Here is a 61250-nt window from a genome sequence, read left to right on the forward strand (position 1 = left end):
AGCAGATCTGGATGTGGGAGTCAGACAACGCTCCCACATTAATTAATGAGGTGAGGAAAGAAATAGAATCACATGTTTTCCAAGTTTGTTCTCCAGAGAAGATTTATCTGGAAAAGCTTCTGTGTTGATTTAATGGAGATGTGCACACTATGAGGTGTTTGTATGAACAGTTCTGAGCTATTTGGATGCATGTCCCAAAAGCAGAGTAGGGCAAGCGGTGAGAAACTTCTCCCCTGCTTTTTTATTTGCTTACCTTATTTCTCACGGAACGAAGGTGCATTGGGTCTGAGGGCAGTGTCTGAGCCAGTTATTCCTCTGTCCTTCCGGGGTACAGTGCCAGTCCCTGCCTGTTCCCTGCCGGGTGTTTCCTGAGGGAAAACTGAATGAGGAGTGGGGAGTGAAGAACCTGTTTCCCCCAGGAGAGCAGCTCAGGGATTTGTATTGAAACAGGCCAGTGATTGAGCTTAGTCCTTAACCAAAGTGTTAATGCTGGCAGCTTGCCTGCACAGTATAAAAAAAGAAGTAAAAAAAAAGGTAGGGGGAAGGATGAGGGTGAAGATGTGGATGGAAAAGAAAACAGCAGCCTGTACAACCCATGCAAAAGAGACAAAATGAATGTGCTACAAGGAAGGCAAGCTTCCTGGGTGAGGTCAGAATGGAGAGGGGAGCAGGTCACAGGCACAAGCTTGAGAAGGTTAGCTTTGAAAAGCACTCCAATGGCTTTTTTCTGTGCTAGGGAGCAGCAGCTGTTGGTTGTGCCTCTGCTGAGGTTGAATTTTGATCTACTTCAAGCTGCAGTAAAAAAGATGCAATATCCTCTGCAAAATGCCTGCTGAGCACAGAGCTGGGTTTGCAGGGATTGCATGGGTAGATCAGTCTATTGGCTTATTAGCTAAAATGATAAGGAATTGCATCACAATGGACTATCGATGTCCCATAGCAGCTGATGGCTCTGAATTCTCATCTCTTTTCTTTGAATATCTATTTTATGTATTTATGAAGAAACTTAAATTTATATTTATATACATGTATGTATATTTATGAAGAAACTTAAATTTATATTTATATACATGTATAAATTTACATACATGTATATAAATATAAATTTAAGTTTCTTCATAAATTTTTAGGATACAGTGCACTCGTACCTTGTAACAGTTGTATCTTCTGAGATAATTGTGCCCTTAATTTTTTCTGCTGGTTCTTTCTTCTAGGCTTGCCATCTGTGGGACTGGCAGTCCTCAGTGGCTTCAAACATCCCAGTGAAATTTGATCTGATCTTTCCTTTTTCTTTGTCTAAACAAGCATGGTCTAAACTAGTTGGTTCAGGGTGCATGGCACACAGAGCATGCTTGACTGAGAGTTTCCAGGCAGGGTGAGGATCCTTATGAGGAAAATCCATTCTCTTCAGTGAAAGCTGCCTTCAGAGCCTGGGAGCCCTGGGACAACTGCAGCCGTGCCTTGCAGTAATCTGGTAAGCAAGAGAAAGATGAGGCTGATTGGAAAATAAACTGAAATGATACAATATTTGCAATGGATAGCTTTCCTCCTGTCTCTGCATATATTGAAAGTTTGTGCTATTTCATGATGCCTCTCCTTTCCCTACCAAATGTTTTACTGTTTTGCTGCTTGCTCTGAAGCTCTAGCAGAGACCTGCTGTGGTACCTAACTTCTAATCTGAGGGTCAGCAGGTTGGGCTCATTCAACAGCAAACTCTGTGGTCACTAAAGTGTCACTGATGCCATGTCCCGAGATACATCCCAGTAAGGTTTTCCAGAAGTGAAAAGATGACAGTTCTGACAAAGGCCGATGAAGTGGGAATTATCAAAGCAATGTAAAAGGGGAGTGTGTTCAATGAAGAAAAGAGAAGTTTCCTTTTGGGATTGGGGGAAAGGACTGAAATGAAATGAAGCTTTCTTGTAAATATTATAGAGAAACTCTTTGCTGGCTTGGCTGAAAGACAAAGTTAGCATGAAGTAAACCGGACAATGAATTGTACAGACAGTTGGATAGGCAGGCCTTGGATTTCTTCATAAAGACCATTTCCTGTGTGTTGTTAATCCTGTTGATTTAAAAACAAAACAACAACAAAAGGTTTCCTTAATTGTCCAGAAGTTTGCTGGACCCAAACCTTGATGGTTATTACGTATTTTCCACAGATTGCACAAATCTAAGTTTAGTTTGGATGTCATTCTAGCTGACTCTTTTTCAGCCATGCAGTGGAATTTGAATGTGGGTTATTATAGTGGGTCCCTTTTTCCTTTACTGACAATTTTCCCAGCGGTGTAATCAGTCTGTGATAAGTTTTGATTCTGCGTTAACTCTTGTGAGATTGTTTTTATGGATTCATAAGGAATCAGACCTTTGGAACCTGCGTTAGCAGAACAGAAAAACTTTTCCTCTTGTCCTCTGGATGCAGAAACGTCGTGTCACCTAGAAAAAGTGACACAGTAATCACAAGCTGAATGTGAATTTGCAGAAGAGGGCTGTTGTATGGTCCTTAGCTTAGAACTGCATGATGCTTCTTTAGAAGGGAGACCCTGAAGAGGCGTTCAAAATGGAGTACTTGATATGCTTCATGTAAAAACCAATGCCTTAGTGGAAATCATGTGTTGCATTTTAATATTTATGGTTTTGCTAAGGGAGAGGAGAAAAAAATAATCCAGGTTGCTATTTCTAAATGAGTTCTAGCAGTGACCCATAGAGTCCACCTTCTTCTTTTACACAGGCACACAAGGGATCTCTCACAGTAAAGAGTGCTAAGTTTGCATGCTTAAATTTAAAATCCTGCTTAAATAGAGTTTAACTAAGACCTTAACTCTCTTGACATTAGACCTAATAATTATTAGGCAAAGCAAGTACTGTCTTTTATTAAACTAATGGGTAGAGTTGGAAGGAAAAAAAAGACAAGCTCCTGGGTGTAAAAGAATTTGTCTTTTTTTTTTTTTTCCCCCAACATCTCTTAGCGAGAGGTGGGGAGAATGAAGTATTTTCTCTTTCCATTCAGTGCTTTTCTTGCCCATGTCCTTGATTGACCATAACTCTGATATATACTACATTATGAACTATTGCTGTTCTGTGGTTGTGTGATTAAAAATGAGAGAGGTCCTATTGGGGGAAGCTGCAGTCTGACTGGGACTAGACTCCATGGTGAGGTGCAGTAAGCAAAGGAGCAGCATCAGGAAGAGACAGTGAAAAAAGCATGTTTACAAAGGTCAGTTCTCCATGTGGTTTTGGTTTGGAAAACCAAGTACGTAATGCAGTAAGCTTCAGAAGCTATCAGCAGCTTCTCCTAGCTGACAATTCAGGTACTGGGGATAAAAGAAGTGATTTGGAAGGAGCTGATGAAACTTGTGAGGTTACATGTTAACATCCAGTAGATGTGAGCTCCCAATTGCCAAGCTGGCCTCTGTGTTCTTTCATTTTTTGAGGCCTGTGGCAGATGTAGGAAAACATGAGGAATTCTGACCTGTGAATTAGGTTGGGATCTTTAATTAGGCAGGGAACACTTAGGAAAAAAATTGGCCTGAATGGGGATTTTTGAGCAATGAGCTGATTTGAGAGGTTCAGGTTTGATATCCTGCCAACTAAAGTTTTGCATTAATACTCAGGCCTCTCTTGCTGCGTGAAGTAGGATGGAATCTGTTTGGGTTTGCCCAGTTTAGCAACATTTTAACTGGTACAAAGCACATATAAACTGTCTGCAGGCTGCTCAGTGTCCCTGACTCATGCTGGATACAAGCAGCAGTTAAAGTTACAGCATCCCATTCTCCAGCTATGCCTGGTCTAACAGGGCAATATCTGCTTGAGACTAAGAATGGTGTGGGTCTTCCTGGCCAGTTGGAAGAAAGCTTTAGCACGCAAGCCTGGATGTGGAAACAGTCTCGTCTGCAAGAGTAACTCATTTCCATTGTTCTGAGACCTCATTTTCTATAATGATGTGGAAACACTGCTAATGAATTTCAATTCATGTTCATCAGATCTCTTGGATATGATCAAATATAGGCAGGTCTAGTATAAGACTCAGTAAAAGGGGATTTAGTTTCTCAATAGCAGGAGTTATGTTCTCTCTATTGCCCTGTATTATCCAGCATCAGAACTAAGCTTGGTAGAGCCTGTTGCAAAGGTGGAATGTGCTTAGCTTAAAAACTAGGTCAGGGTCTGAGTAGGCAGTGATTAATATCAGGGTTCAGACCATGTGTAACCCATTTCTGTGAAATATTTATATTCTCAAGAAGGATTTTATCATGGGAGGATTTCCCAGCAGGTTAGGCATATACCAATGTAGCCTTCATTTTCCATGCTGTGATTTAACTGGGTCTATTCAAGAAATGAGAAATTGCTACATCATTGTGATTTTTTGCTTTATCTTAGAACTGCAAGTTTACCTGTTGCCTACAGGGTTCTAATATGAACGTGGTGAACCACGAACGAAATGCTGTTTTGGAATGTAGCTGAAATTAAATCTTGATGTGGATCCTTTGCATGATTTCTAGAATAATGTTCTGCAGGGTATCCCATAACACTGCTGTGATTCTAACACTTGCCTGTAAGAATGTTTCCAACGGCATCCCTAACAGCGACTGGGAATCACTGTATGTTTTCATCTGAGATGTGTACTGACAAAACTTTTAGAAGAGTGTTTTGAGAATGTGATCATTTTCTATCACTTCTCTTTTCTTGGAGTGTTTGCTGCTAACTGTGATCATAAACATAATAATAAGAAAGCAAGAGGATGAAAACTGAGACACAGGCAAGATCCACGTACTCTACCTGGTGCTAGTATTGCCTCGCTATGAGAATCATTGTTCTCATCAGCCACAGAAAATGTAGTTTAGTTTTGTCTTCTCAAGCTTATCTACTTTACGCAAGCAGCTCTAAGACACCAGGCTGAGTCATGCCTGGTATGCCTGGTAGATAAGTCTACTTCATGCAGTCATTTAAATTACAGTGCTTATCCCTTTCATAGCATAACGAGTCGTTTTTTCATCTTTGAAGTGCTTTCAGACTGTTTGCTCTTAGTTCACCTAACACCTGAGAGACAGTGACTGAGAAACGGAGGTTAAGGGGCTTGCTTCAGGCACAGAAACAGTTGGTGTCTGGGCTAAATTCAGGTTTCTGTACACTTGATTCCCATTCCAGAATTAGGAGCCTCCATTTAAAAGCCAACTAAAGCTTATATCTCCTTTTTGTTTCTTTACTTTTTTAAAGGGTAAAAACTATTTTGTTGCTCCACTGCAGCAACACTAATGCAAGTTTTAATGTGGTAGCTGTAAGAAGGTATTTGTTACAGGCGACAGCTTAGAGTTTCTCATAATGACAGCTCCGTCTGATGGCAACAAAATTCTGAGAATCAAAGGTATGGATGTAATTAGGAATCTTGCTAATGATTCTGTGCGTTTTTGTTTTTTCCTTCTCAATGAAATGAGATTCACACAGATTAATTACTACCTGCTATAAATAAACCCTGAGAATGGCAATCTGCATCGCAGTGGCAGAGGGTAGCTGTCATTTAATATATCACAGCTTTCCACGCACCTGTTCACCCGGTACTGTTCCTATGGCAACTGCACTTTATAAGGGAAGCTCTGCATAATTAGCATGGATCGAGGTCTATATCGACCAGAATAATTTGGAAGCGTATGGAGAGCCCAAAGGAGAAGGCAATGCTACTTGTCTCAGTAGGGAAGGTATCAGACCTCTGCTGCGTGCTACATAGTGAGGCAGTTACTAGGAGAATTCAGCAGAATTAGCAAATCTGAGGAAGCCAAATTATACAAAACAAGAAACTTTATCTTTTTTATTTTTTTGGTTATGAAACCATGTTAGAATGAGCTTTGAAAAGTGAACAAAGACAGAAAACCAAACTAAAACAAAAACCATGCTTGCATAGGAGGCTTTGTTGCAACTTAGGACATTTCACAGAGTGCACAAGTGTTGTCAGCCTGGGGACCAGGCGGTGATGGCCAGCACTGCTTGTAATGTCCAGCTATGCCTTTTACCTTATTGATCTTTGTTTTTTGTCAAGACCTGCCAGACGCATTTCAAAGTGACAGATGCAGATATGTGACCCGTGTTGCCTCACAATGCAGCACATTAAATGTAGAACAACAGCTTTAACTTCAGTTTTATTTTTTTTTCTTGGCTGCTGGTGTCAGAAATGTCACTTAAAAAAAAACAAAGCTCAATGATTTTATAAAATGCCTATAAAAAGAATAGTGCTGAAACTGGGAGAGCTTTGTGTCTGGTTGTGTGTGTGTGCACAGAAGACCGAGCGAGTCTTCTAACACTGTCTTGGCTTCAAGTCTCATCTGGAAGTGACTCAGTTTTCAGTAGAGGAGCTGTATCAGGCTCTGCAGCTGTATGTGAAGTATATGACTTTTAATTCACTGGGGATCCAGTTTGAACGCAAGTGAACGCAAGCAGAATCATACTTGTGTTGTAATAAAACTTCGTAATATGAGTCATCAAAGTATCTCAAAAGAAAAAGGGAATGAGAACTTGAAAATATGTGCTCTTCAGCATTAGTAATGCTGGAAAATAATTTGAAATACAATGGGTGTTAGAGGTCATGCAACAATGTGACAGTGTAGTATGTGTAGCATCTTGGCTTTTGAAGATGCAGTTACTGAAATCAGTCTAAATTTGCAGAATTTGTAGATCTTGTATGATAAACAAGGTAGAATCCTTGGGTGATACTGATTTGTGTTACTTCATCATTGCTGAGTTCTGCATTAGGTGACAGGCTGTAGGAAACTCCTTTGCTACATCTGAGTAAAAAGTCTAGGAGAGAAGGTGCTTTTTTTGCTTCTACTGGTTCTGGATTGGGTACTTGGTGGAGAGGCCTCCACTAATGCTATATGTGATTTTTTTATATTTTATTTTATTTTATTTTATTTTATTTTATTTTATTTTATTTTATTTTATTTTATTTTATTTTATTTTATTTTATTTTATTTTATTTTATTTTATTTTTCCCAATGGGGATGATGGTGGGAGGATTCTTGACTAAAAAAACTGGCATTGCATGCCTCTGTAACAGAATACAGAAAAGATACCCCTCTTAGGTTCTGTGGAGGACAGGGCAGGGACTTGAGTCCTTGATGTCTTGAGGGTTCCTTCCTGCATGGTATCACAGCTTCAAGAGGCAGAGCTTTGGGTGCCTTCCATTTAAGCAGGTGTCTGCAACACTCATTTTGGAGAATTAGTTTTGAATCTCCCTAAAGAGAGACAATGGAAAGAAGAGCTGGGGTGCAGCCTTAGCTGCGCTCATTCCAGCCTGGCTTTGCACCATTACCATTGTGGCCTTCCTGGGCAGGCTCTGAAGAAGTATTTCAGATATGACAATTTCCGGTCAAATAAGAAAATGAATAAGGAGCTTAATTTCTTCCAGGAAAAGGCTGCAATTAAGTGAAGTTTTCTGAGTTGCAACTTTCCAGGGAGATAACTAATAACTACATTCCCCAGAAAAATCTTGCTTTTAGGAGCAAATCTAGCTTCAAGTCTCTATTCTAAGTTAAGGATTTTAGCTCTGAGAGTAATGATGCAATGTAAGTACTTTCATAAATTCAGTTCATTTAAAAAATATATATATTCTGTGGCCCCAAAGTGCTGGATCTCATAAGCTACCCATTTGAAATTGTTAGATAAGTGAGTTTTTTTATTGTTTTTCAGTAGGAAAACATAACCTCAAGATAAGGATTGTTTGGTGCAATCTATTCAGTTTTGGAGATGTGTTCTCTTTGGAGTTCTGCCTCATTTTACTTTTGTGTAAAGGAGAACTCAGTCCTTAGCTCCAGTGGTTCAAATCTTTTCATATTTCTAATCACATTGAAGAAAAGGGGAAAAAACTTGGCCAGAAAAGCTTAAGTAATATGCGGTCCTAAGTTTTGGAAGGTAATCTTTGTACTCCATTAAGGTTTAAGGGCGGCACAGACAGTGGTTAAAAGAAATTTCCTAACCTATGTCAAATTATTCTGTGATCTACAAAAACAGCAGACTGGACTTTTCTCAGCATGTCTGCTTCTGTTTTTTTCCAGTGTTCATTTTTTGGTTATAAAATGCTATCCTTTTTGACATCTACTAAAAAATGCATTTAAAATCTTCCTTAAATATATGACCATCCATTTATCTGTGCATCGTAGATCTATCTGAAGTAAGAAGATGAGTAAAATGTCTCCTGATGCAATGCTTTAAACAACTAGACTGAAGCAAAGATTATTTCTAAACAGATAATTTACTGTTTATTAAAGGGACTAGATTGGGATAGCAAGAAAAGGTCCTCTAGATCTGAATGTATTAATAAGGAAAAAGCCCACTGTCTTGTCAACTTCTGTGTCTACACCACCAGGGATACTTCAGTGACAATTACTGAGAGATAGTTACTCATGGAGATTAAATATAAGTTTACTTCCCTCTTCCCCTGCCCCATCCCTCCTGAGCTTAGTGGTATGAGAATGGACCACTGTCATCCAAAAACTTGAGCGAAACCACTGAATCATTCTATATGTGCATTCAGAAACCCCTTTAACTACAACAGGCTTTAATCACTATCTATAAAAGAAATTGAGATGAAATGGAAGTCTGGTACGTGTGTTATCAGTTCCCAAAGCTAGCCAATACACTTGGCATAAAAATACGTTCATATTCCAGGCTTACTTTCAATGTATCTTACTGAAAATGAAGAGACTGTACAAAACCATTCCACCTTTGAGCTTACAGCTGATTTATGTAAGGTAGCAAAAAGGGATCAAAGGTGTCCTGATGTGTCTTCTAGATTGTGGTTCTTGTAGATTCATAAAACACTAGTAAATTCAGCAAATTTCACCCTCATGACGAATAGTTTCTTCAGTGAACAATGTTTAATAGACTCCAGGTGATGAGACAGGCAGAACTGCAGGAAAGATCTTTGAAGGTCTGAGGATTAGCAAAATGCATTTGGAGTTTGGGTTTTCCTTGTAAAATGTATGGTCTAGTTTGTCCCTCAAAGACCCAGACTAACTAGTTTCTTCTGTAAGCATGGACCTTCGCTTTGTTTTGCTTTGGTTTCCACACTTTGAATCTGTGTAAATCTGTGTGCCACGCTGAAGAACAGCTGTTGTGAGTTTGCCTTTATTTCTCTCCTTCCCCCCCCCCTTATTTTTCTGCCTAATTTTTACTGAATCTGTCTTCTCTTGCAGCTTACTTTAGCTCATTCAGGGCTAGAGATCTGGAATGGGAATAGGAAAAGCAGTCAGTCAGATCTGTAAGCCTTACTTCTTTGGCAAAAGCATTGGCACTAACTCTAGTTCTTCATCACTTTTATTACATCATTATGCTGGCTTACTACACTGACTTTTCAGTGTAAAATTGGCACAATGTGGGCTTTTGGAAGGTGGGGTTTAATGCAGGTACAAAGCCATGTAAAGCACTTGCTGGGGTTGCACACTGGAGGAAAGAGTAAGTAGGAAAAGAGGCAGATCCTTGTAGCGCCCACATGCTTTTATCTCAAACAGTGGATCTGTTTGTTTCCACTGGCATATGGAGGTGCTTTGGAGAGCAAAAGGATCCAGAATTTTGCCATCTGAGTGAGACTAGGAGTGAAATGTCATGTACCCTTATAGGACTCAATTAAAACATTTTGAAATGCTTGCATTGGGCATGCATACAAACACATTCAGAAGAAAGGCAAGGCTCGATTGGGATTGTGATACTTGTCTGGTCCAGAACAAATCTGAAGCTACCAAATGTGTAGCATGTGAGACACCAAAGCCTGGAATGGGAGTGATGCCTACTCTGGCATTGCCAGTGACCACAGAGAGTTCGGTGACTGTGACAGCCTCCTCTAGCAGCACTGACACCACTGTCAGTCTGGGCTTTGGAGACAAGTTTAAGAAGCCAAAAGGCTTTTGGGAATGTGCAACCTGCTTAGTATCAAATAAGGCAGAAGACAGCAAATGTGTAGCCTGTCAGTCTGAGAAACCAGGTATGGCCTTTTCTTCTTTTTTTAAGCTTGTGTTGTTTCCGTCTTATTCCATAACAAAAATCACAGACTAAAAATACCCAAACTGTGTGTATAAAACATGAGGGGCTTACCATTATCCTCCTGGTGCAGGGATCTGCATGGATGTTATGTCTGTGAAGGGGAAGAGCATTGCAAGTAAGATGAGGATAAAATCTGCTGGGTATACCATGAAAGAGAGGACCCCGTCTTTATTGTTTCAAATACAAGGCATTTTCTTCTTCTACTCCTTTAAAAGTTGCCCTCAGTGATTTAAAACGGTTGGAGTGAAGATGTCACTGTGATGCTTTTGTGCCTTCTGGGTAACTGCTTCAATCCTCGTGCTTACAGAGCTAAAAGTTTTCTGCTGCAGCGTCAAAGGGCAACAATTCCCTTACAGGCGAGAAAAATCAGAAGGAAAGCAGTGTCTTTCAGGTCTCTTTTATGGAGGTTTCTGCTGCTCTTGATGACAGCGCAGCTTGTGTGCTGAACAGAGCTGTGAGCCTGGGAGCTTTGAGTTCCTCTCTGGGCTTTTTTTGTTTCCTAACGGTATTGTTTTGAACATGTCTGACTTTGGAATTTGGAGATAAGCAAATCTGATGAATTTTCAGCTTCATGTCACTTTACTCTCATCATCAATTTATGTGTGCTAACATTGACGGTGGGTTACTTGTGCAAGCAGGAATTATTGTCATGATTTTAGTTGATAAGAATATCCACGAATTACATCTGAAATTGGCTGTGTTGCTGTATTATATGAGTTGCTGTTGTTGTTTTACTGTTGTGTTTGTCCGGTATGTAAACTAAAGAGCATTTGAGAGGTTCTGAAAAAAAAACCTTCACATTCACTTTGTAACTCAAGCAGAGTGTTTAGTTATTGCTTATCTCCCAGGGAGTTCAGTGCCTGTGACCAGCAGCAGCAGCACGTCTGCATTTGCTGCTCCTTCTGGAGATCTCCTGGATTTAGACAAATTCAAGAAGCCTGAAGGAAGCTGGGATTGTGAGGTCTGCTTGGTCCAAAACAAAACAGAGGCCACCAAGTGTGTAGCCTGTGAGAGTGCGAAGCCAGGCACCAAAGCAGAGTTCAAAGGTAATACTTCATGATTGAAATGAGGATGCAGTTTGTTTTGCTTCGACTTCTTTTAAAGCTGAATTATTTTTTCCCTTAAAGCTATGGCAAATCTGCTCATTTTTTCCTGTAGGAATATTGTCTAGATAAGGTCACATGTGTACATTTCCACACGTTTTCCCAAGAATAAAAACATACACTTTTTAGTTTTTAATGACATGCATCATCTTCCATGATGTTCATTTGCAGTTTAGACAAGAAGTGTAATAATCATGTTATGTGCATTACATCCCATACCAGTACACATCTGAAAGCCAAGCTGCAGACAGAAAAATGCCACTGTGAAAAGGTTAATTTACAGAGATTTGTGAGGGAATTTTATATTCTGTTTCGATTTTAGGTTGATTTTAGTTGTTTGATTGGGAAGTCTGGGAATGGAACCACAGCTAAGTAGCTAAAGCCTTCATGTGCCACAGATGTTGTGACATAGGCTATAAGCTAAACGTTATTTCTCACTTCTGCAGGTTTTGATGCTCCTGCTGTGTCCACAAATGCTCCATTGCCATCATTTACATTTGGTGTTCAGTCATCATCCTCTGATTCTCAAACATCGAGTGTCACAGGAAGTTTTAAATTTGGAGAACAAGGGGGCTTCAAGTTTGGCACTGCAGCTGAAACTGCATCTTCCAACTCTGCACCTGGGGGGTTCAAGTTTCCAAGCAGTTCAGGGAACTTTAAATTTGGAGTTTACTTTACTAGAAGGGTGGTTAGGTCCTGGAACAGGCTGCCCAGTGAGGTTGTGGATGCCCCGTCCTTGGAGGTGTTCAAGACCAGGTTGGACGGGGCCCTGGGCAACCTGATGTAGTAAATGTGTATGTTTGGTGGCCCTGCTAGGCAGGGGGGTTGGAACTACATGATCCTTGAGGTCCCTTCCAACCCGGGTAATTCTGTGATTCTGTGATTCTGTGTGACTTGCAGTTTGCACATTTGCTGGACAGACAGCATGAATATATCAGCACACTACTATTAGAAAACTAGGCTAGAAATAAATAGTAAAATTCTTGTGAATTTATGATGTGGTTCTCAGTATCTTAAACATCCTCATGATACTTGACTCACTTAAACAAATCATTATAAAAACATTCAGTGGGGGAAGTTAGGAAAAATCCCCTAACGATCATGGCAAATGCTGCTTTTCAGCTCTCACTGGAGCACATACCAAGACGCAGAAACCCAGCGTCCAGTGCTGTGATGACTAAGATGCTGCTTCTTTCTCACACTGAGAGACCGAGGGCAATGTGAAAAGGAATAAGAAAAGTAAAAGTGTAGTGGAGATGAAAATTATTTGATGGCAATTAACATGTTTTTCCTACACAAGACTAAGAACGTTCTTCTTCCTTTTTAATGTTTAGAATGCCCCTAGCTGTAAATCTTACAAGTGTATGGGAGGACTTTATTAATTTTGAGAATTCTTTAACCTTGCTTTACCATCATCTGGGAGGCACAGCTTTACTCAGGAGTATGTAATTGCTGAACAAATGCTGCATCCGAGGGTAAGATGAATAGAATTAAGGTTGCCATGGGTACTTCACTTTTGAATTTCTTTACTTTGGAATTTAAAGTCTAAACATAAAAAATCCCAACAATTTTTAGCGCTGAATACACGTGTAAATTAATGTCTTAACTCATGGCTGCAGTGTAGCCATTACTGTCTAATGTATAATTCTCTGTATACAGACAAGCTTTGTTTTCACTTGTTCTCTAAGTTTTTAATTGCCTGATGTTTTGCAGTACAACATAAAGCACAGAAACTATGTAGAAATGAAGGGAAAAAATTAAAAAAAGAGAAGCAGGTTATCTTTTGACTAAGAAATTACCTCTGGTGTTTGGCAGAGCGAAAGGGAAGATAAATGATGATCAGCGTTCGGCTGGGGGTTTTATGGGCACTGGTGCGGGCTATAAAAAAACAATCAGAAGGAGTCTGTGAATAAAGGCATGTAAATGTCATTGATTGGGGGAATATCAAATTGCAGAGCATCTCTTCTCTTATATGCAGACCTGGGAGCCTGTCTCTGAGAGGGGGGTTATCTGATTCCAGCCTGAAGGTTTCATCATGAAGGGAGGTTGTGATGAGGAGGGGCTTGGCCTCTTCTCCCAGGCAACAAACAGGACCCAAGGAAATGGCCATAAGTTGTACCAGAGGAGGTTTAGACTGGACATAAGACGGAACTTTTTATCTGAAACAGTGGTCAGGCACTGGAATGGCTGCTCAGGGAGGTGATGGAGTTGCCGTCCCTGGCAGTGTTCAAGAGGTGTCTGGATGAGGAGCTATGAGATATGGTTTAGTAGCTTGTGGTAGCAATGGTAATGGGAGGACAGTTGGACTAGATGATCTTGTAGGTCCTTCCCAACATTGTGATTCTATGATCAGAAAGTTGTATTACATTGTTTCTGATGTTCATGCTGGCACCTCATGGATAATGCAGTAGGTGCTGCCTTGAGGTGAGGGGCACTGAAACGATCCCAGGAGGGCCAGACTCACCTCACTGCTGCTGATCTGCCTGGGACCTCACATGTTTGAATGGGGCTGTTAAGTTCATTTTCTGCAGTGTGTTTCTGAAACCTGACAGAAAGACCACAAGACCCTTTCAGGCCTGAGTTACAGGGACAGTGTTCTCATCTGCCACTGAATTAGGCACAAGGGAGGATCCCAATATGTTCTGACCCAAGCTACACCTGGTTGAAGTACTCTTAATGAAGTTCGTGTAGGGTGGGAATTTCAAGAGAGTACTGAGCAAGCAAGCAGAGAAGTGATGGTTATGTAGGGGCGTCTGCTGGCAGGGCTAAATTCCTGCCCATTTCCAGAGATGCATTGATAGGCAACTCTACCTCTTTGAGTCTTGTGAGATATTCTGGGAAATGTCTTTTTAATGGTAATAGCCACAAGTTATAAGGTGTGCCTTGAGACAGGATGGCTTTTATATATTCTTACCCACATTACAAATTGTGGTACGTACTTGTGGTATGAGCTGGTGTGTGTGTTAGTCTTGATAGAGTTTAGTCATTATTTCAGCGTCAGTGCTTTTTAATCATGCTTCCCCTGTCAAACATAGCAAATATTTCCATTCTTCACTCAGGTAGTTTTTTCTTTTTCCCTGTAGCCCTTCCAAACGAGACAAAGCAATAGCATTATTTTAGTTCATCTGTATGTTTGTGCATCTCTGCTCTTAGCAAAGAGCATGCTAAAATCGATGTCCATTGAGGAACTGTTGCTATTGCCCTTGCTGCCTGATACTCCACAGTAACTGTAAACTGAAGTCCACTGGAGAGTTTGGGGCTAGAAGAACGCTTAATATCAGAAGGGAACCCATATGGTAAATTGTCTTAAGACTAGTTGCTGGAGGATTTGTAGTTTCTAGCCAAAGCAAAGCAATAGTGGATATTTTGAAGAGAAGGAGCCCAAATTTCACTAAGATCAACAATGCTCAGGCTGGGATCTAGAGAGAGTAACTGTGGAGTTCTTCTGATTTGTTCCCTGACGTGTGTTCTAATCTGGGACAACTCATTTACTGAACCTCTAGCTTTGGGTTTTCCTGGCTGTAAAATGAAGATGTGAAGGTTCACAATGATTAAGATGAGAAATGTTATGCAAGTGCTGGAGGAGAAGGGAATGAGATGCTCCTTCTCAACACCAGTCCTTAGAGGAATGTCATTGTGGCATTGTCTGAAATATCTTCGTCTTCACTGTTTTACTCTTCTTGCACTTTCTCCTTTGGGTTAACCTTTTTATTAAGTCTCCAAACTGGCTCAAATTCTCTGTAGACTTAAAGTGAAATGCTAGTAGAGGGGTTTGGTTCTTTAATTCCATGGGGACTGAAACAGAGAGGAAGAGGCCTTAGGAGAGGGCCTAATCTGCAGTGTCAGAAAGGGCTAGAGAAGAAAGAGGAGTTCCAGAGAAAGCTGATGAATTGTATATATGTGAGAACAGAATGTAAGATATATTTCATGGAACAGTTCTTGACAGAGGCGAGGTGGAAAAGCAGTCCATTGTGCACCTGATTACCTTGATGTATTCTGTGGCAGGCTGTTGTTGGATGGCTTTCTGGCTGGATGGCTTTCTGGATTCTTGTCCTGGGGTGCTGCAATATAGCCATTCCTCTTCAGCCCCCAATCTCTTACTGTTATTTTAATATTTCTTTTAGATGTCTCTCATCTCCCATGAGTAACTAACCACAGGCTATCCTGAGCTCTTCTCTATCTGAGGCAGAGATTTAATATCTTTGATATTGGAGATTCTTTCCATTACAACTCTGTAGTGTTTTTTCTTTCTGTTTATTGACATACGTGCACTAAATAAAACAATGTTAAGCCCTGTTTTGTAAAAGTTCTTTGGAGCATTATTCCATATATTGGAATTTATAGTTCCCTATATAGATTGCCTTGAAACCTCAACAATAGATTTGAAGAACTTTCTGCACACAGTTTTACTATTAGTCTGGAAGCTATTTTATGTATATATTCTTTGTGCATGGGCTCCCTCTGGAGCTTTCTCTTATTAAAAAAAGAAAGAAAACCCTTTAAAACATATTTAGAGGGAGATTTTAATAAAAAGCATCAAAAGTGCTGCTATGTCATTGCAGGGTTCAGTAGAGCACTGTTTGATATCAGTGTTAGGTACATGAACAGAGTCTTACTGTATTATGCCATCTGAGGAGAGGGGCCCTTATAATTAACATCTAGTTGGTCTTGGAGAGAGCCTTGTGTGAAAACAATGCCTCACAGTGTAAGAGTAATTAATTACAGTACTCTGAAGATGCAAAGTGCCATGTAAATCCCAGACATTCATCATAGCGTTTAGACTGTAATGGCTAATAACAGATTTGATTTTGCTTTCAATGAATCATCATAATCAAAGAAAATTTTGCTTCTCTGAATATTTTCACTATTTTCCATATGTGTTTTATTAGAGTGTGAGCACACAGGGAGGAGAAACATTTTAATTTACTGAAATCAAACTCTGCCAGTATTGGTGCAGACACTTCCAGTGCTTTCCCCTTGGAAATTCTGGGAAATTTTTGGAAAGAATTTTATGTGTGAAACCTATTCAGTGATGCTGAAGCGTTTACCAGCATCTAGTGGCTGGCAACCCTGCCTGCAGTGGGGCGTTGGAAGTTGGTGATCCTTGATGTCCCTTCTAACACAAGGCATTTAATGATTCTGTGCTTTCATAGTTTTCCTTATCGAGGACAAAGTAAGCAGTAACATCTACATTGGTTTTCTCTGAAGGGAAGATAGTAAAAGTCGTATTTCCTTGAATTATGTTACTACTTTTTGAAGAGCTTATAGATAGTGTTATTCTGAGGAGCATTTTCTCTTTATTTTAATAAAATTGGATATAATTGTTCTGTGACCAGCTACATGTACTTTTTAAAAGATGCAGTCTGATTGACAACAGTAACAAAAAGACGTTATGTACTTGGATTTTTATCCTGTGATCTGCTTCCCAAGAGTCTTAAACTGAGCAGGGTTGTAGTTTGCTCATGTCTCAGTGCACTGTGACAGTGGATGAGGTGCATCAGAAATTCTGTCACCCTTCTGGCCATTACTGTTTTTATCAGAGATTTTAGTACCTTATCAGATTTGAAGGAATTTCTACCGCATAGCGGCGCGACTGGGTTTCTGTTTCTTTTTTGAAGCTATTTCAGTGTTTTCTTGGTTTGTCTTCCTTGTGTTTAACATGAATGGAGTCTTGTACAATTAGCTTACAGACAGTGATGTGATAGAGATATTTCTTGCATGGTTGTAATGAATTTATGACTCTTCTTATAAAGGCATTCTGATAACAAACAATCTTTTTCCTGTGGAACACAGGGAAGGAGGCCAGGATGTTCAGCTTCAACAAAGATTCCCCAGTCATTGTTATATATATATTTTTTTACTCTATGGTGAACCAACTTTTATTTGCTAGTATTAGAAGCTCTTTTGCACTCCAACTTTTGGCAAGAATGACCCAGTGAGCACAAACACTGTTGCTGGGTACGTAGAATCTCTCAGTTTTGGCTGGTGCTCCAGACCCCTTCACATCTGGTCAATTTTTCTCTTGAAGTACATTGGTCTGATTAATTGTCTGGGGTGAGAATATCACAGGTGTCCATACTGTTCAGAGTTTCTTCTAAACGTGGAGGTCTACACAAAGTGCATGCTCCCTTACGCTGGTATTAATCATCCTTGCCTATGCATCTTATTTTTGCAGCATTCCTTCCTGTAATGGGAGGTTGTTAGTGGTTTTGCTGGTCTTGCTGCTTATTTTTATTTATTAGCCAATGCAGGACTAATAGTATATCGGTTTTAAAAAATAATAGAGCCATTATCTTTGAGACCACTATAAGTTGAGTTACTTCTTCCATTAATAATTCACATTTTTAGTCCATTTGCAAATTAAACATCACATTTTCATTTTTAACATCTACTGCTCTTTGGAAAAATTTAATTTCCTATCATTGTCTCATAATTAAGCTCACTGTGCATACTGTGTAACTTAAAGGACTCTAATAAGTAGGACATAGAACCAACTGTTTCAAATCTCTGCCCTTTAGAGTAGACACATTGAACATAAAAGTGGTTAAAAAAATGAAAAAGCAAGGGAAGCAGCAAAATCCAATGGGATTTTGTTGTTTCACTGAGCCATGTGCCTGGTACTGTGACTGTGGTCCTACTGAAAAAATGTTTCTTGACACTGTGGTAAAATGGGAGTTACCTTTCAGGCTGAAAACTTTTAATGAAGTTCTGTTGCAGTTTGGTTTGGCACACAGCACACGCAGGTGTTTTTGCTCCATTTTCTGTCTTCTGGATCCAGCCACTCTTTTCATGTAGCGAGAAACAACAGCAAGGGCTTCAGCCTGGCAGGGACTGCATGGGACTGATGCTTTGCAGATGGAAAGCAAAGTGCCTTACCCAGGCAAACACAGAGGCACGGCAAAAGTAGGACTGCAGGGAGGTGAAAGAACCAGCTATGGGTCCAACAACATTAGTAAGTTAATTTTCTGGACATCTGTTCAGATCCCATGAATTGTAAAAGGATACATTTTCCCCTGGTGATAGGACCCCACAGTTTGCTCCCTGAGATTTCCGCCTCTCTTTGCAGAGTGAATCTCAGGTGTTTTATGAGCAAATGAAAACCAAGATTTGCCTTGGTCCTGTGCTGTTAACAAGGCTGATTTTCCTCTGTCTGCTTGAGCTGCTGCTGATGCTGCACAAAGCCCAGCTGGTTTTGCAGGAATGGAAATGATATTCCATGAATGATATGAAAGGCATAGAAAGGCAAGAAAGAGGGAAAGTAATCGTGTGGGCTCAGCTGTTTACTATTTTCAGCGTACAGGAGACTTTTTCTGGTCTTCCTAAGTGAACCTGGTGAACTGAATGTATAATGTTAGCTCAGACCATGGTTCCTCAGTTTTCTGTGGTTTGCTAAGTAAGGACAGTGATTACAATTCTTCTTTTTCCTGTAGAAGATCACTGAAAACTAAATGAAAACCGTGCGCTTGTGCTGCACTTGCTGCTATGTCTTTTTCTTCCTCTCTCCCTCCTAACTACCTCCTGACCCAATTAACTGATGGAGAGGTAGAATAATAAAAAAGAATGAGTTGACATTAGTTTCTTGAGCAGAGGTGTCTCATTGAAGAAGATGGGTCTTGTGCGTGCTCCCACAAAGCGAAAATCCTTGGAAAATGCACACAGAGTGCAGAGCTGTGCTTTGGATCAAAACTTTGTAGAAACTAAGCTTCTTAGTTTTGGCTGCTGATGGCTCTGTTAGCTTGTCATTTTAAATGCATCAAGTTCCTCTTTGTGATGGCTGAATGAGAGTTATTCCATTCATTTGCTTTATGTGAGGACATTTTCCATACAGTTGATGCATGAATGGGTTTATGGTCCAATTTAAGATGAGTCTGGGGTTCTTCTGGAATGCTCTGCTCTACCTGTAAGGCTGGTGATTCATAAGGCAGGAGGGGTTTAACATCACAGACAAACACTGATTTATAAGAATATAAAGTGTTAAAACATTCTTTTTCCTCTTATAATTGTCAATCCTAAGTCTCTTGTGGGGAAGACATATTTCACATTAAAAAAAAAGTAAATGCCACAGTTATACTGAAGACAAGAAGGATTCTTCCCCTCCCCACCCCAGTTTGATTAACCACAGCATTGTTTTTACTCTTGAACATTACTTGTTTCCTCTTCTATCTTGTACCAATAATATCCAGAGAGTGCTTGTACAAGCTTAGAGATTTTATTCCTTAATTTATACTCCAGGGGGTACATCTCCCAGAATCTTTCTAAGGAAAGGCCAGGGAAATGAAAATTGTTGGAGTTCTTATAGCCGCACCACTGAAGTATTTTAACCTTTTTATTGCTGTGTGGGTACATGCCTACAAATATTACCACTGACCTAAGTTTGTTCCGGGTTATAAAACTGCCTCCTGTTGATAAATGGGACTTGTCTTTCCAGAGACCAGGAGGCCAAGTATTTTAGGCCTCACATGATTATGATTTCCTCTTTTATTTCTGCTTATATGAGCTTAATCCAATACCCAGTTGAGGAGATAAGTCTTCCTGTTGACGCATGCAGCAATTGAAGGAAAAGATACAACAAAGCTGTTTGAAAGTTTCTGGTAGTTTATTTTTGTCAAAACAGAAGTGATTTGGTGGTTTCTTTACAGCTCTTCTCTCTGGCTGTAAATATGCCTGGAGAGGGAGCCTCAGTTCTAAACCAGGAAGAGCAGCCCCGAACCACTTACCCCATGCTGCTGATGAGTGTCTGAAGTGTACAGGACCCTTTTGTATTCTCTTTTTGCTACCACGTATAAGAAAGACCTTTTATTTTCATTCTTATACAAAGTGACATTAAGTTAGGTCTGCTTTCCCAACAATCCCACTGATGCATATCTTGGACTTTCTCCTTTGGGCTGCTTCTACAGCATGGTGTGATTGCAGTGGTACAGGGGTCATCCTAGGTGGCTGAACTTCCCTTCGTGCAGAGGGCCATCACTGAGCCCAGAGGAAACGTAACTTCCACAGGAGTCCTAGTCTGAAAGTGAGCAAGGAGTTTAAAGTGGCCTTTAGGGGCGAATTTATGTCAGCCTCTGCACTCTTCCTTGTGTTAAGCATGCCTTCTGTCATGGAAAAATCCAGGCTTGATTATTTTCATGGATGTATTTCTCAAGCGTATTTAACTCTATTCCTTTCCTCCTTCAGGACTCCAAATAATGTCTTGTGTAATTGCCATTGCGAGCAAATTTTTGGAAAGAATATTGCATTTGAGCTGTCAGCAATGCAATAATATAATAAGCAAATACAAGGTATGGAATAGGGTTGCATTCACAATATCTAAGTGCGTGTATACATAAATGTGAAAACTTGTATGCGTCATATATGTGGAGTGTACATAGGTATAAGTATCTATGTATGTACATGTAAGGAGATTCTTTTACTGCAAGTGGTATTGGTCAGCTGAAATCTGTGAAATAATAAAGTAATCCACATATTGCATGTTGAGAATGAAAGGGAGAAATGTGCATGAGAATACATTGAAAGATCATGTAGCTGTACAGTTAAAGTAAATGTCTCAAAGTTTCAAGAGAAAGTAGGAAAAATACTCTTTACAGCTGTGCACTTTGCAGTTGCTGATCTATGCAAACTGATAAGACTGATAAGCATTTTGGAAAACAGACCAATAGGAAGGGGAAGCTTGTAAAGTCACCTCCCCACACAAAGCAAACAAACAAAAGAAGATAATTCTAGGATGCAGAAATGGGAAGTAATTGCTTTGCTGAGAACCTGAGATACTGCCAAACTCTTCACCTGGTGTGGTTTACTCAGTTTTGGATATCACGCTAAAGAAAGATGTGAACAAACTATAGAGAGCTCACAGAAGAGAATAATCAAAGTGGGAAAGACACACCTGAATGAAGCAATTTCTCAGCATAGAGGGAAGGTGACAGGGTGGGATGTGGTAATGTTTTTCAAATATCCAAGGTGGCTATGTGAGGAAGGAAATAATCAATTTTCGGTATCCAGAGAGTTGTTTGCTAATATGAGTACCGTCATCAGATGCAGAATTGAACTAGGATTTCTTATTTATTTTGTGAATCAACATATGCATGGTCATGTATGCAGCCATTGCTGAATTTGATGGATTTTGTTGGCTCTGCACTACATGCATATGTTGCAGATATCAAAAAGAAAAGTGTATTTTACCAGAATCTATTTCCTTACATTTTCTTGGTGGCTTTTTCTTGTCTTGCTCCCACTCTTGATGCAAGTTCATAATAAAATTAGGCCAACTTGATTCGTTTTTACGCTTGTGGCCTTTTCTTTCTGTAAAGCTGAACTAGATCCACAAAGAGACATCACAGAATTTGGCATCTTTATCCCATCATGTGCTAGGCTGCCTAACTCTAGGTGCAGCATTTGGGAGATGAGCAGAGGGGCAGGATCACCACCTTTCACTTGCTGGCAGCACTTGCCCTCATGTAGCCCAGGACACCATTCACCTTAGTGGCCAGGGCTCCCTGCTGGTTCTGCCTAGTGTCCAGCAGAACTCTGACTTATTGTCCAGATGGTTGGCACCATCTATGAAAGAGCCTGGTGATTTTTCTCCTCAGTTGCAGAAATTTGCTCTTCCCTTCACTGAGACCCACGGGGATCCTGCCTGAAATGTAACAGTGGCACAGCAGCAGGAAAAAGGGGAGAAAGCATTTGGGGTAGGGAGGCAATGACCACTATGCTGTTGGCAGCACCAACACGATTCTGCATCTCTGTTTCTGCTTGATTTCCATGGTGGAAGTGGACAGCAATGACAGGAGTCCATGGGAGCTGATTTGTGTCCCAGCTGCCACACAGCCACAGTCTTGCCAGCTCCACCACTGTTGTATTGCTGCTGCTGGTGGGGTGGAGTCTTCCTTGGTGATGGCAGATCCTAGTAGTTACTGGCCTTCCTGTGGGAGGCTCACTGGGTCCCCCCCAGATGGGCTGATGCCACAGGGCCCTGCCGTAGGCTCTGCCAGTTCCTCACCAGATGATGCATGATCCACAATGAAGGTGGAATAGATGCAGCTCTTCTGCCATGGTTGGCACCTCATCCCTGTTGAAGCTGGTTGGGCTGCTGAACTGGGCAGAAAGTATATTACAGGTGTGCTTGCTACGGTGTTTCACTTCATTGAATAATACGAGATTAATTCTCATTTTTCCTGTGTTCCCTTGAACAGCCACAGGAGCCTCGTGCTATTTGGAGTTTTTTTAAAAGCAAATTGAGGTATCACATATGAAGCTGTTCTCCATTTTAAAAAAATCGGGGGATTCAAGTAAAAAAAGATCATGATGTAACTTAAATGTTTCAAAAATCAAGGGTATCACTCAAGGCTATGTGCTGCTATTGGATTGGAGTTTGATTCTTTAGTGTTCCATGTGTTTTCCTTCCTCTGATGAGTTCCTGCATTACTCACAGTGGGATGGTTTGGGATGGGGTCTGATTTTGTGATGTCATCACGCAGTGTCATCACATGCAATCATAATCGGTCCATCTTCTGCTTATTAGGGTCTTTGTCTCTTTTATTAGTAATATCAGGAGTGCTGATTTACGGTCATAAATTTCAAAGATGAAATTTAACACCCTCTATCTATAAGGACAGAAATATGGAGAAAGCAGCATGGGCAGCATGGGTAGGAACAGCAACGCCAGCAGTCTTGTCAAAAACACAGAGACTTTTTGTTCTAAGTTTTAAGGGATGTTTATTAGGTATTATAAGCAGCAGGCCGAGAGGCAGATGTTGGGCTCCCGGCCCGCCGGAGCCGTGCTGTGACGGCATTGCGGTGCCGGCCTAGTGCCGCCGCCGGGGCCGCCTCTTGCAGGGCGGCGCAGAGTCCTGGGGGCTGCTGCGGGCCTTCCTCTTCGGGGGGCGCCGGGGCCCCCCAGACGAGCGGTCGCTGCCCTGGGAAGAGGGACCCGCTGTGGCCGCCTGCCCTGGCTCCGTGCTGGGCCCTGCGGTGCTGGTGGAGCGGCCTGGGCCCGAGGCAGGAGGCTCCTGATGGGAGGTGCTGGTGATGGTGCTGGCTGCAGGACTGTCCTCCCTCCCTCCAGCAGCACGGGTGTCCTGGTGGTCCAGCTGGTGGCGGATGGTGGGGCCGTACAGGGCTGCAGCGATGCCGATGAGCCTTCTGACGAAGGGCACCACGTCACCACTGGTGGTCATCTGCAGCGCCTGCACCAAGGCCTCCTGGTCCAGCCCGTGCTGGCACAGGAAGTTCACGGTGGTGCACTGTGCCACGTAGACTTCCCACCAGTCGTCGCTGGACACCTGATGGATCTCTCCCTGCAGCCATCGGAGCAGGGGTCCGAGGTCTTCCGGATGTTGCTGGAAGAAGGCAGCCCAGACCTCGGCTGGGAAGTTGTGCTCAGCTGGGATGAGCACCGGCTCTGCAGGCCCCTGCTCGTCCTGCAGGCCGTCACCTGAGTGCGCTGCGGGCTGCGGGACAGCACACTCCAGGTAATCCTCGTCCGACCTCACCGAGTATCGGATGGTGGCGACTTTGTGCCCGCATACGGCACAACTCGGTTTCTTCTGTGCCCACCAGACGGCACAGCCGTAGCACAGCTGGTGCTGGCAGGGGGTCACGTAAGCCACATCCTCCCGTACTTGCCCACAGATGGGGCAGGTCCAGTCGGATGTTGCATCCATGGCCCGGGCTGTTCGGTGGGCTGGGGAGAGCTGAGGTCAGGAAGCTGCTCCCCTCACAGGTGCTGCAGCAGGCAGAAAGACGGTGTCACCAACTGCAAAAGACAGAGAGAGGCCACGGTCACTCACTGTCCCAGTCTCTCATCAGCAAACCCTCCCGGTCCCTGTTCCCCTCCTGCCACTGCGGAGGCCATGTCCCCACGGGCATAGGCCGGCCTGGGGAGGGGCCCTCAAGAAGCACCCCCAGCTTCTGGCGTCAGGCATTGCCACGCTGCCCACCTGCGCTGCTGCACGCTCCTCTCCTAGATGTCCCAGACGCCTGCAACCAGCAGGGTCGGGGTACAGCTCAAGAGGCTCTGGGACGGCGGCTGAGTGCTGCGCAAGCAACACCCAGATCACGTTCCAGCTCCAAAACTCGCCCTGTCCACACTCCAGTCCTCGCACACTCGCTCGGTTGGAGGCCAGGCACGAACTGCTGGGCTGGGCTGCTGCGCCCGCATTGGAGCAGTGTGGGCCAAGCAGTCACAATCCATCGCACGGAGATGTCACAGACCAGGGCTTGGCCGTGTTGCTGGGCCTCGCCTTCACTGGGGGACATCACCACCCGTCCCACAGCGACGCCGTCATCCACTGCTTGCTCATCACTATGCGCCAGCCTCACGTGCTGCACGTTTTATTATTCAATAAAATTTCCTGCTTCCCTCTGTCTCTTGAAGTTGGTGATCTTGGAGATCTTTTTCGGCCTTCATGAATCTATGATTTTGTGTTACCCAAGATCACTCTGATTTAGATGCTGAGGGAAACCTTTGTTAATGAATTTTCACTGCCAGTGTATGGAATCTGTTTTAAGATTTTTATATCAAGTAGTTTAAAGAAGGTAAAATAAGAAACAATTTTCTATCCAAGTATTTAGTTGGACATATGCTGCTGGTGTAAAGGAAAGTTACATGGTTTTTTATTATGGAAGATTAAAAATATTTTTTTTTTCTGTTTTTTAGTAAAGTGATGTTTTTATTAGTAAGTATATAAATTTTATTCCTGTACATAACACTGTGCTTTAGCCATTTTCATAAGCCATCTTGGAGTAGATTTATCTTAGAGTAAAAAAGTTACTTCTTACATCCAGTGTCTTGTTTTTCTGTTTTGGAAGAGATACAAAACAGAAGTCAAATGCACATACATCAAGTTATTAGCACTCAGTGGAGAAAATGTAGTGCATTACCAACAACAGTTCAGCTCTAGCTGATCTCCAGACAAAGGTACTTTATGATTCTTACACCTTCACTTGTATGGAGAGCATATCTACTGTCACAGAATATCGCCCAATTGAATGCTGTACTGGCACTATGTAGAAAATGGCACCCACATAAGTGAATGGATGTTTTGTTACTGCTTTCAAAGTGCTACTGAGTATCAGACTTGCCTTGTGACTTGCATAAGGACTGTCCTATTTGAGTTGTGGCTGAATTGATGCTGTCTCCCAGCAAGTGGTTTTGAGGCTTCTCTCTTTCAGCTAGCTTTGAAGGCTCAGGGGCAGCAATTCCTGGCTGAAGGTGAAAATTCTACTGCAAAAAGATGAACTGTCCCCTCGCTAGTGCTTGCTTGTATTTCTGTTCTATTTGGAGTATAATTTCATTTTGGGCCTTCTTCCTCCCGTGTCATATGAAAGTTCTATGCTTCTTTTTGGGTATTTTTTATTTAATTCCTGTCCAGAGGGGTATAAAATGCAAGATGAATTAAGCTCCTTGAAGATAGGAACATCTACCTCTTTTCATGTACCATTTTGGGTGAATGTATATAAAATGTCTAAGAAGATGTTTCATTGAGAAGTAATCTGAAACCTATGGACTGAGTGACAACAAGTTTGTTTTCTTTTGACATGAAGGACCACGTCAATTAATGTTTGAAATTTAAATGACCTTGTGAAGGAGAAAAATAAGTACTAGCACTGTCGAAGGACCTCATGGGACTGGTATCTAAACCTTTTTCTACTAAGCACGGTCCTTTTCAGTGGGGAAAAAAATATTAAGAATATTAAGGAGAATTAGAACTGGATTTTCTTTAAGGTCCTTTCCAACCTGAGCCATTCTATGACGCACTGCTTGCTCTCTTCTGAACTAGAAGAACTTTGCCCTTAAACTGATGCAAATGCAGTAGCTGACATAGAAGAACAAGAATGCTCTCTGAGAGTTTTTGTTATGAAATACGTCAAATTTGGGTACCTTACTAAAAATACATTGTGTTTTGATCTTCACAGAATCACAGAATTACCCGGGTTGGAAGGGACCTCAAGGATCATGTAGTTCCAACCCCCCTGCCTAGCAGGGCCACCAAACATACACATTTACTAGATCAGGTTGCCCAGGGCCCCGTCCAACCTGGTCTTGAACACCTCCAAGGACGGGGCATCCACAACCTCACTGGGCAGCCTGTTCCAGGACCTAACCACCCTTCTAGTAAAGAACTTACCCCTAACATCCAACCTAAATCTTCCCTCCTTCAACTTAAAACCATTTCCCCTAGTCCTGCTATCTTATTGGCTGTTGGAGCGCTTGAATAGTTAAAGAAACATTGAAAACCAGGATATTTCTGTTGTGAGGTGACTGTCGTTTGAGTTTTCTTTCGTGATGAGCCTTCTTATTTTAAAGGAGCATGATCTTTGTACTTCTTGTTTATCACCTTAATTTTTTATGAATTCAGAATGCTTTAAGAGAACTTGCTATGTCTCTTTGTTTATCTTTTTGCTTTTGTCACTATTAGTTTTGAACACATGAATGTGTGATCAGCTTTAAGAAACTGTCCGGACACAGACCAGAAGAGGAAAAGCTGCCGCAAAGACATGCCATGGTTTTTAACCTCCCAGCAGTTAGCTTGCTTATTCTGACTATGCAATTTTTTAAAAGCCTGCATGAATCCTGGTGTAATCTGAGTCTGCCACACTGTGATTTATGACACCTTAATGCAGGAATTTAGATTTTTGCTTGTCTGCCATGAGGCACCAATTGTAGTAAAGAGTTAACGAGGGGACATGAGTAACTTGAGCACAGAATAATTTTGCTGCCATAGGTAGGATTTAAGCCTTACAAACCTGAACATTGTGTTATAAATATGGTAAACACTGCCTCTTGTGTATGCCATTTGACAAGGAAAAAGTAGGCAGTGTGTTTGGAACTTGCTCCCTATAAATGATAGGACACAGAGCATTCATGCATAATTTTCTGGGGTCTGCATGTGCAGGCTGGTACCAAGTTAATATGCCACATAGGTGCAAATACAAAACATGAAAAAACCACTCACAAGTTGTTCTTGAAGTTTCCATCAAATGCCCTTTGAGTTTATACTTTATTTCTAGGAGTCCCTTATATTTCTTTTTATTCAAGATGTTTGTCATGATGCATCGGATGCAGCACAGATGGGAAATGAGATTTTTATCTGGAAATGTGTATTATCTTTTACAGAAGCATAGAGTCCAGAACAACTCTGAAAAATGAGTTTATCTGTGCAGCTGCCTGGGAGAAGTCTTTCTTAGTTTCTATAGGTACCTTGTATGCTTAGTGGGAATGCATGACCAGCCACTCTTTCTCTGATCATGCAACCTAATATATTTAATTTCGTGGGTAAGGTTCAGAAAAAAGGTGGAAGGGATTTGTCAGGGAATACAGCCAGTACGTGTTTGAAATGTTTCTTTAAACTTGGCTCCTTTAACTATAAAGCTAGAAATTTAACTTGGCTTCCTGGGCAAACTTCAGTCGTCCTGATAAACATACACAAGGATGTTTGGATAACAAAAGAGAGAGCATTACCAAGGTGATGCTTAATTGAGCTAAATCCACATATAATCATTCCTATTATAGTGAAGTGCTGTTCCTCTTAGATGAAGTAAGCCACTTAGAAAATTCTGCAAATGTTTCATTGTGTTGCTGCTGCTTCTCTGACTTACACTAATGAGGATGAGGAAATGCTCTACTGAAATCCGTGGTGCTAAGCAACTGTTAAACATCATTTGACATGCCAATATTAAGACAGACTTATGTTTTCTTTGATTTTCTTTTAGTAAATTATTCATTATTATTATAAGTGATTGGGCAAAACTTCAAAAGGAAGAAAAAAGCAGCTAAGGATTGAAACAGGAGGAACTCACGTTGAACTGTTAATACCCACAAGGAAAGTGTTTTGGAACAACAGTAACAAAAAAGGCATAGCCTTTGTCCCAAATCATTTTTCCTCTTGAGTCACTTATCTAAGGACTGTTTGACAGATTCTGGCTCCATTTAATAACAGTTTTATGCACTCTGCACTCTCATTTTCTGTGGCATAAGGAGAACCTGTTGCTATTCAGGTGCCTATTTGGCTAACATAGATAAGTTCACGGGAAATTGGTAGCAACCAGTACATCTGGGAAGAGAGAGATCAACTCAGTATGTTCATTCCGATGCTTTAACTTCTCTTGCTTTTTAAAATTAATTTAATTTATCAGAAGTTGGTAAAAGATTGAAGTAAGGGGAGGAAATGGCATAGGCTGTGGTTATTTCACGCTTGTATTTTGAGGTTGTTTTCTGGGCATGATCTGCATTCCTTGGTCTTGCTTCACTCTATGTAGTGGATGGAGATGGAGGGCTTAGCTCTGGTGTAAAGCCAGCTGTTTCTGCTAGGAATCATGATATTCATTCACAGGTTTTTCCTTCAGGTGATTTTTACTGAAATTAAATGGTCTGGGAGTTACTTGAGTAGCTTATGATGCTTTTCTACAAGCATAAGTGAAGTATTCCTGGTCTTTTAGAGCACAGCTTTTCTTTAAATTAAACCATTTTCTGTGTGCTTTTATATAACCATTTCTTTATCCTTCTTAAAAAAAAATAAAAATAAAAAAAGCAAGTTTATACAGGAGGGAATACAGGAAAGTAGAGAACGATATTTGGCATGTTTTCTGAAAAGGGTAGATTGGGTTCTTGGCATCTGTTTGTTCCATATTTCTGAATATTGGGTTGGCCACAGTTTTTAGCAGTCTTCTTTCTGAAAGCTTTGGTCAGCTTGAATTCTAGAACAGCTGGATCTTCTGTGAAAAGTAGGCGTCAAGAAGACTCTGAGGGTCCTGGATTAGCAATTTCTTTCCCCCAGGCTTTCAGTCGATTGTGGCTGACAGTGCTGTACTTAATACATTTTCTTTCCAGTTGTTTCTGACAAATGTAAAGAAATCAATTCTGATATTGCTTTAGAGGAGCACCTTGTTCTCTGGTTTCTTGCTGAAAGCTCACTAAGATCTTATTATTCAGAACTCAGCAATTCCTTAGAGGAATAACTGCTGTAATTTGGACTGGGAATTTAGGTAATGGAACAGTATTTATGTGAGTCCACTTACAGTGGAAAAGAAGGAGAAGAAAAATGTGAATAAAGGAAGGAGAAATATGTCAAGTATTAGTTCAGAAAAAATTAGCATTCAGTAGTTTTGTTCATATTTTATATTAGAATGGCAGATTGTTTAAAATTTAGTCCTAAAGTCCCACAGTAGTGCTAGTAGTTAGATAGACCTCATTTTATCTTTAGGATAGCAAGAAGAATTCCCTTTTTTTTTTTTTTTCTTTCCTCCAAAATATGAATTTAATATTGTGACTTGTTAGATATGAATCCGTTTTGCTTTCCTAAGGGCTTGTGCATCGCTGGAGATATTAAAGATGGAATAGCCTTATTCAGTCATCAACAAGGCTGTTACAGGTTTTATTCTCTGGACTATGGTTTCTAGTATTGTGCTCTCCTGGTTTGATATGCTCTCAACAATAAGGCTGCCTTATCTTTTCTCAGGAGGATGTTCTACTGCCTAATACGAATCACTATCAAGAAATACTTAAGATATCAAGTGTACTGTTTCTAAGAGATCTGATGCAGCAGTGTATGAAATTGCTCTGTATGGAACTCGTGCTGATCCATCGACACAGGGAAGCTCAGTCTGAGCTTCATGCTTCTGGAGTTCACAGGAAGGTTCTCATCAGAGGAAAAGGTTTCTTATTTTGCTGCATATATTCCACCTAAAATTAATTTTGAACAAAACTAATGATAATTCATCCACATTGGTGAAATATGAGGTCTGCTTCAAAAATAATGCTTCCTACTTTGTTGGCCTACAACATTAGAGGCAGATGGTGGTGGTACGGCAGTAGAGAATGAAAATTCCCACCAATATTCCATTGCATTTTGTTGCTGTGTGACAGATAGAAGCAGAAGGGCAGACTAACAAAGTGGTTTCTGGCATGGAAGTGCAGATGAAGCAAAAGTGTGTCATCCAGTGGTTTGGACAGGTTATGGAGGCTCTTAATTCTCCCTTATAGATGAGTTCCTTTACTTCATGTGTCTTACTTGTCTTAAAACTCTGTCCATTTTATTAACATAAAGCAAAATTTGCTATCTACTAACTAGAACTGAAGGCAGTTCAGCATGTGAAGTCACTCTGAAGCCAAAGAAGCATGGATTTTTACCTCCCCGATTGCTAAGCAGCAGATGTAATAAAGCTGAAATATTTGTATCACTTATACTGGAAGTATGCTCAGTTATGTCACTATTTTCAGCTCATCTCTGAAGTCAGTTATGTCTATGCCTGCAGAATACCAGGAAAGCTTGTTATGAGTATTATCTACTTCATTACCTACTTCATCCAAACCAACTAAACTAGTGAAGAAATTTCTCCTCTGTAGCACCTCCCCATGACATGCCTGTAATCTTCATAGATGTTTGCAGAATTTTTGCCATCTCACGTGGTTGGACGTTTGCTGAGGTGCCTTACTGCTGGCTTAAAGAGGAAAGCAACTGAGAGAAGGACCTTTGTGACAGCAAGAGCAGAGTAACTGGTAAAGCCCATTTAGAAATCTGCAGCTTTTCTTGGCCAAGGGCTCCCCAGGGAGCTCTCTGGAAGTAGTTCTGTCCATCTGCTGAAAGTAAGGATACGTGCTGCTGCTTAGCTTTGCGCCCAAGCCTTCTTGGTAAGCTAGTGTCAAGGTTTTATCAGTGTTCAGTTGTTACTGCATCACCTGCTGAATAGACTGCAAAATGTGACTGCATGAGCAGTGGGAAGAGCAAGGGGCATTTTATGTATGTGCACTAATGTGAAGGCAATATTAACTGCAGAACCTCCAATTTGCTTTGGTCAGAAGCTGCTAAGTTTGCTTTTTGTTGTGAGGAGCAAGATTGAAAAATAAGTAAATCAAGAAGTTTTCTACTGCTTTCATCAGTATGAGTGTGAATTTAGGCCACAGAATAAAACAGAGATTCTGAATTAATACTAGGGAGTACAGCATCTGAACCTTTACCTGAACAGGCTTTTCTACTGTACCAGCTCTAAATTTCCGTTGTTCCTAACACCAACCATACATGTAAATCTTTTGAGATGTGTCTCTTTTGAGAAAATGTATCGAGAGGTGACCTTCAGTGTGCTGCTCATTGTCACCTTCTAACCAAAGCCACTATGCTCAACTTAGTAGGCAGCTCTGCTCAAAGTGCTTGACTTATGTTTGAGATGCTCTGCACTGCTCCTTCCAACGTGTGAGATATTCTCAATAGCATTTAGACTGTCAGGAATTGACAGATGCATCTGTTTTGGCTGTTCCATGTTCATAGTCTCAGTCTGCACCAGCTGTTTTCTCCCAGTCCCATTCAGGCAAGAGGGCAGACTGAGTGCCACGTATATCCTTTCTTTGTGTGTTTGTGAGAATAAGTTGTCTACTCCTTCATAAAATGCGTCTGTGATGACAATCTCATATAAATGAGGGCAACCTCTTGAGACACTATCTCTTTTTACAACCATTGTTTCTCTTTATTGAGATACACAGAACTATTTTCATGAAATAGGATAGTTTCTAAGGCTTCTAATTGTATTATTTTTTGTTTTTCTCTGTCTGTTGCTTTATAAATCAGCAAATCTCTAATGTGTTTGACACTGGGTTTCAACAGCGTAGGCAGGCATTCTGGTTTTCAATTTTCTGTTGAATACAGTGTCGGAGGGTGACAACCCACACTTAAATGGTATTGTTCCTTAATTAAATAGTACGGAATATGGATAGGAAACTGATTCCAAGGTCTTTCAAATAAGCAATTTATTTTGATACTGTTTTCCAATACCTATTTAAATGAAGGATAATGGTGACTAGTGGTTGCTTGTCTCCAGGTGCTCTTTAAATTCATCTCCATTAAACTCTGGTCCACTTTCAGACATACCTCTGGGCAGGTAGAACATGCAAGAAAAATGCATTTGATATAAGCAGTTGTTAATTCAATTGTGCTATCTTCTAGTGAGACTGTTTCAGAGAAATGCAAGTAGAAATCTAAGGGAAGTTTGTTTTAATACACGGAATGAAAATGGATTGGGAGTATGCCACTCCAGCCGTGCTCTATCATCTAAATTACTTTTGGTGACCTAATCCTTGCCAATAGCTGTTGTTAGTAACCATAAATGCAAACTGACACGTGAAACCTGTTTTGTTCAACTTCAGGCAAAGACTGCTGAATTTGCCTGTTCATCAAATTGTTATGCGCCTCATATGTTTTAAAGTACTTCTATTTTCTCTCTTCGATGGTGTGTGATGCCACAGTAAGTAGTTACTAGTTAATGCTGTTTAATTTCCACCCCTATGAAGGGAGACAGGTCATTTTTACACTTTCTGTATATGAGCATGTGGACGTTCAACCTTTGAACTAAACCTTCAGTTTAGTGTTACAAAAGCAACACTAATCCCCATTGCTGGGACATCCATCAAGAAGTCCATTTGTTTAACTGTTCCACACCATAGACATGAATCCTTTGGTTTCTATGTCTATTTTTGCCACAGCATCCTCGTGTTGTCCTCTGTGCTGCCTTGACTTTTTTTCTTTGGTAGCAGACTGCTTGATAGACTTCATCACAGCATATTTGAACTGAAGAGGTCAATTGCGTAGCCTGAGCTGAACTCTGTTCCTAGCATCAGTTGTCTTGAGTGGTGTAGCTCTGCAATCCATCTTTAGTTTAAAGCATCTGTCGTGGTTTTCAACTCCTTCTCCATAACTGAAGAACCAAGTTATAACATTCAGAACAGGGCAATACAGTGAAGCACTGACATGTTTTGGTAGTTTAAAGAAGCTCCAAGTTTATTGTAGTAAAACAGGGACAGGCAGTTTGCATTTGCTTCTGCAACTCTAATCTCATCAGAGTTAAGACAGCCAAGATAAACCTAAGGCAACTTCACACTTAACATATCTTTTTAATGCAGTCATGCTTAACGGTGCTGCTGCTGTATATTCCTAGGGTAACTATGGCCTGTTTCTCAGTGTGTGCTGAAGTGTTTCTGTTTTTAATATAAGGATCTGACTTGAAGAGGAGAAAAACATCCCTTTTCCAAGTTTTTCATGCTGAGAACTACAATTAAAAGTAATTGCTTCTATTTCCAAAGTAAAACATGACTTTTAAAAGCTGTAATATTCAGCAGTACCAGGAGGACGCTTATGTCATGTTGAGACAGTTTCGATATTTCACTTTATAGGTGCTCCCATCTGCCTCTCTTAAAGCAGTTCTTCCTGAGAGATGAATGAAGCAGGTTTCTCAAAAAGGCAATATAAAGGGAAGAGGAACACAAAATACCAGAAATAGAAAAATGAAATAAATATAAATGCCGCATCAATCTGAAGGCATTTATGCAAATTGCCTCATAAATATAAACAGTGTAGACTGCTGTGATAAGTAGAGGCATTTTAGGGCTGAGATGTTTTGTATACAACTCCGATGCTAATTGTAAACGAAAAAGATTATATTGATAAATGAACCTTGTCTTACTTCTTTTCTTCTTCTTCTTCTTCTTCTTCTTCTCCTTCTTCTTCTTCTTCTTCTTCTTCTTTTTCTTCTTCTTCTTCTTCTTCTTCTTTTTTTTTTTTTCCCCTCATAAAATAGAGGTACAAATTGCATGAGTTAAATTTGTTTTACCTATAAGCCATTATAAATAAGAGAATCAAGAGAATGTCTGAACTTTGAGAGGAAACAGAACAACATAAAATGGGTTTAGAAACCTATCTTGATTGGGCAATGAATTGTGCTGAAACAGCTCAACATAGAAGGACATGATCAGAATATCCCAAATTTGGAAATTTAAGTTTTATGCCTGGGAAGGAGAATAGACTGAATTAAAACAAAATACAAGTTCAGATGACATTGGAAGGGGAGATATGGCTTTCTGCAGAGTTTGCGCCTGCCTGGGAAAATCTGCTGTGATCTGACACATCCAGAACAACTGGACAAGTATTGGTTTTGCTGGCTTCCTTAATGTGTTGTTCCCTGGAGTGCACACTGTGGACAGAGTAAAAGCCAGATGCTTGCCAAATACAACAGAAAGGAATTACAGAATTAGAACCCTTAGCAGCCTCTTAAAACGCTATGAAACTTGTGAGATTTACTCATGGCATCACTGCTTTCCGGCTTAATGAATTGGCCAAGTCCATTTTCCACTGCCCTTTGGACCTCCTCTGTAGGTCATCTCCCTGCAGAGACAGGCCAGCCTTTTAGGAGACCCAAGCTTTCAAATAGAAAAGCCATTTTTTTAAAGGCCATGCTCCTGTATCCATAGATGTAGGAAGTACTTTTAGCAGTAAGGATGGGGTAGGTTGGAGCATGTGTAGGAAGGCTGGGAAACCTGATGCCCTGACATCCTGCTCTCCATACATTTCCTGCAGGATTTGGGGCAAATTACTTTGCCTCTTTGCCTGGCAGTTACACAGTTGTGAAATGGGGACAGCTGTCCTCCTCTATTTCTCAGAGGACTTGTGAAAATAAAGGCATTAAAGATTGTGAAGCCATCTGTTGCTATGGTGATGAGGCTCATTTAGGCACTGAAGCAGCAAGATTAGAAACTAATATGTTTCCTGCACAACTTATTTAGAAATATGGATAGGCGGCACTGACGTGTCGGGTCTGGCTCTGCCTCCAGTAACAGGGTTACTGATTTTCATTGGGAACAGAATCTGTAGATTGTAGCAGGCACTCTTTGCTAAGCCTTGGTATGTTAAATGCCTCAAATTGGGTCAGTTGCATAATGCCTCATGGTTGCTTGTTACACCAGGTAAAAACAACGTGCAGGATTTTAACACCTATTATGATTGCTAGATGCTTTTGCATTTCTTGTTAGGCATTCGGAGCTCAGGTGAACGCAGTGGGAATGTGAAAATTTTGCTGGGGAGGTACTGGAGGAAAGAGCAGAGAAAGGGTATAGGGAAATGGATTTTCTTACTTCAGCCCTGCCATAAAGAGCATGCTATGAATGAGTCAGAGGCTGGGGAGAAGGATCAGTGGGATACCTGTGATACTGCTGTTGGTGGGGAAGGATGATGAAACTTACTTCCATTGTTGCTTTGCCCTGCAAGTGTAAGTTTGATATCTTGAGGCTGACAGATTTTGCAAATCTTACCTGCCTGTCTTTTCCCAATGCTCTGCATCAGTACAGCTAGTGCCGTTTAGCTGTATTGAATAATTCAGGTTGGAAGGGACCTTTGGGTCCTCTGGTCCAATGCCTTGCTCAAAGGAGGGTACGCTTCAAAGCTAAACCAGGTTACTGGAATTCTTGTCTAATCAAGTTTTAAAAATCTCCAAGGATGAGTATTCCATACCCTTTATGGGCCCCAGTTTCAGTTCTGATCCACATTTTTCACTATTATTTAACTAGAATTTTCTTTGATGCTGCTTATCCCTGATGGGTCTTTATTGGACTCTGAGGAAAAACTGCAGTACCTTGAAGCCACGAGACTGTGCTTACAGGACATTTGCTTATTAGCAAATGCTGCATGACCAGAAATCTTCCTGCTTGCAAGGCCTGAGCTTCACCCCACGTGGGACAGCCCTCTGCCACACTGCTGCTCATTCTCAGCCTGAGTCCTTCCTGCATTATGCTGCTGTGCACCATCTGTGTTTGCCCTTGGAAATAAAAAGACTGGAAAACAAAAACCTACTTATGATGAGGAGCTTTAATAAGCACTTGATACAAATAGAGAAAGCATCTGGGGTCGGCTGTAAGATGTTTGCTTTTAAATGGCCTATCAAAGTATGAGATGCTTTCTCTAAATCTGATCTTGAGAGAAATCTGAGTTCTATATCCCATTTCCAGATGGCATAACTTAATATCATGGTGAATTATTTGGCACACTTTAAACAAATTCTTCTTCTCTCTGCACCTGAGACAGAAGCATCATCAAATTATGTCTGGAAAGTTTGGTGAATTATTGTTTCTTATACTTAAAAACATAATACAGCTTTTCAGACTTTTCTGGGACCTGGTTAGTATTCTCTCTTTTTAAACCTAACATGACTTTTCTCCTATGTGTTTGTGTTTGGGAGTTATTCTAGCACACCATTCTCAACCATCTGTTTTTGTTCAGTGTTTTGAATCTTCTTCCAGCTTCCCTATAGCTCAGAAGTCTCCAATGCAGAGGGAGAATAGGCTCCAGTAAAACACTAGAGTGGTTAAGTGGTTCCAGCATGACCAGCGTGAGTTTGCTCTGTTTTTAAACAATGTGAATATGAACTAAATGAAAATGCTCTGAAGGAGAAGGACAAGGCAGGAAAACTTCTTATTTTCTGTATCTTGCTGAGACATTGTAGTCAGAAGTAACAGGAAAATTGATCATTTTCTCACATCCAGGTGATGGCGCACATGGCCTCTATTAGCTGACAACAAATTTAGATTATGTTTATGTTGTAGCCAGCTTTGTCAGTATTTTTCTTTTGAAGTAGTAAATAATATTAATTGTGTAGAACAGAAGCATAAATACTCTTCTTTACCACTCTCTGCTGTTTAGAACATTATTTTGAGAAGGATTTGTATTTCCTACAGTTTTTAATATTAATTTGTTAAGTCATTCATGGCGTGTTCAAGTGATTAAGACTCAAGGTCTGCTTTCCTGTACCTCTAGGTCATTGCAATGAATTTCAGTTTTTATTTGCTTCTGTTGCCTGAAGTACAAGCCAACAATCACATGTAAATGCACTTCAGAAATTCCACAGGTGTTCCATGAACACTGGCTTATAAATTGAGTTGAGACAGAATAGGATGCAGCTGAAACATAAAAGTAAAAGGTTGCAGAACTGTATTCCTGCAGCTGGGACCATGCCTTGGGGGGCATTTATCAGTTCAGACAGCCTCCTGATTAGGACTCAAAGAAACACAGGAAAGCACAGTGAGGGTGGATGTAGGAATAGGGCATTGCAGAACATACAAGCCAAAATCAAACATCTGAGGAGTCAAAAAGTCAGATATGGAGTGGCCGAAAAACAATTGGAAGTCAGTCAAAGGATCCCAAAGCCATCACAACCAAAGCAAAATGTGGTCAGAAACAGGGATAAGGCAGGAATGAGTGGTGCTGACCCTTAGAGCAATCTCAGGATGAGGTGTAAGAGCCCCACGTAGCACAGTGGTGCTGTCCCCATGTCCTCCATGCCTGCCTGGGTGCTGCCACCATGCCTTAGGCTGACTGTGAACACTCTCCAACACCTCTGCAAGCTGTCCTGCTCAGTTGCATTTGCAAATTCTTAAACACTTTCTCCTTGGCAATGCCTCTGCAAGGAAACGAGTGACACTTAGGTCTCTTTCCTTTCACTGTCGGCCTTGTTCTTTGGCTTGTCAGGGTTATTATCATTAAGGGGTTGCAAAGCTCTCTTCAGCCTGTTAGCAATTAGCAGACTGTGGCCTGGGATTTCTGAGACAGAAGATGTGGCCTTGCAAAAGCAGTTACAGCTGAGAGTGGTGTCTTTGCTGTGCTCTCTTAATGCGTAATTGACTGCTCCAGGGCAGAGAGGGAATGAGCAGACAGAAGTATCGGGGAAAAGTGTATCGTTCTGCTTTTTCTTGATCTGATCCAAGCACTTGGTTGAATCTACAGTGAGCAAGGCATGCTTGTAATTGGCCTGACTTTTCTTTGCTGGGTTTTGTTATTCCCCGAACTATTTGGAGCTCTCCAAAGTTTTGGTGTTAAGTCTAAAGGAAGGATTTCTGTATGTTATACTCAAAATGGAGTAAAAGGTCTTCAGGGCCAAAAGCCTTTGGACCTTTGTGGTGCTACCATACTGGAAACCCAAGTTAAACACTCTATCACCACTGCAAGCTTTGTCTCTGCCTTAGAAACTGGACTAGTATTTTGTGGACTAACCTTTGTGTCTGTGAAAGCAGACTTGCACTGTGGTTCAGACCTGGTAGAAGCGAAGTTCTGCTGATCTGGAAGAAATGGTTCTTTGTTCCTATTTTCTTCCACTGTTTGGATAGAGAATGTTTTATGAAAAATGACTGTGTTCCAGGTAGCTTTGTTGCAGCTGATAGCTATAGCACTGCCATGTAGCTGTATCATCTCAGTGACTGCAATAAAAGATTCAGTGGGCTTGATTCTGCTCTCCATCTGATGTGTTTATGCCAGCAGGCTTCTGTGGCTGTATTATTGTTTGTTTCTAACAGTGTCAGAACAAGAACAGAGCTTCTGGGGACAAATATAGGTAAATGGAATATTTCTTTGGAATTCAACTCATTCGTTGCTCTCCCTCACCTGTCTAAGAGCAGACTACCCTGACAAGGCTCTGAACCAACTTCCCATATTGGTCCTGTTCCAAGAAGGTCATCTGAAAAGTTGTACCACTTGGCAGCGATTTAAAAACAAATAATCAAACCTACTTGTTTCATTTCTTCAGAAGAGAGAGAAAGGGCACCAGTCTTAAAGAGAAATTTTTGAGCTGTGAATTCCAAGGAGACAGTGGCATCAACTACGGCCATGACAAAGTTGGAGGAGAATGCAGATTTAAGAATTACTCTATCCTTACTGAATAGTTGTTAGCTAAGGGTGGAGGAGAGTGGATTTTACATGGTCCCTTGGTTAGTGAGCTTGAGTGCATTATATACTGCTATTATGCATTAAATGCACCATGTACAAGACAAGATGTCTCAGTAGAGTTGAGGTCTCTAAAGTCAGATATAGTAGTGGCTGTCTTCAGCTCTGTCTTTAGTGTGAACATCTTTGCCAAAGGAGGGAACTTGTTTTAATTGACTTTTTTTTCTCTGCCAACATTTTGCTTTGGTAAAATAAGTGAAAAATCCTATTAGACAGGGGAAGGAAAAAAGAGAGGGACTTTTTGTCCCTCAGTGTGTTCTGAATATTTGAAGGATGTGATGTTTAGAAATCAGTGAAAGCTAGATGGGATTTAAATATTAAGGGGCAGGAATTTGCCTTCAGGTAAAGGATGATATTTGCATGACTCATGTTGTTAGGTGAACATTCCTGTGTATTGGTGACCTTTTACCTTGGTAGCAATGGGAAATATGTTAAGTAGGGGGCCCAGTTCTTCATCATGTTCCACCATAGGAAATGATTAGAGGGAACTCAAAAATAGTGTGTAGCATAACAAGATGCTGAACTAAATATTTTCACTGCTCAACTAAATCTCCCATTGCTTTTAATAACACACTATTTATTTTTTTTTTCTTTCTTTCTTTTTCCCATGAATACCATACAAGAAGAGGAAATCTTGTAACAACTGCTATGGAAGCCATGAATTTCACTGCAATTTCATTTCTATAGTTTAAATTATATGAAAGAATATGCTGATTTATCTGCTTAACCATGTCTCTCCTCTGCCTGGTATTACAATTTTCAAGGTATCCAAAGAGTAGGAATGTTTTGGTGGAGGTTTGTATGGTTTCTATAATGCAGCGATACTTGAAACAAGTGTCAAGTATGTAAACAAAGTTTATTGAATTTATTCTTTGCTGTTTAAGTCTTGTACGGGCCAGGAGTCCAAAAGAGAATTAGAAAATGGTGTTCTGCATGTCTGCTAATGATGACTTAGGATTGCTGATACTTACTGAACTTGTAGTGAAAGGTTTTTTTTCCTGTTTTAAGGGGAAAAGATCTATTTTATCAAACTGTAGCCACAAATATTCAAGATTATTTTTCTGATTGGATGTTATCTGAGCTGCCTATGACTGTATCTTTAGTGTCAGTCTTTATGTTGGTCTTTTAGCTGATGCAATATAAAGAAATCATAAACAATGGAGTATGTTTATGTAATTCAAATAAAATAGTGATGCAGATAAAAATAGCTAAGTTCCATTAACTTTTCAGACCATAATAGTGAAACACTTGTAAGTCGTAGGATACGCTTGAATGTCTGTAGTACCAATTTATCCCTCTGCTTAGTCATTCATTTCTATTTAGATCTTGGTGCTTCTGTGCAGCCTGTGATTAGATTGGCAGTTCTCATTTAAACCCTAACTCATTCAGTCTTGGTTATCAAATAGCTTAAAAGGCAAGAACAAACGCTGTTGTTTTTAAGATGTACTGATATATGATTTGCATCCTTACATGTGGTATAGGCTGGATTTACCAGAGTAAATGTTCTTTCATCTGTAGTTTTCTTTGTAGGTATTTTGTGTTTTGTTGTGTGGGTTCAGTACACAATACTTTAAATGTTATATTTGTTCCAAATTCGCTGTTGTAGCGAATCAGAGCGGAGCAGGATGAGAAAGTAGCATGTTTTGTAAAAGAGAAAAATTTTACTTTACAACTCTAGGAAGTGGAGGAACCGGTACTCCCAAAAATATCCCTACCCATCAGTACTGCATCTCTGGCACCATTCAACTTTAGTTTTCTGACTAGCAGTACTGTCTCATCGTCACCAAGCACTGTTTCAACATCAGTGATGAACAAGGTGAATCTATGTTGTATGCTATAAATGCTTTCCTGTATGAGTCTGTATCTGCTCTTTTGCAAGTTAACTTCTGTGGTGCTCATGAAATTAACTGGTGTTAGTTCATACTGAGTTGAGTAAGTCAGAGTTGTATTGCAGTTTGGAGAGAAAAATGCAGTTTTTTGATTGTCAGTCTTAGACTTGCAAATGTCTGGTTTGGTTTTGGAACTGTGGCAGAAAATGAAGTTGCATCAGCTTCTTTTGCATTTAAGAAATCAGATGAGAAAAAGGACGAAACTCCTGCATCAAAGAGAGGCTTCTCTTTTGGTAACGTGGAGTCGGCTCCTGCCTCGCAGTTTGTTTTGGGAAGGACAGAAGAGAAACAGGATTCTGTCAGTTCTGCTCCTCCGTTACTGTTTGGGAAGAAAGTTGAGAATGAAGAGTCAAAGGCACAACCTGTCTTTTCCGTTGGGCAGCCTGAATGTACCAAAGAAGAAAGCACAGCAAAACCTATGTTCAACTTCAGCTTTGTTAAACCATCGGAGAAAGAAACTGAGCAGGCAAAGCCAACTTTTTCATTTGGGGCCCAAGCCAATACTTCAGGTAAGCAGAATATCTTTTGTCTTCAGTTGTCTAAGTCCCTCAGATGGTACCTCTGAAGTCATAAGTTACAGAATCTGTAGGAGTTGCTGGGTTCATGTACTGGAGCTTTAGAAAAAGCTTAATTACTCTGTGCAGTGTGATTTGTGTTCCAGTTGTTGACGTATAGACAATTAGTAGAATTCCTGTTTTGATTTCAGTGAGTTTTAAGACTAGGTTTAGACAAAAAATATATACATATTGTCACACATTAAGGAACCTGTATTGCATCCCACATGAGCATGGATGGTTTGTATGGTTTCTGTGCTAGCAGCATAGTTGGTGGTACAGTCTTTAGCGTGGTGACAGAGGCCTCATGCGATGGTTTTCATAGTGAAAGGGGATGTGAGGAGGTGTCTCATTCATGTGTTCTTGCAGCTGTGCTGCTGCAATTTACTGCCATGAAGGTGTGGAAATTGCTTAATAGGTACTACACAGTTTTGTGCATCTTTAACCTTCTGAAAGAGCGGGCTGAAAGATTTTAGTAACAATTGCCATGTGGAAGAATTCTGATTCTGATTTCATGACTTATCAGCCATGGTTTGCAGAACAGCGTTCATTACTCACTTCTACTAACTTTGGAAGTTATAAGGGAAGGAACAGAGAGAATAAAAGCAACGCATGGGGTTATGGTTCTTATGATTGAGTTGAAGTTCTGGAGTTTGATTTAACCATGGAAATTTGATGAAACACCTTGTGTAAAAATGAGATTTTAACGAGCCTTCTTCAGCACAGTAGAGAGTCCCTTAAAAGTGGCATAGATGAAAAGGGTCCGTAACTTCTGGAAAAACAGCAGTGGGAAATCAAGAACAGGGTCAGGTGTAATAATGAGAGAGCAGAAGCTTAGGGAAAGCTGAAGAACTGCATACTTTAAAAGATAACTTTAAATGTAAAATTGCACTCAGTACTTTGTGACAGTTCTGTAACAGGGGGCTGTTCTCCGTGGCTCCCAAAAGCAGGTCTTGAAAGTACTGAATTACAGTGAGCTTAAGCCAAAAGAGTGAGGCTGCAGGATGATGGGCTTAGCCAGCTTTAGGGCTGTAGGCACAGGGCTGTAATTTCAGGAGAGGCTACAAAAGCAGCTGTACCACTGTGGGGTTTTTTTTTTTTGCTGTGTTATTTAGCAAACTACAGAAGTGTTGCAGGTAATGCATGTTGTTCTTCTCAGAGCATCTGAAGAATAGTTTTGTTTGAAAAGCTGAGATGTACTGGTTCATTCTGGTTCCAGTTGTTATAGCCAGTGCTTGGTGTCCGTAACTACTAAAGCCTAGAACTGTGGTGGTGTCATCATTCTTCACAATTCTCCCATTCCTTTAATTGCACATGGCAGCGTTCAGTGTATTAAACCTGGATTTTATGTAATCCACAGTAGCTGGATAATAGTTGAGACATCGTCCAGCATTTCTCCTTGTACAGTGGCTGGAACAGGGTCTCTCTGTTGCGCTTGGTTTGCCGTCTTGCAGTGTTTTATGTTCTGTTCTCCCTCTCAGATCAAGGAGCAGCAAAGCCATCCTTCAGCTTCTTGAGCTCTAGTTCCTCCAGCGCAGCCGTACCTGCCACTTCAGCCAACAGCAGCAGCCTGTTTGGCAGCGTCACTTCTTCCTCCAACCCTGCACCAGTTCCCACTCCCTTTGTGTTTGGGCAAGCCAGCAACACTGTGAGCAGCACCGCTTTTGGCAATTCTGCAGAATCTACAGCATCTCAGTCATTTGGCTTCTCTCAAGAAAACAAACCCACCACCACATCTTCCACCACTGGTGCAGCAGTTAATCCATTTGTCTTTGGTTCAGGAGCCAACAGTAGCAATGCAGCAAGTTCTGGCTTTACCTTTGGAGCCACGGCCACATCGAGTTCAACAGGTACATTTAAGCAGGTGCTTTTGTTTTTGCTCTTAGATCACAAAAGTGGAGCAGGGAAAGAGTGTTTCCTGGAGAACAGGTAGGGAAAATGCATGGAAATTGAGAAAAGTAGTGAATATTTACATCCAACAATATATAAACAGTGCTAATGCTTGGGGCTCAGGTCAAGTTTTGAGGCAGTCTGGGAAATACAGTTTAGGGATCAACTGGCTGTGGTGATATTTTGTGCATTGGATAATCCTTTACTGGCTTTCATTTGCATAGGAACTTGTCATTGTGAGAATGAATTTCCCTCTTCTCAGTATCAATCCAGTGCTGAAGGTTAAAAGTTAGTTTTAACTTGAATTTTTCTCTCCCATACCTAAAACTCTTCGAGCGTTGTAAATAACATCAAGATTTGTACTATCCACCCTTCACAAGTGTATATTACAAACACAGTATTGATATATGCAGCTGCTGCTTTGTAAAGCGTGACTTCTAATGAGCACGATAGCCAGTCCTTCATTTTCTTGGTCTTCATAATCTTCAAATCTTCATAAAAGTACTGGAATGCCTTTTAGTCCGTCTTAACTTCTGTTTTCCTTCCTGGAAAAACAATCAGCCATTCCAAGTTACATTGCAGCAGTTGGTATTTTTATGTTGCGTGACGTCTGCTTAAATTGCATTTAGATTAATAGCGCTATTTAGAAGGTCTCTTTTTGCTCAGCAGAAGTGTGTATGTTTGAAGTCACAGCTCAGTCCTGTATTTTTTTCTCATTATTTCTGCTTGCCATGCAGAACCAAAGCAGCTAATTGAATGAGCTTGTTTGCTATTATATGGAGAGACAGAATTATTCTGGTAGCTCAGTTAGGTCCCTGCAAGCCTGATGTGGTCTCCAGAAATTGATAATTGTAAACATTTGGATGAGGAAGGGGAGCAGTTGCTTATGAGAGGAAAGATTGGCGTTCTCCTCATTCTAATAGATCAGGAGCTGTGTTTTGAACGCTTAAAATAATACAAATAAGTGAGTGAGTGTTCTTTACCCGTGGTATAAATAAGTCTTAGTAATACAAATCAGCTTGTGCTCTTTGTGGGAGCCTGCTTCTAGAGCATGAATGGCTAACAGTAATTTGAGTCTAGACAACCCGTGTTTGAGGTGTGCGTTGTCTGACTCCTTTAAGTATGCTGTTTTTCATGTAACTTACAAGAAAAGGTAGGATTCCTATCATGAATGAGGTGCTGTTTGTTGTTTTACCTACTTGGCTTCAAACATAAAGCTCTGTAACAAACAAAACAACTCAGCACATACTGAAATTTCTCTTCTTTTCCTTTAGGGTCATCCTCTACATTTGTCTTTGGGTCTGGGTCTTCAGCGCCTGCTGCTGGACCAGCATTTGGTGCCAGTCAGCTACCAGCATTTGGCCAGAGCCAGGGCCCTGGCCAGCCAAATGCTCCCAGCTTTGGATCTTTGTCGACATCACTGTTTTCATCTGGCTCTCAGCCTGCGCCTCCTGCCTTCGGCTCTGTGACAAGCAGTACTGTGTTTGGACAGCAATTGAGCCAACAGCCAGGTTTTGGCTCTGGCGCCTCCAATGCTGGTGAGTGTTGACCATCCTTTTCGTTTCAGGTCTCAAAGAGAGCTTGGTTAGTCAGTGAGTTGGTTTCCATGAAGTGCAGCTGAAGTTTAGTGAATGAAATTACTTCTGCCTTTTGTACATACTCTACTGTAAGAATTGCCCTCCATAGAGGGAGTAGACACAGGGTTAAGTATTTTGCATCTGATTCCTTACTGCCGGAGAGGTACACTACCTTCACCAATAGGTTGTACATTGTTGTATATTGTGGTGCATGCAGCCATAGACTAATGGCAGTACAGGTAGCAGCAGACAGTTCCTTAGCAATTTGCCAGCAGTCTAAAAATCTCTTTATGATGCTCTACTGAAACAAATGACGTTGTCTAGGTGTTGTTCCTGTTGTAACTTAGCATTTCTGGTAAACCTCCCTCCCACCCCAAGCTGTGCCGCCTTGAGCAAGGTCTAAGCAATGTATGTTAGAGGTGGTGGGAGGAAGGAGGGGAGGACTTTCCTGGAAAGAACAAACTCAAATTTCAACTTTCTTATTCCCTTCTCCTTCTACCCCGTCTTTCTCAGGTCCCGTATTCCAGTTTGGGAGTAGTACTTCTAATTTCAACTTCACGAGTAACCCAGAAGTATTTACTTTTGGTGCAAATCCTCCTGCACCGGCAGCATCGGTACTACCTTCCGGCTCTTCAGGATTTTCATTCAGCCAACCTGCAACGTTTACAGTGGGGTAAGAGACCAAATCAGATTTTCACTTGAGCTTTTGGTACTATCTGTGGAGCGCAGGCAGCCTCTACTGATGTTAAATTGCGAGGTGCTCAGATGTACTTCGGAATTTATGTCTAAGGACAGCATCTCTCCTCGCTCTGTTAGTGTGACTGGCTAAGTAGGCAACGATGGCTTTATAGCAGCACAGCTCTCAGAAATATCATGCAGCCATGAGAAGTGTTCTTGAAAAATAAGATCTGAATTGAGCTGTTACGCTGCTGCTTACCTGCTGAATGAGAGAGATTTCATTGCTTTTGGTTTCTGGAACTCTCTTCCCATTCATCATACGTTGTCTGTTGCCAGCTGCTGAATAGTGAGCAGCCAGATGATAAAACAGTTGTTCTGGAATATCTGCTCAGTGCTGCTACTGAACTGTCAGCTAACAGTAGGGAACGTCAGCTGGGTTTAGACCGTCGTGAGACAGGTTAGTTTTACCCTACTGATGATGTGTCGTTGCGCTAACTCTGCGTTGTCCTAACTCTGTGCTACCGGTTTCTATTCATAGGACTAATGGAAAAAATATTTTCTCTGCCTCCGGATCTTCAGTTCCCGGTCAGAAGATAAAGACTGCAATTAGACGTAAAAAGTAATCGGCAGATTGGTAAAGCAACTTTCAAAGCAGCTGCTGCCCTGCATTGTTCAGTTGTTGGGATCGTACCTCGTGCTGGGTTAGCTGAAGTCAGATCTGCCTAAAGTGTTGCAGAAAGGAACCAGGTCGAGACTCGAACTCGTGGGTACTCCAGGGTTGATTTTATTAACAAGCTCAGTGCTCAGGTGAAACATGCATACAGAGCTTGGGTCACTCCTAGTGAATGACCCTTAAGCTTTACAAACGTCCTATATTTATATGATTAGGTAAACATTACATCATTTATGTTATTCATTTCTCGTGATTAATCAATACATCTTCAGTCCTTCTTTCTCGTGTTTCATCCTAGGCCCAGGCTTCATGCTTCACGTGTTACTCTTCTTTTGAACTTGTCCAGAAATTCATTATCTTCTTTCATCCGAGCCATCCGGGCTAGACCAGTCCATTCCATCTGTCTTATGGTTAAACTATACATTTTAACTGATTAACTACTAAATAGCAATGTCAGCACTATTATTGTCTACCTCTGCTGTTTCATAACTTCACAATACTCTAACACCCCTACATGGGTCATGGTTCAGGGCTATACAGGGGATACTTGAGTAGCATATTGGTTGAGAAATTTACCATTTTTCCTAACAGTCCCCCCTTTTCTAATAGCTACTTTCCCAAGTATTCTACTGATATCCACCAAAAACTATCTTAGGTGGCGGTGGTGCCTTTACAGTTAAAGCAGACCCCATTCGCATACAGCATTGTATTAGTACATAAACAATAACAATCAGAACAATCACAACAATTATAATCAAGATAATTTTCTTAGCAATAGCAGAAAGATTTGGCAACCAGGATGTCAGCCAATGCCATGTTTCAGAAAAACCCCATCGAGTATCATCCTTCTGTATTTCTTGCATTGTCTTACTTACTTCCCATATTTTCCCAACATCAGTTAATAATTCTCCAGTTTGATCAACATACATACAGCAACTAGCATTCAATACAGTACACACTCCCCCTTGCGAAGCTAAAAGCATATCTAGTGCCATTCTATTTTGCAAAACTACTTTAGATAAGTTTGTAAGCTCGCCTTGTATAGTTAATAAGCCATAAGCCGTTGCATTAGCTAACTTCTCCACCTCCCCTGACACATTCAGTATTGCTTTTTCCAATTCACTAACACCTAAACCAGGTATAAACCAACGCACAAATGCATGGAATCCTGTTGGTCGTTCAATTAAAGGATTTAAAATAGTTCTTTTAGTACGTCCATAGAAAGACCTATGCCATAACGTTCCATTTATTTCTCTGGGAATGATCTCCATATCGGGTACAACTAGGCCTAAAGTGCATCTTCCTCGCCACTTTTTGGGTAAAATTTTGTACGCATGTTCTCCACACAGCCAATAGGCTCCTGGGAGACTCAAAATCAATTGATTTCTGTTTTTAATAGCAGTGAGATTATCACATCGTAAAGTCCAATTTCCCAAATAGGTTCCAGTAGAATCACGATTTTCAACACAATGAATATAAGTATTGTTCTCCAATCGTGTATGAGCCAATGATAAAGCATGAGTGGTAAAATTACTTCTTAATATTGTTGTATTCCAAATATGACCAATAGTAGTATTAACATGAATAGGGATACCAATCAAATTTACTCCATGTGCTACTGATCTAGGTAAGGCTGAACAAATCCAACAATCACTGACATTTAGATTCTGGGCAAACGATTGCATTATTGATACATGAGAATTATCTGTCCAATAACGATAGTGGCCTAATTCATAAGAGACATGTGGCTGTAAAGACCTTCGGTGTCTCATCTGCTGAGTATGGCTACTTGTGTCATGCCAGGACATAGGTCCCCATTTTACCTCTTGCCAATGTGTATGAACTAATTTAAACCCGTCCCGAGGGTACGCAATGGAGAATTTATGACAGCACGAATTGTTGAAGCCGGGGAGCATACCCACACACCAGATTCCAGTACCACTGCTTGGTTCTCTAAAATTAATATTATGGTTAACCCATACCGCTCGGAGCCGAGGAGGAGGTACTCTGGGGTATGAAGGATAAGAAAATCGTGCTCTAATGCAAAAACTAAAATTAGCTCGAGTACTACCGGGGATATACCATCGAAATGTGCCAAAAGGGGTTCGGACATTGTTGAGTTGTAATAAGTCAGTATTTCTTTCTCCTTCTATGATGAATTCACGCTGAGTCGTAGAAACCTCTTTCGTTTTCAAAGTTACCTGATGTCCAGTCAAAATGTCCCGATAGGAGAATTCATACTGGTACCGATGTCCTGAAGCTATGCAGACGAGGAAGAAAAGGATGCAGAGACCTTTTTCACATGAGTATGATGGATCCATGCCTCTTTACCCTTGACCTTGATAGCATAAAGAGAAGTTAACAACACACAATAGGGCCCTTCCCATTTGGGCTCCATTTTATGTTTCCGTTTAAACACTTTCACCATTACCATATCTCCTGGAATAATATCATGTACTTTAACATCTCTTGGTAATCCTTGATAACAATAAGCATATTGCTGAATTCTCTTAAAAGAATCTTGTAAATACAACAAATATTGAGTAATATTCTCTTCCCCTTCCAAAAGTGCAGTTTTTGCTGAGACATATGTTCCTGGTACTGCCACTACTCTCCCAAATAAAACCTCAGCTGGACTAATTTTTAAAGGCTCCCTAGGGGATGTTCTCAAATCCCATAAGACTAAAGGTAATGCATCTGGCCATTTGAGTCCTGTTTGTGACATTACTTTGCCTAATCTATCTTTAATAGTCCTATTCATTCTCTCTACCTTTCCGGATGACTGTGGATGATACGGTGTATGTGCCGCCATAGTAATTCCCAGTGTCTTTGACAATTCGGCCATCATTGAGGAAACAAAATGTGTTCCCCTGTCTGAGTCTATTTCTTCTGGGACTCCGTACCTTGGAATTAAGTCTCGTAACAGAATTTTAATCACAGTTTTTGTATCATTCTTTCGTGTAGGAAATGCTTCCACCCAGCCAGACAAATGATCCACAATAACTAACATATATTTAAATCCCAATACTGGTGGCATTTCAGCAAAGTCAATTTGAAGTTTCTGAAAAGGATATTCAGCTGGAGGTCTCTTCCCTTCTTCCATCTTGGGTCTGGTTATCCCGTACTTTTGACATATTTCACATCCTGCAGCAATTCGTCTAGCTGCTGCATATACTCCCGGTGCTATCCACAAACGATCAATCTGATTTGCAATATTTCCTGGACCGCCATGGCTTCTATCATGATACCACCTTACTAAAGTTAGCAAATATTTATGTGGTAACATAGGTTTATCACCAATCATCCAAATCCCATCCTTTTGAACAGCTCCCATACGCATCCACACCTCCAGTTCCTCTTTATTCATTTCTGTATAAAGTGTCTTAGGGTCCGATAGCAGTGGTATAGTTTGTACAGTCATAATAGGAACACTATAATTAGGGTGCACAGCAGCTGCTCTAGCTGCCGCATCTGCAAGTTGGTTTCCTTTTGCTAACGCATGTTTTTTAGAGCTGTGTGCAGGTATGTAAACTACAGCAATCTCTCGTGGTTCTTGTATAGCCAGTAATAGGTCATTTATTAGCTCACCGTGAGCTATTGTTCTCCCTGCAGAGGTCAGAAAGCCTCGCTCTCTCCAGAGCATGCCGATAGCATGGCAAATTCCAAAAGCATACTTTGAGTCCGTGTATATATTTACCTTCTTGCCGCGTGCTAATCGTGCCGCTCTACAGAGCGCAATAAGTTCTGCTCCTTGTGCTCCCAACCCGCTTGGGAGAGATTCTGCTAGTAGAACAGTTGTCTCAGTTGTCACAGCAAATCCGGTGTATCGCTTTCCTGCAATGTAATAACTAGAACCGTCAGTAAACAAGTTTAACTCAGGCTCTGTTAATGGCTCATCCTTTAAGTCTTCCCTCGGTCGTGAGACTGAGTGAATCACCTGCACACAATCGTGTTTATTTTGTTCTCCAGTTGAATCAGGGAGTAAGGTGGCTGGATTCAAAGGTTTTGATCGCTCTAAGGTGATATTATCAGCTAGCAGCAAAATGACTTCGTAGCGGTGAGCGCGCTGTGGAGAAAGGGATTTTTCTGCATACCTTTTAAGCAAGATTTCTACTTCATGCGGAACCTTTACAACCAGGGGATGTCCCAAGACAATGGTCCGGACTTTCTCGGTGAGTTCTGCCGCTGCAGCCACAGCTCGAATGCAATAGGGAGTTCCCCTCACAACAGGATCTAATGACTGTGAGTAATAGGCGACAGGCCGCTCGTAAGGTCCAAATTTTTGAACTAAAACTCCTTTTGCAATTCCTCTTGATTCGGTAACATATAAGGTAAACGGCTTACCATAGTCGGGCAGTCCCAAAGCCGGTGCGGATACCAGCGCCTGTTTAATAGCCTGGAAAGCTTGCTGCATTTCATCAGTCCATGGTATCGGTTCGATGGCCTGGTCCTTAGTAGCTTCTTGTAAAGGTTTAACAATTTCACTATACCCTATAATCCATGGTCGGCAAAATCCAGCCTGTCCTAAAAATGCCCTCATCTGTTTCTTTGTGATTGGCCTAGGTACTGCTTGTACAGCATTAATTCGTTCTGGATCAATTTTCCTTACCCCTGCAGCTAATACATACCCTAAATACTTTACCTCAGGCTTACAAAACTGCAATTTGGAAAGGGAGACTTTATGTCCTTTTTCATACAATTTATTACATAAATACTTTGTGTCTTCTATGCAAGCTTCTTTTGTTGCACTAGCAATAAGTAAATCATCAACATATTGAACCAACACCGATTTTTGAGGTAAAATAACATCCTTTAAATCATTTTTCAAAATCTGTGAGAACAAAGTTGGTGAACTCGTAAACCCCTGAGGTAACCGAGTCCACGTTAACTGTTTCCCTTCCCATGTGAAAGCAAAGATCTCTTGGCTTTCCTCAGCAATAGGTATACTAAAGAAAGCTCCCGTCAGATCCATTACAGTATACCACCTGGACCATTCTGGTATTTCAGTTAATATTAGTGAAGGGTCAGGAACTACAGGGTGCAGGGCTTCAACATGTTCATTAATTGCTCTTAAATCTTGTACAAAACGATATTCAGGGTTCCCGTCCTCATCCTTTCTATTTTTAGAAACAGGCAGAATAGGAGTATTATATGGACTAATAATGGGTCTCAATATCCCTTCATCAATAAAATACTGAATTTGTTTCTTTAAACTAGGTAATGCTTCTGTCGCAATCGGGTACTGTTTAATTGAGGGCGGTGGTCCAGCTTTTGTCTTGATTACCACTGGTTTTGCAGATTTCAAAAATCCTATATCCTTACTACTATGACTCCACAAACCGGAGGGTATGTCTTTTAAGTCATCTGGAATTTCAATTTTCTGTTTCTGTTCTCTTTCTACAGCTAGTACATTCCCCAAAAAGTAAAGTTTCATCCCTTTTGAATTCAAATCTAATTTAGTGCCTAGTTCTCGGAGGACATCTCTTCCTAATAGGGATATTGGAGAAGTGGGTGAAATAACAAACTGTGCCCATGTCATCCGTCCTGACAAGGTTACAGGCAGTGGTTTACTCAAGTATTTCTCTTCTACCCCTAAAACTCCCTTGATAGTAACAGTTTCTAGTGATTTTTCAGGCAAATCAAAATTTAACAAACTTAAAGTTGCTCCTGTATCTACTAAGAATGTAACTTCTAGCCCATCTACTTCTGCGATTACATGACCTTCTGGACTCAGAGTAACAGCCATCCTCCTGTTATTGCGAGTGAGTTCGTCGCAAGCCTCCCACTCCTGAATCTATATGAGGCCCAGATGCGTCTGTCACCGGATAACCCTGGGGGGTTAGAAAAGGTCGAGGTCTGAGGGGGCATTCTCGCTGCATATGTCCAAAATCTCCACACCAATAACATACAATTTCTCCACCAATCTGGGGTGGAAATCCTCGTCTCCTTCCCCGATTTCCTCTACCTCTGCCTCTAGCATTTTGCCACCTATTCTGTTGAGCTGACTGAGTAATCGCAGCTGCCAAAAAAGCCATATCTTCTCGTTTTTCCTGCCTCTCACGTTTCCTCTCGGTCTCTCTCTCTCGTTCCTGTCGCTTTCGCTCCTCATCCTTCTCTTTTTGCATTTTCTCCTGTCTCTCCTGATCTCGCCCATTGTATACAAACGTAGCAACAGATAATATTTTTTGCAACCCCTCTGCCTGCCATCCCGGCATATGTTTCTTAAAATACTTATTAATATCGGGTGCAGCCTGTTTTACAAACACACTAATTGCAAGCGGCTCTTGAAAAGTCTGCTCTGTCATACCCCCATACTTAAGTAAAACAGAACGAAGTCTATGCCAATAATCACTGGGATGTTCATCCAACCGTTGCTGACATTCCTGTACTTTGGACCAATTAGTAACCCGCTCGACACACTGGCGTACAGCCTCTAGCAAACCCTGTGTAGCTGTTCTCCAAGCCTGAAGCTCATCCTGTCTAACAATATTCCATTTCGGATCAGCTATGGGCCATACAGGTCTTCCTGGATTAGTATTTGATAACTCTCTATCCTTAGCCATGATCTTCTCTCTCTCTTCTACAGTAAATAATTCCTGTAACAGAGTCTGTATGTCCTCCCAATTAGGTTTATAATCTCTGAAAATACTAGACAACATCTTAGCACATTTTTCCGCATCCTCCCATAAACGCGGCATTTTCTCTTGCCATAGCATCAAATCTCCCGGTTTCCAAGGCTGATGTACTGCTGCTGCTAATAGAGGTGGTACATCAGGGCCGGTATCAGGACCAACCCTCGGATTAGAATGAAATTCAATAGTCATCGGATACTGCCCCACTTCTTTATTATTTCCATCTTTTTCCCGATCAGAATTATACCCACCCTGATGTAATTCATCAAAATATGCTAATAATTCAGTTTTGCTAGTAGCCTTCCCCAACTTAATTTGATTTCTTTTATCAGCCCAATTTATCCACACATATAAATAATCCATTTGATAAGGATTTCTATCTTGGAGTATTCGCCGCATGGTAGCAAGACGTTTATCATCAAACATCCCCTCAGGTGGCCATACTTCGTCGGGACCAGCCCCACGAACCCGGGTTAAGAATGGCCAGTCATCCTGACACAGAGTGATCACTCGCTTCTTTTTTAACCCCACAACACCTTCAATCTTACTCCAGTTACACAAAATTTCCTCTAAGGGTGAACCCTTAATTATAGACGGCGATCCCCCCATAACTATTCTCCAAATAGAAATCCAAGGTCCAGTGAGAATTGCAGCCACTCTGTAATGAGGAAAATAAACCTCAGAAAAATAGAACCCCAAACCCCCCAAAAATAAGAAGCCTCGGGGACTCGAACCCCAAAAATAGGACTCGAACCCTTAAAAGAGTGGATGCACTTCCCCCTGGATATAATAAAAAATTTAGGCACTTACCCCAATCAACGCCTAGAGTCCCATCTGGGGTGCCAAACTGTTGCAGAAAGGAACCAGGTCGAGACTCGAACTCGTGGGTACTCCAGGGTTGATTTTATTAACAAGCTCAGTGCTCAGGTGAAACATGCATACAGAGCTTGGGTCACTCCTAGTGAATGACCCTTAAGCTTTACAAACGTCCTATATTTATATGATTAGGTAAACATTACATCATTTATGTTATTCATTTCTCGTGATTAATCAATACATCTTCAGTCCTTCTTTCTCGTGTTTCATCCTAGGCCCAGGCTTCATGCTTCACGTGTTACTCTTCTTTTGAACTTGTCCAGAAATTCATTATCTTCTTTCATCCGAGCCATCCGGGCTAGACCAGCCCATTCCATCTGTCTTATGGTTAAACTATACATTTTAACTGATTAACTACTAAATAGCAATGTCAGCACTATTATTGTCTACCTCTGCTGTTTCATAACTTCACAATACTCTAACACCCCTACATGGGTCATGGTTCAGGGCTATACAGGGGATACTTGAGTAGCATATTGGTTGAGAAATTTACCATTTTTCCTAACATAAAGAAATATAAAACTTTGCTGCCCTTTCCTTCTCTCTCTGGTGTAGTTCATTTTGTAACAAGTAGAGTTGGCAACAGCGCCGTTCTCAAGCAAAACTATTTTAGAATCCAGCAAGTTACTTCTTTCACTGACTTGGCATGGTTCGGCTATAGAGATGAATATAGCCCGCACAGTGAATGGCTTGTACAATACCTCTTCATCTGCACCACTATGTGAGCTCATCCTGTGCAGCAGGAGAAGAACAGCTGGAAGCTGGAGGTGCTGCAGGCCCAGCTGGAGGGCGAGCGGCTCCACTGCCAGGAGCTGCAGCGCCGCTGGGCTGCCGAGAGATGTGAACTGCAGAAGGCGGCAGAGCGGGAGCGGCAGCTGCTGACCGACCAACTGCGCTGTGCCTGGGAGAAGCAGCAGGCCCAGGAAGAGCAGCAGCTGAAGGAGTGGGAGCAGCGGCAGCGGGCGACGGGGACCCGGCAGCTGCTGCTCTGGAAGGAGGCCGAGCTGCGCGCGACAAAGGAGCTGCTGCAGCGTGATTGCGATGCAGCCCTGCGCCAGGCTCGGGAGCTGCAGCAGCAGCTGGCCAAGGTGCTGAGGAACCCCCCCAGCAGCGAGGCGGCCCATGCCCAGCTGCAGGACGTCCTCAGCAAGCTGCGCTGGGAGACGAATGGTGAGCAGCCCGCCTGCATCCGCCACCTCCAGCATCAGCTGGAGCTGGAGAGGAGGCTCTTCACCTATTACATCGTGGGGAGCTGGGCAGATGTGCTCCGTAACGCAATGTCCTGCTCCCAAGAAAAGGAGGGAGCTCTGCACTGCCACCGTGCAGAGCAGGGCTCCAGTCGACTTGCCGTGAAGGACGCTCACGTCCAGGTAAGATGACACACTGAGAGAGTGGGGATTGTTCAGCCTGGGGAGGGGAGGCTCTGGAGAAACCACAGAGCGGCCCTCCAGTGCCTGAAGGAGAACTGGGGAAAGCTGGAGATGTACTGGTTGTAAGGGAGGGTAGTGATACAACAAAGGACAGTGCCCTGAAAGTAGAAGAGGGGAGATCTGGATGAGATATAAGAAGACAGGACACCATGAGGGGGCAGAGGCGCTGGCACAGGCTGCCCAGAGAGGCTGTGGTTGCCACACGCCTGGCAATGCCCCAGGCCAGGCTGGACGCACCTTTGGGCAACCTGACCTAGTGGAAGTTGTCCCTGCCCTTGGCATGGGCTTGGAACGGGAGAGTCTTGAAGGCCCCTTCCTACACAAACCATTCTGTTATTCTATGATTTTCTGGTTCTAGGTGCCAGAGACAGCCAAGGAAGACCTGGGGATCCCGGGCAGCCGGCCCTCTCCCCGCCGGGGCCCGGCACAGCCCCCCGCCTGCCCTGCGCAGCGGGAGGAAAAGAGGCAGGAGCTGAAGGCACTGCAGGCCCAGCTGGAGGGCGAGCGGCTCCGCTCCCAGGAGCTGCAGCGCCGCTGCGCTGCTGAGAGACGTGAGCGGCAGGAGGCGGCAGAGCGGGAGCGGCAGCTGCTGGCCGACAAACTGCGCTCCAAGTGGGAGCGGGTGCGGGTGTCAAAGCTGCAGCGCCTGCGGGAGCAGAACCTGAGGCAGTGGCAAGCAGAGATCTGCCAACTGCTGCAGGAGAAGGAGGCCCAGCTGCACCAGATGCAGGAGCTGCTGCAGAAGCGGCGCAACGACACCATCCGCCAGGCATGGCAACTGTAGCGGCAGCTGGCGGAGGCGCTGCTGAGGAGCGACAGCAGCAGAGCAGACCACAGAATGCAGCAGGAAGTCCAGCGGCAGCTCTGCTGGAAGTCCCGTGCAGAGCAGGCCGTGGAGAGCAAGCGCCTCCAGTGTGAGCTGCAGGAGCAGAGAAGACGCTTCCTGCAGTACATCCTGGAGCACGTGGAGGGGCAGCCACGCGTCTTCTTCAACAGGGCCAGGGCCTGCCATCGGGCTGTAGCAGAGGTGGGTGTTCAGGCTACAGAACAACAAGAGGCCTGCCCACCTGAGCGCAGGGAGCAGCAGGAGCAGAACACCCATCTGCTGAGTAAGCTGAAGGAGCTGCAGAGACGGTGCAGCCTCCTTGAAGAGAAGAGCAGAAGCTCTCAGCAGATATGGGAGGAGGTGGAGTGGCTCAAGGACAAGATGCGTACGCTCTGCCTCCGTACCCAGCAGCTGCTGGAAATAGTCTGGCAGCTCAAGGAGGCCTCTTCCGCATCCAAAGACACCACAGAGAAGGCAGAGGAGGTCAACCAGCTGCAGGGACAGCATTTGGAAAAGGAGGCTGCAGAGCAACAAGAGGCCTGCCCACCTGAGCACAGAGAGCAGCAGGAGCAGAACACCCATCTGCTGAGTAAGCTGAAGGAGCTGCATAGACAGTGCAGCCTCCTTGGAGAGAAGTGCTGCCTGCTGAGGAGCAGAAGCTCTCAGCAGATGTGGGAGGAGGTCGAGCGGCTCAAGGACAAGATGCGTACGCTCTGCCTCCGTACCCAGCAGCTGCTGGAAATAGTCCAGCACCTCAAGGAGGCCTCTTCCACATCCAAAGAGGCCACAGAGAAGGCAGAGGACATCAACCAGCTGCAGGGACAGCATCTGGAAAAGGAGAATGAGACGGCCAAGGAAGACCCGGGGTTCCCAGGCAGCACAAGCAGCAAGCTGCTGGAGCAGTGCAGCTACCTCCAACAAGCCCTGAGCAACCTGGAGAGTCACTGCCAGGCCCTGAAGGCCCAGAACCACCTGCTGAGAGACCTCCAGCAGGCTGACATCAAGCTTGGAGTGCTCAGCAAGAGTCTGGAGGAAAAATGCACACAGCTCCAGGAGATGGGGAAAAAGCTGAGGCCACACAGAAATCCCAAACAGGAATGCCCCAATCCCCAGGAAAAGCCGGGGGAGTCAAAAGAGTGGCCAGTGGCAGTCTGCATCTACATTTTCGCAGACCATCACCACCAAAACGAAGATTCTTAGCTCGTCACAGCTACAAAATCCTTATGAGGGCCCTAATGAGGACCCAGAAAACGAGCTTCCACTGACACCTGGACAATACGTTTACATCTGTGGAGACATGGATGAGGATGGCTGGTTTCTGGGAGAGCTGACGGATGGCACAAGAGGACTGGTCCCTTCCAATCTGGTGGAAGAAGTTTCAGACGATGACCTGGATATCACCGTGCCTCCAGGGCTTCGTGATCTCCTGCTGGATACCGATGATGAAGAGAGACCAGGCAGCAGGAGCAGGGGCAGAAAGCGATGGTCACCATCCAGAAATCTGTGTCCGTGTGTTGGCTCAGCCTGGGGGATGCCGAGATTCCTCTCCATAAGACAGCAACATCCTATCAAGATTCCACCTTTCTGGATGAAGGCTACCTCATGCTCCACTTGACGTTCAAGTGGAGTGTGGTCCATCAGCAGGAAGGCCTTAAAAATTCATCCCTTGTAAGACTGAGAATTTATTACACTGGACTGGAATAAAACAACAAAAAACAACAAAAACGCCAAAACAACTTTAAAAAATTTGTATATTGTATATTATTTATATATATTATATATTATAATATATGATTATATAATATATATATTATAATATACATAATATACATTATATACATAATATATATAATATAATAAACACAATAATAAATTATATAATATATATTATATATATTATAATATTAAAAAAATTCTAATAAAAATAACCAAACCCAAAAAGTGTGTCCAGTCTTCTTGTTTTTAGACAGTCTGCTTTTGTAAACGTACAAGGAAAGGTAGAGGCTGAGGAAAGCCTCCAAAGTCTTTCTCAAGCGCTCTACCTACAAGTATTAGAATCAAGAGAGAAAGGAATCATCACTGCTTGCCTCTGTTCTTTGGGACACCTGAAGTACCTTGGAAGGCCACACTTCCTGAGCCCTACAGACAGTCTGTCCCAAAGCAGCTGTTTGATCATTTCCATTGGGTGACAATGCATAGTGCTTGCATCGTCTGCAGGCACAGACTCAGATGCAAATCCACATCCTTAACTGTAGGTCCGTACATCCTTTATATACATGCTCTAGCTCCTACTTGAAATTTTCTGTCTGTCCCTATATGTCAGCAGGGCAATTAGCAAGTCTCCTTCACGTCTAGACACCAACTGCCCATACAAGTGCGTGTGATAATGCACGCGGCTGCCGCCAGCACTCTGTGTAAAGAGAAACTGTCAGAGAGCTGCACATCAGGGAGGGGTTCCTTGGTCTCAGCCTCTGCTTGCTTTTCTGGCTGGCTGTGAGGGACGCTCACAACCAGGTGAGACAGTGGAGATCTCTGGGAGATAGGACAGTTACATTCCTTGGAGCCAGATGTGAGTTCTTCATTCTTGAGAGTTGAATTCTCTTCTGGTGACACAGCCGGTGAGACACAGACAGAGGGACGCCAGTGGACTGTTTGTTCTTGCCCACTTGTGTGTATGCACATGGCTGTGAGCAAGGCTGTGCACATCTTCATGCACAAATGAGCGTGCACGGAGCCGTGGACAGTGCTGGGGTTGCACACATGTGAGTGTGCATGGGTGAGTCCATTAGTGCACGCATGTGGGAGGGTGTGCAAGGATGAGGTGGTACGTGTGTGTGTGTGTGTGCAAGGATGGGGTGGTACGTGTGTGTGTGTGTGTGTGTATGTGTGCAGGGATGGGGTGGTACGTGTGTGTGTGTGTGTGTGTGTGCAGGGATGGGGTGGTACGTGTGTGTGTGTGTGTGTGTGAGTGCAGGGATGGGGTGGTATGTGTGTGTGTGTGTGTGTGCAGGGATGGGGTGGTACGTGTGTGTGTGTGTGTGTGTGTGCAGGGATGGGGTGCTACGTGTGTGTGTGTGTGTGTGTGCAGGGATGGGGTGATACATGTGTGTGTGTGTGTGTGCAGGGATGGGGTGGTACGTGTGTGTGTATGTGTGTGTGTGTGCAGGGATGGGGTGGTACGTGTGTGTGTGTGTGTGTGTGTGTGCAAGGAAGGGGTGGTACATGTGTGTGTGTGTGTGTGTGCAGGGATGGGGTGGTACGTGTGTGTGTGTGTGTGTGTGAGTGCAGGGAGAGAGTGGTATGTGTGTGTGTGTGTGTGTGTGTGTGTGAGTGCAGGGAGAGGGTGGTATGTGTGTGTGTGTGTGTGTGTGTGTGTGTGCGCGCAGGGATGGGTTGATACGTGTGTGTGTGTGTGTGTGTGCAGGGATGGGGTGATACATGTGTGTGTGTGTGTGTGCAGGGATGGGGTGGAATGTGTGTGTGTGTGTGTGCAAGGATGGGGTGGTACGTGTGTGTGTGTGAGTGCAGGGATGGGGTGGTACGTGTGTATGTGTGTGTGTGTGTGTGTGTGCAAGGATGGGGTGGTATGTGTGTGTGTGTGTGCAAGGATGGGGTGGTATGTGTGTGTGTGTGTGTGTATGTGTGCAGGGATGGGGTGGTACGTGTGTGTGTGTGTGTGTGTGTGCAGGGATGGGGTGGTACATGTGTGTGTGTGTGTGTGTGAGTGCAGGGATGGGGTGGTATGTGTGTGTGTGTGTGTGTGTGTGTGTGTGTGCAGGGATGGGGTGGTACGTGTGTGTGTGTGTGTGTGTGTGTGTGTGCAGGGATGGGGTGGAACGTGTGTGTGTATGTGTGTGTGTGTGCAGGGATGGAGTGGTACGTGTGTGTGTGTGTGTGTGTGTGCAAGGAAGGGGTGGTACTTGTGTGTGTGTGTGTGTGCAGGGATGGGGTGGTACGTGTGTGTGTGTGTGTGTGTGTGTGTGCAGGGATGGGGTGGAACGTGTGTGTGTGTGTGTGTGTGTGCAGGGATGGGGTGGTACGTGTGTGTGTGTGTGTGTGTGCAGGGATGGGGTGCTACGTGTGTGTGTGTGTGTGTGTGCAAGGATGGGGTGGTATGTGTGTGTGTGTGTGTGTGTGTGTGTGCAGGGATGTGGTGGTCCGTGTGTGTGTGTGTGTGTGTGTGTGCAAGGATGGGGTGGTACGTGTGTGTGTGTGTGTGTGTGTGTGTGTGCAGGGATGGGGTGGAACGTGTGTGTGTGTGTGTGTGAGTGCAGGGATGGGGTGGTATGTGTGTGTGTGTGTGTGTGTGTGTGTGCAGGGATGGGGTGGTACGTGTGTGTGTGTGTGTGTGTGTGTGTGTGCAGGGATGGGGTGGAACGTGTGTGTGTGTGTGTGTGTGTGTGTGTGTGTGCAGGGATGGGGTGGTACGTGTGTGTGTGTGTGTGTGTGTGTGTGCAGGGATGGGGTGGTACGTGTGTGTGTGTGTGTGTGTGTGTGTGTGTGCAGGGATGGGGTGGTGGCCATTTGCACGAGCACAGAGGTGTGCAAAGCGGTGGGCGATTGCTCCGTTGAAGCAAGAAGCAAGCGTGACAGTGCTCCAGTTGTAAGGAAGTGCATTGCTGGAACAGGGCAGAGCTGAGCCTGCAACTGCAGCCTCCTTTGCACAGCCCAGCTCTCAGAGGGTGAGACAGTTGTGCTTCCTGAGCAGCTCAGGGACGTTGTGGACAGAAGCAGCCGAGTCCAAAGTTCCTGGTGTGAAGTGCTCCGAACATCGGGCTCTCTGGGCGAGCTCCCGGCTGACAGCACTGCTCCCCTCTGCCCTCGCCCGGGCCTGCTGGGAGCTGCAGGGCCTGCTGGGAGCTGCAGGCCCCGCAGGAACTACCACTCCCAGGATGCTGTGCGGCAGCACCGGGCGCCGCCATGACAGTGCTGTGTGCAGTGCTGTGCAGGGCTGGGCCTGTGGGCTCAGGGCACCGGGTGCTCCTTCCCTGAGCCTGCCAGGAGGTAAGGCACCGTGAGGGTGGTTTGGGGGAGACCAAAAGACGTAGAGAGGACGTAGGTGGGACATGGAGGTGAGATAGATGGGGCATGAACTGGATCTAGAGAGAGGGGTGAGAAGGCAAGGTGGATATCCGACAGGTGGGGACAGGGGCCTGTACAGGTCAAGGGCCAAGTCCAGCTCTGCAAGCACAGCAACATGTCGGGGACGCCGGGCTGCGGCTGGGGATGGAGCAGAGCAAGATGGAGAAAGGGGGGAACATTCAGGGAGCGAAGAAATCTCCAAGTGGGGCTTTCTCCATAGCTCAGCCTGCAGCGCAGCCACACGACCTAGGCAGGCCTCAGACTGGGATCCTGCTGCTGGGTGCTGCAGGGTGCAGCCTGGCTCAGTCCTCTCTGCACCTGGGGACTGATGGCTGTGTCTGGGATGGCAGTGAGCCTCCTCCACTCCAGGCTGAGCCACTCAGCTCTCCCAGAATTCCAGTCCATCCCCCTTTCTCATCCCTCCATTCCCACGCAGAACTGACTGAGGAGGGGAGGGATGGGTCCAATGGTGGTGGCAGATCTGGGACACTGCCCT

At 42.8% G+C, this 61250-nt stretch overlaps 3 protein-coding genes and 1 long non-coding RNA gene across 5 annotated transcripts; 2 read left to right on the forward strand and 2 right to left on the reverse strand.

Moving 5' to 3' along the window:
• Positions 1-9887: 9887 nt before the first annotated feature.
• LOC146752571 (uncharacterized) lies at positions 9888-11811 on the forward strand. Of its 2 annotated transcripts, none has more exons than XR_014940569.1 (3): positions 9888-9964; positions 10872-11069; positions 11573-11811. It is a non-coding gene; the product is annotated as an uncharacterized LOC146752571 (long non-coding RNA). The 2 variants fall into 2 exon arrangements; XR_014940570.1 differs by having other exon boundaries at positions 9911-9946.
• A 26719-nt stretch (positions 11812-38530) lies between these two features.
• LOC146752572 (nuclear pore complex protein Nup153-like) lies at positions 38531-46370 on the forward strand. Its single transcript, XM_085531772.1, has 6 exons — positions 38531-38588; positions 40581-41045; positions 42572-42940; positions 44255-44518; positions 45071-45230; positions 45774-46370. The coding sequence occupies exons 1-6, from the start codon at positions 38531-38533 to the stop codon at positions 45856-45858; spliced, it is 1401 nt and encodes a 466-aa protein (XP_085387898.1). The 3' UTR covers positions 45859-46370.
• LOC146752573 (endogenous retrovirus group FC1 Env polyprotein-like) lies at positions 45997-49893 on the reverse strand. Its single transcript, XM_085531715.1, has 2 exons — positions 49606-49893; positions 45997-48246 (listed from the first exon to the last, which is right to left on the reverse strand). Exon 2 carries the CDS (start codon positions 48227-48229, stop codon positions 46535-46537), a length of 1695 nt encoding a protein of 564 aa, XP_085387841.1. The 5' UTR covers positions 48230-48246; positions 49606-49893; the 3' UTR covers positions 45997-46534.
• A 920-nt stretch (positions 49894-50813) lies between these two features.
• Positions 50814-53917, reverse strand: LOC146752574 (uncharacterized). Its single transcript, XM_085531716.1, has one exon. The coding sequence runs from the start codon at positions 53147-53149 to the stop codon at positions 51662-51664; it is 1488 nt and encodes a 495-aa protein (XP_085387842.1). The 5' UTR covers positions 53150-53917; the 3' UTR covers positions 50814-51661.
• Positions 53918-61250: the final 7333 nt, after the last annotated feature.

Source organism: Coturnix japonica, unplaced genomic scaffold (genome assembly GCF_054131305.1).
Source record: "Coturnix japonica strain WE unplaced genomic scaffold, WE-NBRP24 Scf044, whole genome shotgun sequence".
Classification (NCBI taxonomy): Eukaryota; Metazoa; Chordata; class Aves; order Galliformes; family Phasianidae; genus Coturnix; species Coturnix japonica.

Coding starts and splice junctions, on each gene's coding strand:
- LOC146752572 (XM_085531772.1), top strand. CDS start 38,531: ATGACAAAGTTGGAGGAGAATGCAGATTTAAGAATTACTCTATCCTTA. Junction 44,519..45,070: donor CTCTGGCGCCTCCAATGCTG/GTGAGTGTTGAC, acceptor CGTCTTTCTCAG/GTCCCGTATTCCAGTTTGGG. Junction 45,231..45,773: donor CCTGCAACGTTTACAGTGGG/GTAAGAGACCAA, acceptor TTCTATTCATAG/GACTAATGGAAAAAATATTT.
- LOC146752573 (XM_085531715.1), bottom strand. CDS start 48,229: ATGGATCCATCATACTCATGTGAAAAAGGTCTCTGCATCCTTTTCTTC.
- LOC146752574 (XM_085531716.1), bottom strand. CDS start 53,149: ATGGGGGGATCGCCGTCTATAATTAAGGGTTCACCCTTAGAGGAAATT.